The sequence below is a fragment of the Dendronephthya gigantea genome, unplaced genomic scaffold (assembly GCF_004324835.1).
Source record: "Dendronephthya gigantea isolate DGI-Jeju-01 unplaced genomic scaffold, DenGig_1.0 000090F, whole genome shotgun sequence".
Classification (NCBI taxonomy): Eukaryota; Metazoa; Cnidaria; class Anthozoa; order Malacalcyonacea; family Nephtheidae; genus Dendronephthya; species Dendronephthya gigantea.
In genome coordinates this window covers 883,955-952,617 of record NW_021163100.1, presented here as the reverse complement: position 1 = coordinate 952,617, position 68,663 = coordinate 883,955, and the positions used below count along the sequence as shown (strand labels likewise).

The 68,663-nt window shown below is 35.7% G+C and overlaps 6 protein-coding genes across 6 annotated transcripts; 5 read left to right on the top strand and 1 right to left on the bottom strand.

The window, feature by feature from the left end:
* Positions 1 to 3,024: 3,024 nt before the first annotated feature.
* LOC114533447 (caspase-9-like) lies at positions 3,025 to 6,101 on the top strand. The gene is made up of 2 exons (XM_028554965.1): positions 3,025 to 3,213; positions 5,067 to 6,101. The coding sequence occupies exons 1-2, from the start codon at positions 3,057 to 3,059 to the stop codon at positions 5,429 to 5,431; spliced, it is 522 nt and encodes a 173-aa protein (XP_028410766.1). The 5' UTR covers positions 3,025 to 3,056; the 3' UTR covers positions 5,432 to 6,101.
* A 9,590-nt stretch (positions 6,102 to 15,691) lies between these two features.
* LOC114533427 lies at positions 15,692 to 18,845 on the top strand. Its single transcript, XM_028554940.1, has 4 exons — positions 15,692 to 15,881; positions 16,422 to 16,552; positions 17,301 to 17,511; positions 18,655 to 18,845. The coding sequence occupies exons 1-4, from the start codon at positions 15,692 to 15,694 to the stop codon at positions 18,843 to 18,845; spliced, it is 723 nt and encodes a 240-aa protein (XP_028410741.1).
* A 38-nt stretch (positions 18,846 to 18,883) lies between these two features.
* Positions 18,884 to 21,576, top strand: LOC114533452. Its single transcript, XM_028554970.1, has 3 exons — positions 18,884 to 19,010; positions 19,443 to 19,627; positions 20,528 to 21,576. Exons 2-3 carry the CDS (start codon positions 19,516 to 19,518, stop codon positions 20,767 to 20,769), a joined length of 354 nt encoding a protein of 117 aa, XP_028410771.1. The 5' UTR covers positions 18,884 to 19,010; positions 19,443 to 19,515; the 3' UTR covers positions 20,770 to 21,576.
* A 5,424-nt stretch (positions 21,577 to 27,000) lies between these two features.
* On the top strand, positions 27,001 to 30,237 carry LOC114533426. The gene is made up of 4 exons (XM_028554939.1): positions 27,001 to 27,087; positions 29,037 to 29,459; positions 30,073 to 30,191; positions 30,223 to 30,237. The coding sequence occupies exons 1-4, from the start codon at positions 27,027 to 27,029 to the stop codon at positions 30,235 to 30,237; spliced, it is 618 nt and encodes a 205-aa protein (XP_028410740.1). The 5' UTR covers positions 27,001 to 27,026.
* A 1,738-nt stretch (positions 30,238 to 31,975) lies between these two features.
* LOC114533425 (receptor-type tyrosine-protein phosphatase F-like) lies at positions 31,976 to 59,663 on the top strand. Its single transcript, XM_028554938.1, has 29 exons — positions 31,976 to 32,245; positions 35,498 to 35,624; positions 35,754 to 36,038; positions 36,623 to 36,925; positions 37,640 to 37,715; positions 39,595 to 39,850; positions 40,673 to 40,730; positions 41,265 to 41,531; positions 42,871 to 42,946; positions 43,324 to 43,603; positions 43,752 to 43,797; positions 43,949 to 44,087; positions 44,754 to 44,842; positions 49,027 to 49,133; positions 51,432 to 51,519; positions 51,694 to 51,761; positions 51,891 to 51,924; positions 52,543 to 52,640; positions 53,537 to 53,656; positions 53,784 to 53,932; positions 54,201 to 54,342; positions 54,878 to 55,024; positions 55,433 to 55,532; positions 55,701 to 55,777; positions 56,432 to 56,563; positions 56,761 to 56,889; positions 57,038 to 57,189; positions 58,051 to 58,186; positions 59,180 to 59,663. The coding sequence occupies exons 1-29, from the start codon at positions 31,976 to 31,978 to the stop codon at positions 59,255 to 59,257; spliced, it is 4,029 nt and encodes a 1,342-aa protein (XP_028410739.1). The 3' UTR covers positions 59,258 to 59,663.
* Positions 59,664 to 59,967: 304 nt separating this feature from the next.
* LOC114533454 lies at positions 59,968 to 65,076 on the bottom strand. Its single transcript, XM_028554972.1, has 4 exons — positions 64,977 to 65,076; positions 63,231 to 63,546; positions 60,396 to 60,676; positions 59,968 to 60,048 (listed from the first exon to the last, which is right to left on the bottom strand). The coding sequence occupies exons 2-4, from the start codon at positions 63,515 to 63,517 to the stop codon at positions 59,990 to 59,992; spliced, it is 627 nt and encodes a 208-aa protein (XP_028410773.1). The 5' UTR covers positions 63,518 to 63,546; positions 64,977 to 65,076; the 3' UTR covers positions 59,968 to 59,989.
* Positions 65,077 to 68,663: the final 3,587 nt, after the last annotated feature.

The following is a 68,663-nucleotide window of genomic DNA, read 5'->3' as shown; positions in this document are numbered from 1 at the left end:
TTTGTGACCATCTTCTGGCTTTCAGCGGCTCATATATGCGTCGACTGCGCGCATATTTGTGTACTCGATCTGGTTCATCTATTGCAAAATTTAATGATTAAGAAATAGAAAACATTTTCCGTCAAATCAAAAGATTTTAAAAAATTATTTTAATTCGATTCAATTACAAATTCTCATTACATTACTTCGCTTGACAAGTTTGGCGTTTTTACGTATACAGTTTTAGTATACACCCGACTATTGTCTATTACAAATCCTACATTCTGATAATCTGATTGGCTACTCAACCATTGTCTATACGTGATGTTTTACTAGATATTAATTTCGTGATTCGAAATTAACATATCTAGGTACAGGGTGTATACTAAAACAATTAGACAACTCGCCTTCGTTGTCTATGAGCGAATAGTCAACTCAGGCTTCGCCTTCGTTGACTATTCGCTCATAGACAACTCGGACTCGTTGTCTAATTGATAAATAGAAGCACGCTTCTCGACCAATCAGCAATGACGTGCTATAAATGGTATATTTTAATTAAGAAATAGAAAACATTTTCCGTGTTTTTATACAGTTATAGAAACACGCGTGGGAGTTTGAGAGAACGAGAAATAATCAGTGGGAGAACGAGCCTGTAGGGCAAGTTTTTCCACGTTATTTCGAGTTCTCCCAAACTCCCACAAGTGTTTCTATAACTGTATAGAAACACAAGAAAAAATGTTTTTTATTTCTTAGCTTTTATAGTATAACTCAATAAAAATATTTTATGCAAATATTATAATTCGATTCAATTACAAATTCTGATTACATCGTTTCGCTTGTCAAGTTCAGCGGGAAAATTCCCGTGTTTCTATACAGTTATAGAGACACGCTTCTTGACCAATCAGCACGCACGTACTGTAAATGTTATATTATATAATCCCCGAGCCGGTGCGGAGCACCGTGCGAGGGAACTAATTCCGCTCGGATATTTACACCTACGATGTGCAAATGCGAAATCAAAGTTGTCCGCCATTATGCAATGGACCTCACGCCATGGACAGTCTTCTACGTTATGCGCATGCGCCAGAGTGAACCACTAAGCTCTTGATTGGTCGAGACAAAAATTTGTTTTTTCAAATGTCAATAAATGAACTGTCAAGTTTGCAAAATTTTGATGAAATTTATAATTTTATGTTTTCATAAAATAAAGAATATATGTATTTTTAATTAAATTAGAAGGAAACTTGAATGTGGTCAGGACTTTTCACGGTTTAACAAATAACAAGACCAAATTTTTGACCGAATTCACCGTGTATAATACAGTCGGAAGATTTTCACTTGATAATATTTCATCCGACACAGCTTTAAAAAAGTAATTATTTTGTGGTAAACACAACTTTAAAGTTCTAAAATGTATTTCACTATAAATCTGAATGTGTTATGTGATAAACGACATTATAATTTCATTTATAAACTCTGTTTTCATAATGACAAAAAAAACAAAATCAAACCATTCCCGTGCAAAAACCAGTCGAAGCGTAACATAAAACTTCCGAAGCTGTATGAGATGTCTGATGTTATATTTCATGGTATTTAATAATTAAAATAATTAACAATAACACTGACTATAGATGAGTAACTTAACTTCCAGAAAAAAGTAAGAATCTTGTCGTATTTTTGCCATTTTTTTCACAAAAATATGAGGGTAAACTTTGATTCTTTAAAAATATACGACCGTTGCGAGTTGCTATGACTACAGTGCTTCCACGTGCAGAAAAATATTTCCACACTTTTCTCAATTTCTTTTTTTCACATTTAAACCGAAGCGAGGGGTTTCTGCATGCATGTATTTCTAGTATAATTTATTAAATAGGCATGGGCAATTGACCATTCACAGACCCCCATTCCCCTCAGTAGCCCCGGCTACACAGGCGGTTTTTGACGGCGATTTTCTTTCGATAAACTTTCATTTTGAAGATGTTGCATGTTTAGTAACGAATCGTTGATAAGTATTTTCAAAATTATGTCTGTTTAACTCATAATGACGAGATTTCGCAATATTGGCAGGGCCTTATTACTGATTTCTAGCCTGCATGGCTGGTCACAGGCGGAGAATCCGAAGCGTTACATTTCACTTGATCTTAATTTAAGACAGCCGCTGACAATATAAGAAAGAGAATTTGACATGGATACAATTTAGTTCTTTAGGATGCCTCCAACATTGCGACCACGCAAAGGTCAAAAACAGACCGAAAAGACTAAACCGAAGGCAGAAAAACAAGTAAGAAATTCTCGCAAAAATAAAAGGAAGAATGACGCCAAAGATATAGTGGACGGTCCGCCAGATTTTGACTCTACTGGAAAACGATTCAGATTATCAGATAACGTAGATGGTGGTCCTGTGAGATTTTATCCTATGGCAAGAAGAGGGCCTGTTTTTATCAAGTATGCATAAAGATCACTTTTACAGTAAACTTGTTGAATAGTGCGATATTGCTGCAATTTTATGGGATATTGATGAGAATTTCTTTACAAAACTAGCAATCATGGTTTCCACAATGGAAGGGAATTTCCTCGCAATTCACAAACACAAGGAAGGGGGGGGGGAGATCTGTGTTAATAGGATATAATTATGCATTCTTTTCAAAAGTTCTCTTTTGTTTCTCTTTTTTGTTATTGCTACCCCCTATGAAGATAGTGATACGCAAATAAGTGGTGGAAATCCTGCTAGCAATATGTTCAGTAAATGATTGTATGTCGATCGTGTATCGACAAAATGATCGTGTAAATAGACATTAAACATGCTGTTTCCCTTCCAGACAACTATGCTGGCAATGAAATTATTTTGCTTATCGGCGAGGAAGTGGTACAGACGTTGGAAAACTTACAGACTGTTTTGGAAGGCTTGGTTTCTCTTATATTCAGTGTTTCAATAACCTTTCATGTGATGAGATGAAGCAGTACATCAGTAATTTAGCAAGCAAAAACTGGCGCATATGCATCGACGGGGGTGTCGACTGTATCGTATAGTGATATTATCCCATGGTTATAGTTCTGATGATGTGCGCGATGGAATTATGGGCGCTAAAGGACAATCTGTGACTGTTGATGAATTACTGTCACCATTTAGAAAATTTAATTCTTCACTGGTCGGGAAGCCAAAAATATTCATGATTCAAAAATGCCGAGGGAAGGAAGTTAGTATGGGAATCCGAGAGCCGAATGCTTTGGCAGGTAAAATGTCTTTTAAAATAACATGTATATAACGTGTGTTCTGATTGGCCCAAGACCGTGTTTGGATCAGGCCATCAAAACACGGAAATTTAATTCAAGAGGCGCACAACGGTAGGACCTCCGATGTTGAGGTGGTCGCGTTCACTACAGAAATTCTTTTTTTAACTTAAAAAAATATGAAAATCTGTTAATGCCATATTGCAATCCAAGTTGCTCTAAGTGAAGAAAGATCTTCAATCACTTAAGTTACCCAGACCAGATACACCCAATGGTCGAAAATGGACCAATTTTTTTAGACACCATAACTGACTACAATCATGGACAAAACCTGTTCATAACACCGTTGGTAAAGTACAATTTTCTTTCATTCCGATTAACTTACTTGTTTCATGCGATATTCTCCCCCCATCCCCTTGGCAATGTTAGGTTTAGCAAGCAAAGGCAACTTGAAAAGATATCCAACATTGATTGGGGGGTAAACGGGGGGAAACACTTGCTTCAAGTTGCACCAAAGCATTTTTTTAAGATTTTGAATACTTTTATTGACTGTTTTGTCCAGGATTGTAGGTTTTAACGCTATAACGACGGAATTGGTTTTATATAGTTCTGGATATTTTTGTCTGGAAGTTGAAGCTCGAATAAATAAAACTTGTGCAGTATTTAGCGTTTACAAGCTATAAATATAAAACGTCTATCATCTATCTGGAAGAAACAGTTGCTATCTTACTTAGACTGAACGGAATACAACACATTCAGGTTCACGTCCATGCCAATTATCTTTAAGGTCTACCATGAAAATTTTATGAAGTTAGTTTTACTACTTTTTAAGTTATCGTGCACGAAAGTAGGGGGAATGAGAATTCTTGTTTGCTTATAAGAAAAGCGACGAAAAAAGTTTTGCATATATTTATAAATTATAGAAAACAATACGATAGAACAATGAAAAAATACCGGAAAAGTTTTATTTATTTCGCGTTCAGTTCCGAGACAAAAAATATTTAGAACTAAATAAAACTAATCCTGGTTCTAGCGTTAAAACCTAGTTTCTTCTCGTGTTCACGAAAATTGTGTATTTCCACCATTGGGTCATTTGGGTGTGTCTTGTCTTGGTAACTATAGTGATTGAAGATTCCTACAAGTCTTTTTTCACTCACAGCAACTTATCTTGCAATTTGTCGTGAAAAGATTTTTATATTTTTCAAGATAAAAGAAAAAAATATATAATGTTCTAAATCACCTTCATTCTCGCATTCTTTGCATATTTTTTTGGAAAAATTATTCAGGATCGCTTAGGAATACATTTAAGTTCCCATCCCCTGAAATATTTAAAACAGAATAAATCATGATTTTTTTGTAGCGGACCACCTTAACAGATAAGTTGCTTGAAACCAAGATTCGCGCAGCGTTTTTTTGGGGATTAAGTTTTAATGCGGCTTTAACAAGTTTATTAATTGGTGAGGGTAAATCGATTTTGATTTTCGCAGTTCACTCGATGTAGGTAAATTCTAGAGGTTTTAAGTGGTCTTAATTTCGAGTGGAATTATTCACACTTCAAATTCAGCTACAATTAATCGAAAATGTTTAAGCGAGAAATCCAAGCCATTTTGAACGTTTCAGACACTTGCCGAGCATGCGCTGTTGGTCACTTTATGCTCACACGCACTAAAATAGCGGGTACTATACGCTGCCTAGTTCCAGTTCTGTCCTATTGTTTACTCTGTGGTTATACGCCATAACAGTATTTTAAGTTCAAACTTATATAACGTTTATAAAACTAAATGAACTCAATAGTGGTTGACAAAACAGTTACACAGACTGCCTTTTTGAAATATTTTGCACTGATTTCGTTTCAGCTGAACCAAGCGTAAATGCATCAGCATCGTCGCTTCCATCTGTCCCGTCGGAAGGATTGCCATCACATCCGAATGTAGAAAGCTCGGGTTATCTTCCGCTCCAAGCCGATCACTTGATAGCATTCTCAACTTCCCCTGGTTACGTGGCTTACAGAGATACCGAATGTGGTTCGTGGTATATTGATGAATTAACTAGGGCCCTTTGTGAGGAATACGGGAGTGAAGGAAGAAGAAATCGAAATCCTAGACATTTGGTCGACGTCATCACGCACGTGCAAGGAATGGTTTCAAACAGGATCCAAGGGAAATTCAAAGTTCAGATGCCAGAATTCAGAAGCACTCTACGTGGCCCTATATATTTTTGAAATTCTAGTGAAAATTATGAAGACACTTCAGGATGATTCTACGTATTTTATACCATCGCATGAGTATATAATAATATTTGTGTTTACATGTGGCTGATTGTTGTTGCTATTATTTTTTTACTTTTTCGTTAATAATTATTTAACGACGACGAGTCATCTTTGAGCAGACTCAAAAAGACAAAACTGTGTTAAGTAGGGGCGTGGCGACGGTAGGGCCGTAAGAGGATGTGACACCCTACAGTAATTCACCACGTTAGAATTTACGAAAATGCTCTATTATCGGTCTAAAATAGGAGAATGAAAATTCGTCAGTAAAAGTAAATTCGCCACAGTTCCAAAAAACTAAATTATTGCCACGAATATTTAGTGGGTTAGTCATGCTGATTGATCATGCGCAGATTTGGCTGATTCCAGGGATCTAAATCTAGGCCTATGATTTGAAAATTGGCCACCAACCATTGGGAAAGCCTTTATCACTTGCTCAAAGTTGCATTACTGTCGCATTCTATGAGTCATTTAGGCGAAAAAGTTTGGCATTGATTTTTTATCAACATAATTACATCCCTTGATCTTTGGCCTGTCTCGTTCACCACGCCTTTGGAGTTGACTCGTAGATTTTTTAAAACTATTTTAAAAGAACTAAAGCGAAACAATTTAGGATATAAATAATTGAGGGAAAATACATATATATATTTTACTTTTACACTGAGTGCATTTTTTTAGTCACTTGCTGCCTCCTTACGATTGAAATTTGCGAATTTCGAATATACCCATACCTAAAGACTATGCAACTATAACTTTGTGAAGTGTATAACGTCCGAAATCCTTGCCCAGAATTACAACTCTAACTTCATTCATTTTATAATATATATTAAATGCTGTTTGCCATTACATTCGAAAATCTTGAAAGCCTATGAAAGTCTGCTCATGCGGCTGTGAAGGGCCAGAAAAACAAATCGTGCTTTACCAGCGCGGTCGAAACAGTCGTAATGGAGATCATCGCCTTAATTACACATGCTAGAACTAAGCGTGTAATATATTCAATACGAAGCTAGTTTGAATATTCTGAGTTTCTGACTTAATGCAATATTAGCAACGACAGGATTGAGAAGCGTTTTGAGAGGATCCCCCCCGCTCCCCTTTTCAATGTTGAAAGGTTAATACAATAGTTAAGGTTTAGGTTTGTGAAGTGCATTATCAAAGTCAACATTGTACGGGGTTGCGGGGGTTCAAAACATGCCAAGGTTTGCATAAGAATATTAATATTTTAGTTCTCCTATAGTTGTCCATATAATTTTTGCCTTGATTGTAGGTTATTAGGCCTACCTTCATTTGAGCGATGCAATAAATTTGTAGCTTCCGACATGTCCAGCAGAAAGGTGAAAGTAAGCATGATTTTGAAGTTTGCGAAAATGAAAATCCGACTAGTCTCGCTTTCGTGTACTCGCGCCACAGGCCTCTTACTCTTTTTCGAATAGGTCGACTTTAGTCTCTAACTTTGCAAAAGTGTGAAATATTTGTGTGGGTTAAAAAATCCCGTTTTAGTGGATCCCAGGAATAGGTTGTCGGGGTAGAGAGAAGGCACAAGAAATCTAGGGCACAAAGAGGGGGGAGGGGGTAGATGATCTGTGCAATGGTAAATAACTGTAAGCAAAATAGTCTTTGGGAGACCTTTGAGGCTGCGCAACAGTTGAGAAATTATTTCCATATTATAGTTATTGGGCTCCAATTCGTTTTCAGGCCGGTCGTGTGAGTCGTGTGTGTGCGCTTGTTGATTGAAATACGTCACAAATGGGAAACGGGTTTTTAAATATAATTTCATCAAGGCAGGTATAATCTACTTTGGTCTATAAAAACAACTGTTCATGTCTTTGCGCCCAATCAATGATATCCGTTCACCAGTTGTTATCATATTCCATGCACAGTGACAGTGGGTCAGGAATGTATACGCTATACTGGTGTGGTTCTTGGATGTAATCATCGTAGTCGTATTTCTATCGCATCGGCGCTTGTTTGAGTAAACACGCGGTATACTTTGCCCTTCCAACCGAGCTTAAAATCTGAAAATAAGTAACGTCTTGCTAAGTAACAATATATTGAGGTCTAATTCAGAACTTTGAAAAGGTATAACAGTATATTGAGGTCTAATTAAGAACTTCAAAAGAACAAAAAAAAAGGGCAATGAGGGTATGTAATAGGGGTGTGCACGCACGGTGGTGGCAAGAATAGAGTCGTAAATAAGACGTGGATAATGTATAAATATGCAAGGTTTTTATATATATATATTAATATATATATATATATATAATATATATATATATATATATATATATAATATAATATATATAAATTTGATTTCGATATGAAAGGGTCAAGGAAATACATATGAATAAGTGGGCATCCACGCGGCAGTAAATTACTGTGATTATAAATAGAAGAGAAGCAATTTAGTAAACACAGTGTTTGAGAAATTCACTTAAGGTTGGAAGCAATGGTATGTCGGTAAGGTAGGAGAGCTCTATAGAAACATCGGCACGTCAAAAAATGATGAAGCTATGCAGTCATACATTCCAAAAGCAGTTGTAAATATAAAGTGCATTTGCACTTATTTATTATGTACATCAGGACTGGTTAAGTTACATTTTAGGAATGCCATTGTGGTGTCACAAATAAAAAAATCTTTCTTTAAAAATTATAATATTATTCATGCATCGTATTATCATCATTTTCCTTGCCAATTAAACACACTTAAAACGACAAAAAAGATAGTTTCATCATCAGTTAAAATTAAGTAATTACACTTTTTTAATCCTCGCAATTAAATCCTCCAAGAAGGAGGCAATTTGCCGCGGGCACTTAAAGAGGGGCCAAAAAGAATGAAGATACAAGCGAACGAAGCGGACAATAAAGTATTTAAGGACACCACGCGCGAGGTTCTGCTGGTTTATTGGCGCAGGAAATTTGTGATTAATACTGAACATCCTTGGCTTAAGAAGAGCCTATATATAACAAATAACTCAGTCAAACTTAGGGGAGGTACGCGAATATCTTACATTTTGGTATCGTTGTTTTTTACGAGGTGTACCGTAAATGCATGCTGACGACCTTCGGAGAGTCAGAGCACAGAAACCTATAAGAAGAATGAACTCTATACTATTTTTTTCGTAAGTGTGATTCGTCATGATTCGTCACTTAGCAAGTGCATTTTTTTGAGGTAATCACCCCCTGCCAATGTCTAAAATCAGGCCATTTTTAGTATTAGGAGGGGGGTGAGTACCTCAAAAAAATGCACTTGCTAAGTGACGAATCATGACGAATCACACTTACGAAAAAAGTAGGAGTTCTACTTCTGATAGGTATTCTGTGGTCAGAGTACTAAAAATTGCACCGGGTGAAAAAAATGCACAAAAACATCAAAAAAAGGATTTCTTGTCTGAATAAATACTTTTTTTCATATTTTTAACATAAAAATAACACGACGTCTTATTTTTAAAGCATTACTTAGCAAATGCATCACAAGAAGTCGTGTCGCATCGGAAACAAGTTTTCGGCATCTTGAATGATATTACATAGTATCGTGATACAGCAAATTTGATTGGCTATCCAAAATATTTAAATTTATGAAGTAAGCTTTTCAAATACTTTAAACGTCCAAATATTGATGTATATTTTCATTCATACGGGGCTTATATTTAGTCTTAATTGTGCAAAAAAGGCTAGACTAGTGTAAGTTAACCAAATTATAGGTATTGAAGATAGAATATAAGATTTGTGAGAAACTCCTATGGTAGCTATGAATATATTGATTTCAAAGATTTTCAAAGAAATTGTATCAGACTGTGACAGGAAATTATCAGACAGAAATTACAAATAATACAGGTTGAACCATTGAAGACTCACAATAGTGTTTGAATACGTTCAACCGTCCTCATGCAACAAACAATAATCATGGAGGATTCGAGTTTACGTTATAGCTATACCATATTTATGTGAAATTAGGTTGAAAAACGCTCTTTTAAGAATATTTTTGATTAGTTGGAAAATTTGAATGGTAAGTTACTTCATGAGCAATATTGTTTTATATTCTTGATTCTCAGTTGTAGTACAAATTACCAATTTTATGAGATTATATTATTCTAGCAGGATATTCTTATATTACATTTATATTTTTTCAAAATCATGTATGCGTGCATTCTCTCTTGGTTGATTTAAGTGGAACTGGCAGATATTCACATATCTATTCAATGCCAAGAATATAATAGGAGTATAAGACTGAAAAAGTCTTTCTTTGTGGACCAAAATATAGCCCTTCAAAAAATTGCTAGAAAAACCAGAAAGAACGAAAAAAGCTCGACCTATCAGTCTTCAAGTGTCTTCTGTCTGATATTTCTCGTCGAGTTTTAATTTCCTGCAGTATAATAAATGCATATTGATTGATATATTGCTATCATAAGAGCTGTCTGAGGTCTTCTATGAGAACTATATCCAGCAGTGATCACCAGTGGAAGTAAATTTGTGTGAAAGGTTATATTATTGTATAATAATAACACTTCCTTTCATATCAGTATATACACGATTAAGATTCTTTTATCAAACTTTTGACACTGAAATTCTCAAAGTTCATGGAAATGAGTATATATATGTATAAATGATACGCGAAATTATTCTTCCTCGTCTGATTCTGCATTATGTATTAATGCCTTAAGAAATAATTATCCATATTATCATATTGTCATATAGCCAATTTGAAAAGTTACATCGATCATTTATTTTCAATAAGACGTATTGCATATAACACTGTAGCTACATACATGCATGCATGCTGTACATAAAATGAAGGATAGTAATGGAAAGATCGACTCGAATTTCTATAGAAATATTTGCATGATGCGAAAATGGCAATACTTGAAGCGCCTAAGCGACAGTTATTTCTTTCAACAGCGGAAAGCATATATCTGAAAGAGAGTCTTAGTTAAGCAATGTTTAGGAATGCAGGAGATCTGGGTGGACTGAAGCCTAGTTACTAAGCCTTTTTGTTTCATACTTGAAAGATAGGAAGCCTTGCAGGTGACTTCCCACGCCAGGAACATAACATTTTTATCCAAAATACTTTATTTCGTAACTATACAAAACTTCATCCGTAGATGCTATAAATATCAATGCTGTCAGCAGATTTCTAGTTTATCTTCTCCGTAATTCGTTAAATGTGACAGCAGCTAAAAGTGTTTCACCGTTCCTGGGAGTATTTTCGCTAAAGGTAAGCTGTGCATGTCAGTATGAAATCAATTTATTTCTTTGATAAATTTATAAAGTGTAAAGAGTGTGCAAGATATATGACGCATGTTTTCCTTATCGGCAAAATTGCATGTTTACCACCTCACTGAATTAGATGGAAACAAACTAAAGTAACCTATATGTACAGTATTCACACCCGGATTTACTAAATATTATCATTCATGTAATTATTTATTAAATATTATCATGCATGTAATTATTAAAGACGGTTCACAATTTGTAACAACAGGTGCTGTTTAAACATTTTATAACCATTTTGACATAGGCTAACTGGATAAGGCAGCAACAGAAAATTTTGAGTAATCATTAATTTGACTTTATAATACGAAATATTAAGTTGTGAATAACTATGGGCAATGACTTTAAGGCTGATATAGGGTATCAGAGACTGCCATCAAGTGGCCTTTCAAACGTGAATTGTTTGAATAGTCTCCTGAAAGCAGAATTTTATGTTTAGCTAGGGCCTATATGGAATTTATAACAAGATATGGAGAGAGGGAACAGAATTAACCCCAAACCTGCTTAACAGGCTTCTTTCCGTTTCCAGAATGAAAACATCCAGGGACCGGTTGTATAAGAATGCAGTTTGCTTTAATTATAGCTTGTGAGAGGATGGGAAATTAAAAATTGCCAATTTTGAGTTAACTATATCATTAACTGCCTAAAATGTACTTAACAGTTTTATTCAACTGACTCCCGGAGATCAATATTTTTAAGTATCAAGAAAAGCTAAATAGAAATGAGCTTAAAGTCGGGCAAATATCAGTTAAGAGATTTCTGGCCCAACACTTCATCAGAGTTTAATCTATAACTTTCTTATAACGATCTACTTGTGTGGTTTTTCATTCATTCAGGTTACAGGGGTAATGAAAAATTTATGGGATCATGGTAATTGACAGTCTTTTGACTATGCATCGGTATGAGTCATACGCATGTAGGATGTAGAAAGATAATAATAGGCTGCATATGATTATACCTAACTCTTTCAGTTCTCAAAAGCAGAGGAACATGCAGCCCTCAATATTAGTTGCACTCGAAATATCGGAACTTTTTAGGCAGACTGATCACGAGTACACCATATGAATGTTTGTTCTCACTGAATGAAAATGAAGGATATTCGGAAACAAAACCGAGTATTTGTTTGGCTCTTATTATCACGAGATGTATATACTGTGTGCTGCCACAAGTGCGATCAACACAAAAACGAGTAAATGCAACAAAATAGACACGATAGACATGATAGAAAAATTCGCTCTATTGTCTTTAGTCCAAATGAAAAAACATGCATGTTAGGTATACAAACAGTGCTAGTCAAAAAGTCTGATGCCCATATTTATATGCAAATTTGACGTGAACGTATAAAGACTGATAATATAGACAGATCTCCTGCGTGCAGGATGAGGAAATTACTTTGTGAACAATACGCAGTTGTCAATGACCACAGTTTATCGACATTTCTCGCAAGAGTGCATATTTATATATATATACTGTAAATTATGTATATCTATATTATATTACAGTTTTAAAAGGCTAGAGTTTCCGAAGATGCACACGGCTACATTATTAAGAACTGACAGCAGCAATGGAGATTTTTCAAAAAAGCCCACACAGACCGCACGCGATTTGCAACACAATGCAATTTTTTGCAAGATTTCTGTTTCCTATAAAGCAAACATATTTTATCTCGTCATAACGTTTTTGAATAGATTACAATTTGTACATTACAACTTCTCTTGTTTCCATTATAACTTCCAAAATTTACTCTCAAAATATAACAGCTTTTAAGATCTGAAATTTGGCGTCGTTTAAAGCCTTTCGAGAGGTGCACTCAATACCAGTGCAGCGGTTCATTCAATTCTCTCGGTTAAAAAAGGAGTCTTTCATCTATTCGAAGGTCTCAGTGACGTCTACACTTCACAATCACTCGACTTTCCTTATAATTAAGCTGAGACAAACCTAAAGGTAATACACACCCAAATGTATGAAAGAAAATTGATCAGCAGGGCACCAGTTTAAGAATTTTCCAGGGCAACGACAACAAAATTTATGATGAAAGCCGACCGTTTCCTTAGTGATACTTTCTTTTAAATATACGATAATCCTTTTTTATGATATTTTTTAGTGGTGTAATTTTGAACAGTTTATCCTGTTCCATGCATGTACTGTTTGTAACATATTAATGTACCAAAATGCAACGGGTGACAATCTGAAAATGGCGTCGACTTAAACCGAGGAAGAAAACTTGTGCATGCAGATCTAATTTGAGTCAAGTGTGTTCCTTTAGAAACAATAACCAATATATTGCGATGTGTTTCAGATTTGAATTACACTGTGTAATTAATTTTATTCAGTCCACCCTGGATCCCGTCACTGCTACGTAATATCGAACTCGATTCCTTTTCAAGTTTGTCACATCGTTTTACCACTTTTATTGTGCTATTATGCTCATGATTGAACGACCTAGCTAGCTAAGTAATATAAATTAATTATACCTTTTTATTATAATTATGGCTTTCATATATAGGCCTAACTATAAATAGACATGAACACCTGCATGCTTGTCATCAGCCAGCCTGGAGAAACACGCTCAACACATGCAAAGGGAACATGCTTATAATTCATAATTTATATTTTTTAAGATTACATGTAGTAAAATGTTGTAAAATCAAACATAAAATGCTATACATGCATACACTATGATTTAGAGAGGCTAAAGCGATCGCGGCGATAAGATTATCTTTTTGTAAACCTCTTTCATGCTTCTAAGGACGTTTTAGTATATATATCACAAATTTGTATGCATCAACAGCTTTTCATGTATCGGATGTACAAAGACGATGTTGAATAAATGGATAATCGGTTCATAAAGTCATGTTAATTTGAAAACGGATTATGTACTTGAGAGAACAAGAGAGAAGTATGGTTGTCAGGAAACACGCTAATGTACTTCAAATATTCACGCACATAATGTTTACTGAAAACACGCATTCAGACCAAAACACATAAGAAAAAACGTTTGAAGACTGGAACAAAGTTTAGCTTGCTGCTGATATTTGTAACAGCTACGACTATTGCAGACGATTTTAATCGAGGTTTTCATATAGCAGAGGGTATTCGAATGCTGTCGTGTCGATGGTCACGATAATGAATATAATGTTCTGAATATTTTGAAGTTTTCCTGAGTAAGTAAATTACCTGTTTAGTCCTTAGAAGGAACATTTAAATTTTAATCCACAGCAAAGACTATATGCGGAACAACTTTTTACAAATTCTGTACACACAACCTAACTATAATAGAACTGATTTGCAGTCAGTGGGTGTGGGTTAATTTAGAGTCAAACAAGCAGCAGTTATATAATTATATGACTTGACCGACGTAATACCGAACGAAAGTTATTATTTAATGATATACGGTCAAAGGCATGAGGAAAAGTAGTTCACTTATGGAAGTATATTGTTTGTCGTGCAGAATTGCTACATAAAATTTCAGGATCTGAAATTGTCAAATGACTCTCTTTGATGGACGCTTATACTTAAATAGATATTCATGCAGCCATTGTTCAGTATCTGTTGTTAAATATAATCGATTAATCTTGCATTTGTCGAATGTGATTCATTCTTAAAATGGGTATCAATCAAAAAATCTATCAATCAGTGTCTACCCATCAACAAAGCGGTGGCGAAGTAAATTATTATATGAATAAATTATAATTATATTAATATATTAGTCTATGTAATTAATCGATAAAATGTATGTACACTTTTTTGTTTCAGATTATATTTGATACCTTGATAAGATCGCGAAGCAACATCAGACGAAAATTGTTTTCATGAAAATGTTCCTGTATTTAGCAATCATTGTACAGGTTGGTGTTGGCTATATCTTTATTTCATTGAGTTGAGTAATACCCCTATCTCTTATACATACATACAACAGCTTCCAATGCTTCGGATGAACCTGAGTCATGTTATTTTAAAAAATGACCTGAAATAATAAAGTTATATTTACAAGGATTAATGATATTTTTGCATGGCTATTATAATATGACAGTTACAGTTGCAACTGTAATATTGTTACATGTACATAATTCTTAACGAATTAAAACATAGATATTTTTGTGTTAAGGAAATTTACATCACGGACATATGATTAATAGCTAATAATTATTGTATATGTGGTTTCCTATACATGCGCATGTCGTGTAACAATTTAAGCCATTCATTCACTTAATTGCACGACCGAAAATAGGGCAATAACTAGAGGAGGGTGGGGGTAAATCGAGAAAGGGCTATACACGTACAAAATTTCGGCCCTGCTTAAATAGCTATATAGCATCAAATGTGGTATAACAACTGCCTAAATTAGACAAAACACTTCTCGACGTTTCAACCTGATGGCCTTCGTCAGGAGAGTTAGTATCATCATTAAGTTATTTGAAGACGCTGCCACGCTGCTCCCGGTTATACTGCTTAAATGGGTTTACTACTAATATATTATACTGCAATATACTTGATAGCATGCAGATATAGTCATGTTTTATTGATGCGTTTTATATAATCATTTTATTCATTGTTATTCATCTAGTTAATTATTTAATCGCGTCTTAATCTATTCATTGCTATTCATCTAGTAAAAACTATTCAGTTTGGCAGAAACAGTTTGGCAGAAAATAGTTTTGCACCATTAACAAAAAAAGAACAGATCCAAAAAGCTGTTTTTGGATTTTAACGCGAATATTTAGCATTATTGATTTTTAAGAAAGGATGATGATTTTAAACGTCGAAGCCTTAGTTCATTTCCCAGGCGGGGCTGTAAATTCTGCTCGGCCTTTGCTACGAGGAAGAAGAGCAGCTTGTATCAGCGACGCTTAAAAATTGGTTGCGCGCGCAACGAATCGCAAATTTCAACGCATCTATCTTTACGTAATATTTGGTTTCCTTCAGATTGTGACACTAACTTTTGCAATGACGCCTAATCCACAACCTTGTATAATTTGTGGCGGTTCCGTGACAAGATTATGGTCATTTCAAAGTCATGTGGGAGATCACTACCTAAGAATATATGATACAAATAATGCGAATAATTCCAACATCACCGATGAAATGGGGGTTGATTTTGGTGGCCTAGTGGATGGTACAAATACCAGTGTTGATAGTAAGGATAAATTATGATTATAAAGAATATATTAATCCTACCAGCGAATTGGGATTCTTACAAATTTCTGAGAAATTTCTTAAGGAGCACTTGCTGAATGTAATCGTAGAGATCAGTAAAATATTTTTCAGCCAGTGGCGTACGAGACACGATAATTTGGGAAGGGAGACACGATAATTGGGGGCATATTCAAATATTCATGTTGACAGACCTATCGAGACAATGGATTTGAAAAGAAATTAATCTTGCATAACATCAATACATGAATATGTGCCCCCAAACCAATTATCATCTCACATACGCCACTGTTGCCAGCAAAGATTTGCTCTGAGGATTATGAGTCGCATCAAGTCGGCATCTTTACTATTTCATTATGCATGCCAGACCTGTCATCCTATGGTTTTTCCGATCAGTATAACGTACTGACATAGCTAGTATACAAAAAAAGAAAAGTACTCGGGGGAGCGTTGAAATAGTCAAGTTTACCAATATCTCAAACTTAATCATTAGTCATTAAAAATTGTGCATTTCTTTTTTCAGCATTGGTTCAATTCAAGGATGTTTCTAGCGGATTTCCAGACTTTGAAACAAGGATGATATTAGTTTTGTATCACAACAACGTGAAGTATCATCTTAAAGCTCGTGACGTCGATGAAGAGTTGATTGCAGTGGTAAGTTGCGTTAATAATAAGAGGATATAAATCCAGTCCCCGAATTTAGGGACCGCCTTCCATGCAGGCAATGGAGGAGGGGGTATACTAGCCGAAATTAGTTGGTAAGTAACACTGGAATAGTGTGAATTCTAGTTGGAAATGAAGTGGAATTTATAATACCATACTAATTCCCATTTTCATACTACGGATATAGTGTGGAAACAGTAGGCGTATAGAAAATTTGCAGTGAGAAAACTTACCCCTAAGACTTTCAAGCAAAAAAATAAAAAGGTACATGTCGCAGTGCTCGGAAGCTTTCGTTCACTTGGATAATGCTTTTCTATGCTTTCTCTAAAGAACGAATCTATGCTATTGGTTGAAACAGAAATGTATTGTAAAGTTCAGCTAATAAAAATCAATCTTGCGAGGAGCTGCGACCCTACCCAAAATAACTGCAATGGCACTATACTTTCTCATCGTTAGCTTTTTCACGGCGACGCGATCTTGGAATTCAAACGCTATTTATTTGAGTTAAACTAATAGTTTGTCGTCGTAATATTATTCGAAAATATCTTTTAAATAATATTTTTAGATTATAAGTTTAATTTAATATTATTTTTAAAGATTAAATCATCTGACACCAGGAATGGGCACATTATTTTGCTGTTCATACCCTTCTCGTACGAATGCTGTGTAAAATTGCCCTTGCTACTTCGCTCTTTGAGGATACTTTACCAAAAATATTCCCCCCTCTTCTTTTTTGTAGACTGAAGACGTGGCAGCTAATCTTACGGACAAAAGTGATGTTTTTGCACCTGTGAAACTGAGCTTTGAGCATCATCTCTTCTATGTATTCGAGTCAGTCTTGTACCGTGACCATTATCTAGCATCGACTGGAGAAGCTAAAACAAAACTTGTCAATGTTCACAGTGAACCATTCAGAGATTCCGAGACGTTGATTAAGATCATCGATCCAGGTACGTAAACCAATACAAATATCCTTTATTCACGACTTTCAGCTCCCAGCGAAGGTGACTTTTAAGTTTAAATGTTAACAAAATAAACAACTTCAGAAGAAAGTAGTAAATCTACGGAAACAAAGCTCGCCTAAAAGGGACAATTTGGTCTCGGGCTGGATTTGCTGTGCCCCCTAAAATACTACAGGGATTAAGAAGTTACTGTTGTAAATAATAAACTTCCCATTTCAAAATAATTTTCTATAGTCGAAGTAATGCAGTATACTATATTGATTATTCTAAAAACCCTGTAGTTATTAGATAAGTGTAAAATCTAAGGGCTAAATTCGATATCAGCAACAGCAAACGTAAATAGTAATACTGACATTAAACTATAGACCTTTTTCATAATGACGTCAAACGCGGTTAGTCTCATGTTACACCAAGTTTGATTGGGTCGATAGTTTTGAAGAGCCAATCAAATTTAACGAAACATTGGACTTTCCGCGTTTGACGTCATTTTAGGAAAAGTCTATTGAATAGATTGATAGTAGTTTGACTTTCACGTTTGCAATTATAAACGCTTGTGAGTGGAGCTCAACCCAAACGTATGTCGACCTTATGTTGATTTATTTTGAGCCTGTGTCAATTTGGCTGATTGTTATAATTCCATACAAAACTATCATTATAGTGATATCCCCACGAAGGCCTCGACATTAAAGGATTACCAAATGGTCTTCCGTGCAGGATTGCGTGATCCATGCATGAGGGATATTACGCTTCCCGAAAGTCGAGCAACATCCATGATCCAACAAGGGGGGGGGATTTCGTTTTAGACCAATCAGCAAGTTTGTTTACATTTTCAGTAACCGAATCAGAATGCATAAATTTTTACAAAAAGTTCAATATGTATAAGTCATATTGTTTTACATCATTGTTTTATATCATTTTACATGAAATTCTTAAAATTTAGGCATTCTGATTGGCCTTGCCTAAAAAATGTAAACAAATATGGCGATTAGTTTAAAACGAAATTCGTTCTTGTTTCCTGATCCTGCACGGTAATTGGCCAACCAAATTCCGCGTTTCGCTGTAGTTATTGTATAAAGATAAACAAGCAATGGTGTTATGTGCATGATGCTTCATCTTTCACGGTATGTTTAGGTCAAGCGATTGCAGGTGCTGCTTTTGGAGAAAATTCCAATTCGGGAAGAAGAAAGCGTGCCCTGGTTAGACGAAGATCTATGAGGAAAGAGATTGTTGAGTTATTCCCCGGTAGAGCATACGGCAAGAAAAAAGTAGCTCCACCACGAGTTACGACGGAAGGATCTAGGGGAGTGCATGCTCAGAGCTAGGGTAAAAATCCCTTTTCTCACGACGTTCACTTTGTGTTTTTGGATAAGAACTAAAGATGACTATGCCCAGATTATCGCCTTGATATACCACGACAATAAAAAGGCAAGAATTGATGTTTCAATTGAAAACGGTAATTTGGTCCTGAGCTTCGAGGATAGGCGAAGGTATTTTAAAGTATTTTGTGAACTTTTGCAGTTTAATAAGTAGACTTAGCCAAATAAATGAACTGGTGTGTGATTACCTAACCTAGTGGGCGATTAACCGTGGTAATGTAATAAATACGATCATAAATTTAGGTGCATGTGTCTTCTTCACGAGACTTTAGTTCGAAGAAAAAATTATGAAACTATACCGTGTACTTTGCAAAATATATAATTATTACATTTTAAAAAATAAAATAATGAAAGCAGTTGAAATAAAACAATGTTGCCAATTGCGATATTTCTCCCGAAATCCACTCGCCCATGTGCATAGAAGTATAAAAAGACTCGATTTCTACGTAATGCATCTAGATTTTCACAATTCAGTGGAATTCGTATGTAAATACAACAATAAACTAAACTTTACATTGATAAGTATTAATGTTTTCTTTCCAGGATAGTGCAAAAGTGCACCATTAACGATGGTAACTGGCACCATGTCTGTGTTTCTCTTCAAAACACTTCAAAAATGCATATCTATCTCGATGGCAAAAAAGTGCATCAATCATTTTTTCGATTTTCGGTGCAAAAGTCCAGGACAGAGCAGAAGTATGCTTATGTTTATCTTGGAAGGCGTCCAGGTAAGAATTGCTATCATCACTTAACTTTTTCCTTTGTAAAAACGGATACACACCGACCATACCACAACGACAATTTCATCAATTATTTTGACAAATTATACTCAATGCTTTTCATCTGTTTTCTTCTCTGTTTGAAATGCAAAACCCACTTAACTAATTAGGAGACGACAGGAAAATTAATAATGTGAAGAAAAATAATAAAGGTTCTGCCATGTGTCGGGTTCAGATTAAACGGTGGCCGATGAATCGAAGAAAGTCAAGAAATATTTTTAAATGTTTAAAACACGCTGAATGCCCGTGTCCATCGGCTCATTGTTGAAAAATTAGCAGAAACAAATAATAGAAGAAAAAAGCAGAAACAAATAATATATAAGCCATTGCGTGGATTTTCAAACGATTTTAAGCATTCCGGAAGTTGTATTTCCGCTTATTCGTATCATTTCATAACTCATTTCATAACAAAAAAATTAATACTGCACATGATATTCTGGCTACCACCATTCACACCATGTCCTGGTCATCATAAGTCTGTATTATATTATACTACAACATGGGATTCATAAGATGAAGCATATATTTTCCAAACATTATTTAGCAAGAGGAAAACAGAGCATTATCAGGGTTTCAGGGACGATTAGTTTAATTTTAGCCTTTACTTTTCGTTTACTATTAATAATGAAATATGAAGAATGAAAGCGTAATTTTGATCGGTCAAATTTTAGAGCATTACGGTGTCTAAAACGACCTTATCATCGATCACTTGCTTTCTTTGACACTTGCTTTCTTTGGCAATTTTTTAGAAGCGGTGCACAATTTCTTAGGGGAGAAGGGTGCCCACCCCGTAATAGCGATGAACACCGTAATAGTCAAACTCCCCATTAATATCTCAATGAATTTCAGGTACCAAAAGAAGTCTTTCATTAAGGGGTGATTTAACACAAGTGAACATTTGGGATAACTTCCCCACCTTTCGCATTCCACGTATATCAACAAACTCAGCTTGCGGTGGTGGGAATGTCGTTGAATGGAAAGACTTTCTTAACGCAATATCACTCAGAGATGTCCAATTATACTCATGTGATGACTGTCCACAACGCGTCGGCTTCAAGTTCGATAAGAAGGAACAAAATAATTTAGTGTGAAGAAGTAAATACACCTTTATAGATCATACCCTTTTATCAATTAAATTTTACCCAATGATCTTGCTTTCATTTCAAAAAATTTAGTATCAATGAATATTGGGGTGCAGGAATTGGCAATATATGTCAGGGTCCTTAAAAATCAAAATCGTCACTTTATGTCGCAATGCATTGTATGTACTGTATGTAGTGCGGAAGAGCAGTCATTTAGCTTTTGAAAAACATGTATTGCCAATTCCTGGATGTAATGAAAATTTTACCATACAGTGCACGAAACATAGATATTTGAAACAAGGATAAATATTTGACATGAAAGTGAGACTATTAGGGGCTGTTTACATGAACATCAACGAAGCGTGAGAGGGCTTTGAGGTGTTGAAATAAGTTTTTATAACACCAAACAAGCTCATGCTATTGTTGCGGTGATTATACGACAGCCAGGATTATGTTATTTGCTTATTTCAATACCTCAAAGTCCTCTCACGCTTCGATGAATCTCGAGTAACCGGGCTCATGTAAACAGCCGGCCCTTAGACGAGATACGGAAAACGAACAATTAGCCTTCCTCATGCGGGCCACCTTTGCAGAAACGACCAGGAACTAATATGAAAATCACTCGTGAAAAGTTATTTTGAAGGAAGGTTATGCACGAAGAGGACCTAATAGGAATGTGGTAACCAACGGACGTTAAACGATTACAGCATCTTGTGATTGTGTGGCTCAAATTCCTGCATTTACAGCGTCACTTATTAATATAAAATTATACTCTATCTAATTGGAGCTAGGTTTGTTAAAGTAATTTCAAAAGAAAGTTCCGCAAAAATTCTAACAAAGCTTGCGTGAGAAAGGTTATATAATTATGCAGAATTAAGAATAGAGAGTTCTTTGGATCATTAAAAGTAATATGGATCATTGGATCATTAAAATAATAAAGTAAGTTCCTATAATGCCAATAGATATTCGTTATAGAATAGGTCTATTCGTTATACGTTGTAATGATGTTGAGAATTAAACGAAGGCCAATTAAGGGTAATAAAAGATTTTAAGTCTCCCAGTGTAAAGCCACATGATATCAGATAAGCTAACGTTTATCTGCATTCACGTCAACTTTGCTATAGACTTTGAAGTAATTGTACACATGCAATTACGGATCTCCATGAATTTGAAACGAAGAATAATTATTGGTTTTCATGGAAATATTTTTGTTTACTGCGTTGCTTAATTGCGAACTGTGAGATTGCTTCATCAAGGCTGTCTCAATGAACTGAAATAAGACTGGAACGCCAGCTCTGCAAAAAATTTGAAGCCAAGGCCTCCACACGGAGATTTCGTAGATAAAATGGCGGCAATTATGATTTTACCTTTGAGATTTCCGCACCAGAGGCCTGGATCATACCTAAAAGAAAGGCTTCATGTTCCGCCATTTTAAATTCTCAAAATCTTCTAATCTTGGGTGATCCAAAGGCTTCCACTCTCGGTAAAATTTTGAAATCTAGAATCCTTCAATGTGGAATTTGCATGTCTCCGAGATTTGCATAAAATTATGAAGAATTTTAACTGCGAGAAAGAAGAATTTATTCCTGAGCTGTAGCTATCATATGTTTGTAGTATAGTTGAAATTTATTTATATTTCATTTCCGGTACACGGGTAAGAAACTGGAGATGAGTAAGTAAAGTAAAAGGGAAAGTAACGAGATTATTATAGTATCAGTATACGTCAAATCATATCAATTCGCTCTTGGCTGGAAGTTCAGGGAACTTCAATTAATGAAGAGTCGTCCCTAGAACCCGAGGAAGGAAACTATGCATGTTCAGATTATGGTATTTCTGGCATATTATCAGGGAGGACACTGGGTGAAGGACATCGTTTAAAATTTGGTGATATACGAAGGGATTTCGATAAGGACAAAGCGGAAAAAGGAAGAACTCTGTATATGTCCCGAACTGGTTATTTCAGTAGTTTAACGAGAATTCGAAGAGAAATAGAATTGCTTATAAACGAGTGTGGGAAATTGGTTGACATTGAAAGGAAATTGGCCTCGTATCATCAGGTATGGCGTGACTTTGTAAACACTCATGATAAATAATTATAGGTATTTGTTAGATACGGTGGTCGTGGTCGAGATAGGACGTGCTTAAATCGCTTCCGATAAAAACAGTATATTGATCGATTCTCCTACCATTGTTCGATATCTAATACGCCTTATGGTTTAAACATAATATAGCCGTTTTAGCCATATATCAATTCAAAAAAATATAGCTTTACATCTGTGAACTGATCGTGATAACTCATCTCTCAAACTTGGTAATGGCCGATGGCCTTCGCAAGAAGAAAGGTGGCCATGAGGGCGCGGCCGAATTTGATGAAATCAAACGTAAACTGGCAAATAGTCTGCTATCTAATACGTCCTTCACTGACAGGTTGATTCAATGTATTTCTTCCACGATTGCTGACACTTTGCTCAAGACAGAATTTTTTATGTCAACGCTTTCAAGCGAAGCAGCCTCGAAGCTTGGTAAAACCTCAAACTTCAAACAAGTACTTAAAGCTGAAATTGTTGATGACATTAAAGATAACGTAACACAAGAAGTTTACAAAGGAATACAATTTGATCATAGTAATCTGGCAAACGAAATAAATAATTCAAAACATAAGATGTCTCTACTGGAGAACGAGAATCAAACCATGCGCGACGGGCTGGACAGTTTGGAACAATATGGTCGAAGGAATTGCTTACTGATTCACGGCCTACCAGAAAAATCTGCTGGGAGCGTTGAAGATACTGATGAGGCAGTCATCAATGTTATACAAGAAAAGCTTAACGTTAAACTAAGCCTCAATGACATCGACAGATCTGTGTGCACCAAATAAAACAAAATGATTTGCTGGCGTTAATTACGATCTAAAGGAAACAAAGCATTACGACAATACAACGTCTTCTTTAAGAGACTTTAATGATTTAAATAATTTTATCAATTGCAATATTCCACCAGAAATCAACTCGCCCATGCTCATAGAAGTATCCAAACACTCTTCTTCATAATACATCAGCTGGATTTTCTCATATGGATTTCTTACGTTAATATGACAATAAACTAAATGTTTTCTTTCCAGGATAGTACAAAAGTGTACAATTAACGATGGTAACTGGCACCATATCTGCGCTTCGCTTCAAAACACTTCTAAAATGCATATTTATCGGGGTGGCAAGAAAGTTCATCAATCATTTTTTTTATTTTCGGGGCAAAAGTCCAGGACAGAGCAGAAGTATGCGTATGTTTATCTTGGAAGGCGTCCAGGTAAGAATTGTTATCATCTTAACTTTTTCCTGTATAAAAATGGATACACACCGACCACATCACAACGAAAATTTCATAAAATAGCAATTATTTTGACAAATTATATTCAATGATTTTCATTTGCTGTCTTCTCTGTTTGAAATGCAAAACCCACTTAAATAGCAGACAACAGCAAATAATGTGAGGAAATATTATAAAGTGCCCCCCCTCCTCCGTATCCCAGAAAAAGAAAGCCGTTAAAAACACAAAATGAACACCGTAATAACGAAACTCCCCTTTACTATCTCAATGAATTTTAGGTACCAAAAGAAGTCTTTCCTTAATGAGTGATTTAACGCAAGTGAACATTTGGGATAACTTCCCAACCTTTCGTATTCCACGTATATCAACGAACTTGGCTTGCGGTGGTGGGAATGTCGTTGAATGGAAAGACTTTCTTAAATTAATATCACTCAGGGATGTCCAATTATACTCATGTGATGATTGTCCACAACGCGTCGGCTTTACGTTTGATAAGAAGGAACAAAATAATTTGGTGTGAAGAAGTAAAATACACTAATAGTTATAGATCATACCCATTATCCCAATGAACTTTCTTTCATGTCAACAAATTTAGTATCAAAGAATATTGGGGTGCTGGAAAATTAAAATTATATATCATGCAGGGTGCTTAAAAAAATCCTCACATTAACAAGTATTGTGGAAGAGCAGTCATTCGTCTTTTCAAAAACATATATTGCCAATTCCTGGATGTAATGAAAATTTTAAAACTACATACTATGCACGAAACAATGATAAATATTTAAAACAAGGATAAATATTTGACATGAAAACGAGCCCATTGGTGGGATACAAGAAACAAAACAATTAGCCTTTCTCAGGCTGCTTTGCAGAAACGGACTAGGAACTAATATGAAAAGTGATTTTGAAGAAAGGTTATGCACGAAGAGGACTTAAAGTGCCTGTATCACTTGTGGGATCTTTACGGATTTGAATAGAGCTTGAAAAATTAGTTTATAAGTTCTACAACCTTTTTTGATAAAATTAAATAGTTTCGAAAATACGTCGGTTGGGGGGACTGGGACTCAGGAATGATTTGCAAACACGCCGTCTTTTAAAATGTAAACATGAAAAGTTTCACTGGCGATATAGTTTGCGCTTTTGAAGAAAAAAATGTGGGAACGGAGTGTTGTGTATGGCTGTAGCAACTGGACAAGTTTTTCTCAAAATATTTTACGTTATTGGAAGATCGAAGTAAAATTACAATTGGGTATTAGGTATTTCATTGTATTTTATAACTTGTTCCCCATGCCCGAAAATTGGAAATCGCTGGCTCGAGAAACGAGATTCTTTCATTGGCAGAAATCGTAACTGCGTCACCCGGAAAATTGCTTTAGAGCAGCATTAACCTATGTATACAAAAATTGTTCGAATGTGGGATTATAAGATATGGGGCCCTGATGAAGGCCCGGATAAACAGCTCTGCATTAAAAAATATACACACGTTTGTCACCATGCAAATTGACAATTTACTGGAATTCAATTCTAAACTTTTTGATGTAAGTTAACACCTGGGAACGATATACCAATGCTGCATATCAAACATGTTTCATACGCGAGAAAAGGTTGCATGTGGTAGAAAACTCACAAAAATCTATCCGCACACAGTGAACTGTCGCCTGCGCTAATAGGCACGAGTAACCCCTTGCTCAGCTGATAGCTCTCGACGTGTGCTGCAGGCTTAACGGCAAATGTAATAAAAAATGTTTGCAAAACATCGTGTGCATGTGGAACTTCGTATTGTCGTGTGTCTTTTTCTTGGAGTTTTTGTTCCGACGATTGCGTAATTCTTGACGCTCGTTGGTGGCACTTCTATACTTAAGATATAAAATGTAATCCTTTAAAATGAAAGGGCATCTTTGCCCGCCTTGCCCCTGCTATGGTGAAAGGCAAGCAAGGCACCTGCCCCTGCGTCCCCCTTATTCAGCCGTCCCTGCATGCGTACGAGTTCACGAACAAGCAGCATGTCAAGAATTTCATTGGTGGTGCTCCCTTAATTTGCATATTTCTTTCACTTAAGCCCCATTTACACTACACTCGATTTTTTGGTACAACACGCTTAATTTGGGTGCCCGTGCTCTTTTCATCTGTGCTCGGCCTTTGTTTTTGTAAACTGAATATATACAAAATTGGGTATCAATTTTAACCTGCCATGCCAATAAAGTAAGTGTAGTGTAAACGGTGCTTAATATTTGGGTGTCATGATGTAAACATTCACCAAATATATCAGTGAAAAACTGCACAGATCAGATGCTATTTGGAAACGTTTACCGAGTTTTTTATTTTATAAAATTAATTATATCATAGCTGTCATAATATTATTTTGGATTACATAACGGTGGTACATTTCACTCTTTTGGTGTACATAATATTATTAGCTCCCAAAAGTTGCATTCCGGATTATATTACTGTGCTCCAAAAACAGAAAATAATATTAGCTACGTCGGATGTGCAGGCCTTTACGGGCAATAACCGAAAAGGCCCATCCTGTCATTTCATAAATTAAAGTGAATAGCTTTTTTAAAATATATATGTATATAGATACTTTATAGTATAATCAAATAACGTTATAACAGACAAATAAGCCCCTCGAACTTTCGACTTACTTAAACAAGGGCATCTGCAAGAAGAGATAGTATATTTAATGAGAAGTTATTGGAAAATGCTAGCTATACTGCTCCTTAGCTATATTGAAATATTATGAAGTACTTGGATTCAAAGTTTCCGCAAGGAACGCCCTTGAGCACAAGAAAGAATTTATTAACATAATTATTTATATTTCCTGTTTTCGTAAACTTTTAGATAATATTGAAATACAAACATTCAAGTACTGGCGACCTTAAACGTTCTTTGTTCGCTTTAACGCGGCAAAATTTTAGTGAAATTTCGTCAATCGCAGCATGTCGTGGCTACTTCATCCATGGCTAATCTTCTTTGGTGCATCCCTACTGGGGTTTGAAGGTAAAATATTATGCTTAATTTAAAGTAATATTAATTTAAAGAATCAGCGATATTAAATTGTGCCTTTCCGATAAGAGACTGCTTGGTCTTCCAAGGCCAGGCGCAAACAGATAGAACGAAACGAACTTAAAAGGCCAATCTCTTCATTTTTCACACCAGAGACTACTTAATGACTCGAATCGTAATTTCCAAGGTGATAATAATAATAACAATATAAACGCACGTTAGCATAGTAAGCTTCATTTTTACGCAGGGCGATGCAAATAAACCACAACAAATAAGAAAATTGCATTGTCAAATTCGGAAGTCATGAAAGATTTACAAATTTTGTGTATTAAAAGCGAAAATTTTTACTATTTGCGGCTCAAAAGCGGTACAATTTTCATGCTAACAATGGTGTATACAAATTTACGAGTTTGCCGGAATGTTAATTTAACCTTTCGTGCCAAAATTTTGAAAATTTATTCACTTTAGTATGATCTCTTCGGGAAACTACCTCCATTGCCAAAGCAAAATGTTATTCTATTCTAACGCTAAAATTGTGAGGGGGAAGTAGTAGACCTCAAATCAGGCGGAAGTAGTAGACATCAAATAAACTCTTTACAGCTTTTTTCAGAGAGCAAACATGATGATTGCCTGTATAGCTATTTCTGTTTGTTTTCTGACCCCTTTCTTTGAGCTTACATTGAAAATCTCTTTTTGTACTTGTTAGAATTAGCAATTTTTGTTCCTTTGGCCTATATGAATGAAAAACGGCTGCATTTGCAAACACGGGAGCATACACAAACAAGCGAACTGTTTGTATGTAGAATAGAATTGTGTCTGTAGAGACTTAAGACCAGAGAAAATTTGACAAAAAAGGTTTAAATTTAATTTTGTATTTTCTTTGGAAACATCATCGTACAATAATATAAGTTAGATATTGACAGCCGACGTTTAAACCGAAAGGAACTTTATTATCTCACATGTTGACATCTCACATGTTGACATGTGAAGTGGTTTCTTAATAGTCTTAACAGTTTTAATTTTGTATGTACGCCAATGACTAAGTAACCTTTCTTTACTGCAAAGAATTAGGCCAGGATATATTTTTATATCGCATGGTATTTTAATGCCTAAATTAATGCCTTTTATGGAATTAAAAACTGACCGGGTCCATATAATTCTAACGAAAAATTAGATAAAGGATATATTTAGCACAAGCTTATGCATATGAGGTTGAAATGACATAATATTTAAAGTGGAAGCCAAGTCCTTTTTGCGCATCGGTTCTGCTCATAACAATTATGAGGTGCTCTGATGTAAAAAGTGCCTAAATTTTGCATGCTTTGAATTTTTGAAACATTTTTTTTGCATACAGACTTTACGTCCCACTGTAATATATAAACACTCCTTACCTCAGTCTTAAGGGTGTTTTCCATAATTCCATCCCATTACATATACTTTGAAATTGTGCTCATGCGACCGTCTAGGGCCTATAAAAAAACAAACAAAGCATCCTTCGCGCGGAGTGGACGAAATGGAGAATCGCTTTATAATAATTGCCAAATAATAAGTTGATAAAAGTATAGGCACAACTTGATGTGCAAAGTGATTGACATAGTCATTAAAAATGAATGCTATCTGTTTTACCTTTTGACTGCTACACAGCAAGTTTTGTCCTCAGAGTATATTGTATAGCTAACTGTTTTCTGCCAAAAGGTCTTGTTCATCATAACATATAAAACCAACCAGAATTTTATTCTGCAGTTTAAACTGGTTTCATTCGGGTTTAAAGGAAAATTATCTTTTAAACTCAAAATTGAACATGTAGTAGCTTAGCCAAGCCTGACAAATGAATTTTTTCCATCAAACCATGTTATTCTTTTAGCATGACAATATACAATATTATTCTATTATTCTATTAAGGATGACAATATTATTCTATTATTTTGATATTCTTTCTCAAGGTTGTGAAGCTTTTTTTCTGAGGCATACCCAGTCTGGAAAGTGTGTTTCTGCAGGGTATTTAATTTTGGAGAGTACTACTGCCACACGTTATTGGGCTGAATTGGTTGACGACTGTTTGTATAAAAATGCATCATTCCGTTACCTTCAGAGCGAACTTGTGCGTAATATTGCCACAGGAGGAAACCTTATCACATCTGGCGGAGAAATATACCGTAAACGTTTGTTCATATATGTCGGCAAAAGTCTGGTGGGAAAAAATTTTGAGAGCAGTCTTGTTTACCGTCTAAAACAAACCAATGATGGATCACTATATTTTTACGACAAAGTGGCAAACTCGTGTTCTCAGCCTGATGCCAGAAGAAAATATATTGATCAAAAAAAGAATGGATGCACAGGCACAGCGGAACAAAAGTTTACTTTTGGTAAGATTTTTACATATATGAGATCAGCAGGGTTGCAGCGATGTACAATGCCGGCGCCATTTTCAATACAGTTATGTCTCCTCAGTGTAGAAGGACATGTAGTTGTACAACATAAGAAATAACAAATATTATATATAAACTGTATCTATATAATAATTATGCAATAGTGGTGAGTGCTCAGTGACAGGCCAGGAACATGCAGAGTACCAAATTAAGCATTACGTATCTTACGCCGAAGTAACTGATAAGCATATACCTTTGTACATCTTTAGAATTCCGGGGCATTGGAAACTGATCTCGAGTACTATATTCTCTGATTTTCGTATAATGAAACCCTCGGTTCATTCAAATGAAAAATATGCCAGTTATAAATTTTCCTCTATATAATTTAAATTATATTCAGTTTAGTTTTCGTTTGACTTAAAGTAAAATTGTACATAGTGTGACGCCCATCATGAAAAGCAGGTTTGTAGCTGATCGAGGCCAGCGTGGTTAAATAAAGTTTCACCTGCCTACTTGCCATAAAAGGGAAGTGGCTGGCTGGTTGAGCAGTTTTTTGTGTTCACATATCCAAAATATTCAACAAAACGTTTAACAGCCGCGTTTCATTAAGGTTCAGTGACACAGTATGGTACCAAAATGAATGATGTTCATTGTTCTCCAAAACAACATATGGTGGTTAAGAATGCTCGTTATGGAGACTTTAATAACAATGGTATATTTAATGGCGATGCAAGCATAGATGTCGAGTGTAGTGCAGTAGCAAGCTGTAAGATGAAATCTCTTTGCAGTGGAAAACAATCTTGTGACCTGAATATTGACGACAGGTTACTACCAACATCCGTTTGTTCTGATGGTACAAAAGAGCTTTTTACCGAATACACATGTATGGATAACATTTCCACAATAACAAAAGGTAATGCACTCCATCGCTTATCTATGCCGCTAGGATTAGCAACGAGAAAATAATTAGTGATGAGAATTCTTTTGATTAAACTTCGCAGTAAAATACCATTATGATTTATTTTCGGCATTTTCTTTCCACATTTATCCCATGATATTTATCGTAAGTGCATGTACTAAATCCGCCAGGAGATTTTACTGTTATCTTACTGTTACAAACCAATGATGGATGATATTGAAAATATTATTATTATCCTTTTATCTTGGTAATTATATTTAAGTCCATGAAAGGTCAAAGAAATTTATAACAGGGATAGTAGTAGGTAAAATCCAGATGTAAGCGGGACAATTAGCCTTCGATTTAAACGTCAGCGAGCAGTATAACTCAATGACTGAAAACATATAACGTACATGCGTGCCAGCTTGAGAGAAATGTGTTAAAATATGTTTAATTTAAGGTAATAATCATTTCCTTCAAGAAAGCCCTGGCTTTAGTTTTTTATGGGAATCACCACAACCGAGATGATGAGATTGATTCAGTGGAGCAGACACAAATAAAAATTGACGATGACTTGATGCAATGAGTGTTAAATCTGAATTCTAAATTTAAAAGCATAATCAGTTTGTAATTTTTCAAAACGTCGTTAAACTAATTAGAAAACCTGTCCGAGAACAAAAAGTATAACAGCAATATAGACTTTGAGTGATTTGACCGTACAAATTTTAGTTTGGAGCAAAATTTTTAATAAAAACAATCTGTTCTAGCACGTAACTTACGGTTGAGGAACTCACCAAACCGAGGATACCTTCAAATAAAAGATGGTTCAGGTTGGAGATATGTTAGAGATGATAATTGGGATAAAAAACGTCAAAAAATGCTGTGTCAGCACTTAGGATTTGCTGTAACTGCCAAAAATAATATTGGGAGAAGAGAAATAAGATCGCGCTATGGACTGAAGATTGCGACTGGGAACTTGACATGTTATTATACATATTTAAAAGGAACGCCGTGTTGTGATCATCTTGTCCCTTCTACAGTTTGGCGTTCAAGTGTTTCTCTACCATATATTAAATGTGAGTACACTTAGATGCGTACAATTTCTCTCCGAATGTCCACAACCATGAACCTGTCTATTTATTAAGAATTATTACGTCCTCTCATCCGCCAATTAGTTCGCAAACAGGGGCGGACTGGTCTGTACATGATTTACCGGGAAAACTCAAAAAGGGGCGCCATTTGTAGCTCTAACATGAGAAACAGGTATTGAAAATCTTTCATGTTGAGTTTCAAAATACCTGATTTAGATCAGGTTATCTTTCCTGTGTTTTACTGCAGTGGGTTTATCATTTCCTCCATAATTTTTTGCAAAACGCCAAACGGCATATAAATCAGGGGCGCACCGGGAAATTCCCCGGTATTCTTGTGGGCCAGTCCGCCCCTGTTCGCAAACGCTTCCAGATAATTGAGTTGAAGAATAATAATTGAGTTAAAGAACATAAATAATCGTAAAATTGAATTCACGTTGTATGTCTATTGAAATAATAATAAAATTTGTATTTATTTTGTCTTCAACATTCTTCTCTATCATTACTGCTTTAATTCTATAGGTAAGATGTGCGACAATCCCGGTTTACTCCAAAACCAAACAGCTTTTCCTGATTCTGTTTTCTCTGGAAGTGGTTCTATTTCTTTCAAGGACGCAAGATTTCTCAACAGTGGTTGGTGTTCATCAGATAACAGACCAAATTATCTTTTGATTGATCTTCAGAAAGAATATCACATAACCCGAGTCGTGACAATGGGTAATAGAGACCAGACCAAATGGATTGGTCAGTACCGAATGGCGTACAGCTTTGATAAAAGTTTTAGAAATAAAAGAGAGGTACTTGTAATGAAGCTAAATTATTATTTTTTTAAATATAAATGTGTGAATTTACGTAATATTATATAGAACAACAATGCAGCAACCGGAGATCGCACTGCAGCGTATATATACTGTGTTCTACACTGTTAATTTTGACCATCCTAGGTGTCAAATCAACACATTGCAGTGGTGTTAAAGTGCCTGTATCACTTGTGGGATCTTTACGGATTTGAATAGAGCTTGAAAAATTTATTTATAAGTTCTACAACCTTTTCTGATATAATTAAATAGTTTCGAAAATACGTTGGTAGGGGGGACTGGGACTCAGGAATGATTTTCAAACACGTCGTCTTTTATAATGTAAACATGAAAAGTTTCACTGGCGATATAGTTTGCGCTTTTCAAGAAAAAAATGCGGGAACGGTGCATTGTGTATGGCTGTAGCAACTGGACGAATTTTTCAAAATATTTTACGTTATTGGCAGATCGAAGTAAAATTACAATTGATTATATTATGTTTGACAAGAACTCGGTTCCTGAGTCCTATAGGTCCCTGAGCACGACGGAAATTTAGGCAAATCGTCATGTTTAAATGTAAATATTTCCGAAACTATTTACCTATATCAAAAAGGGTTGTAGAACTCATAAACTAATTTTTCAAGCTCTATTTAAATCTGTAAAGATCCCACAAGTGTTATAGGCACTTTAAATAGAACTGAAGTGCTATTTTGGCATCAATTTTGGTGCTAATATAACACCACCAAATCCGACATTACGCGATAAAAGTGACAATATGACGCCTTATAAATTCAACACCTTTGCAAGGTGCTAAAATAGCACCTATTTTACGGATAGAAAGTGCTAAAATAACGCAATATTGAGAGTTAAATAATTATGTGGTGTCAAAATAATACCAAATGGCGGATAGGGAAAGAGCGGGCTTGACTTATTTTCGAATCAGATTGCTTTGGAACAGTAAATTTCTGTGCGTGTTCGCACAACTATTCATCTGAGTGATCTGACGACATGGAAATTCGGCTTGTTCCTATGCATACGAATGAACGAAAAAAACCAATGGAGACGAATTCGAGACAAATGTTACATCGATCGATAGTGATCCATTGTCCTTTTCATTTTATCAATTATAACCTATGTTATTCCATGCTATATTTTCGGATTGCCTATGTGTTAATATATTAATCTATTCTGACAAAAATTATCCGTAATAATTTTTGGAATCAGAGATAAGTATTCATTCGCCATCCAATAAATTACTATGCATGGCTATGAACCGCCCGGAAAGGCCCAGATTATAGCAAGTTTTTACGGGATTATTTTCATTATCATACACGCTGTTATTCGCTTGGTCAGAAAAATATGAAAAAAAACATGAAAATGATTGTATGATGTCATAGACAATATTCCAATTTCACAAATGTCACTTGTAAAGGTCATTTATGATTTGGTCTAATGAGAAATATCTCATCATGATCTGATGATCATGCTGAAAGAGATTGCTGCGCAGGTGTGATGCACCAAAAACCGAAGAGCAAAGGTCCAGGGTCTGCATGGCAAAAAGTAGTGGATCATCTTCACTCAATGCCCGTCAAGATACACTAAATATTTTTACTCAGCAACAGCAAAGCAAAAAAATTGTAATGATGCAAAATACAATTGTACAGATGATGGACCGGTTGGTCTAAACTTGGAGGTCAATGACCAAAAGTGCTTGATGTAATATTCTCATTCAAACAAGTAATTATTTGTATTATAATGTTGATATACTGTACACCCAAACATCCACTCTACTGAGACACTCGTGGCCTTATTACTGTAGTGCTGAATATCAGGAGTAAGCTGGCGTTCTTTAAATGGGCCTTGAGATGGACCCCTAAAGGATAGGTTGGATCACAATAAAGGCAAAGTCGATTGTCATTGATGAGTGCATGCTGTCTTAATTGTGGAAGCAACACAGACGGATGGAACATTGCACTGTCGTGGCGTTTTAATTCCCTCAAAGGGGCCAGAAAGATTTGCAATCAGCCCATTTGATATGATAAAACTTAGCTTTGGAACTGTATTGTATGAGTACGCTTGTGCCACGCTTTTTTTATTGCACTTTTCTCTTGCAATCCTGGGAAGCTGTCCTATCGATTACACCAAAACAGTTTGGCAAAGGAGATCCATGATTGTGGATGACATTAGCATAGCTTGCATGGTTGTCGGGAGAAAGAAGAGGCTTTTCCCAACTTTCAAGACGATGATGCATGGTTAGTGATGTACAGAAAATCAATCAGGAAAATCGGGCAAATTTCGGTTGGGTTTTGCCCAAGCAAATTAAGAGGACGACAAGTCAGGGTAGCGACAAAGGTATATGCAATTCTTTTAAGCATTACACAGAGACCAGAGTGACTCCATTCCACTACATGTTGATCTTTGACAGCAAACAATTCTTTCTGGTACTTGCAGGCAGCCTAGTAAACTTGGAAGGTCGATCTTTCTGAAACGCGACTCCGTATAACATTGGGTGACATCATGGATATAAATAATGATCCTGAGTGATTTTTGTGGTATAAAAATGCAAACTCTTCAATGTCCACAAGGTCTGCATGAAAGATACGCATAGACTAGTCCTTTGCGAAATCCTCGCAAACCACGGTGGTCCATTTTTTATCACTGATTTTGCGATGTTGAGACACGTTATAATAGCGAGATTTAAATTGTTATAACCCTTTTACAAATATTTTATAATTTCCAACAAAACTAACTGTTTGCAACATCATTACTTTTATTAGTTTCTGAAAGTGCTCTTGCCACAAACTGAATGTAATAAAATACGTAGCTATCTTCAATACTAGATCTCTGGCTCGCATTTGATTGCAATAGTTATATTACAGATAATTCATTTCAACATTTTCCTTCAATCTTCGAATTCTGTTATGCGATTGTCACATTAACACATATTATCTAAACCTCGTTGACTGTAATTTTTTTGAAATTAATCGGGCAATTAATCGTAAATTTACGTTTGAAAACACGTTTGAGGAAACGAAAACTCGTATAAAAGCATAGTGAGCTTAAATGTTGTTAGATATTCATAACCTCGGACTTACACGTTAAAGAAGCCGCCCTCAAAACAATAGCTGTGATTATATATATATATATATATATATATATATATATATATATATATATATAAATATATATATATATATATATATATATATATATATTACATGCTCAAAACTACTTCTAATTGAATTAATTTAGATGACAGGAAACACGAATGGCTTTCAAGCGTCAATCACGCGTCTTAACATTTACAACGTGAGACATATAAAGATACAATCGATTGGGAAAACACATTTTTGTTTACGAATAGAACTCTGTGGAAAAGGTGAGGTTATAATAAGGCTACTGCAATACTCAACTCGCTTTCGGCAAATAATTCTTAAATATCATGTATTTATTACAAAAAACAACATCAACCAAATCTTACCCTTTGTGCCTATTCTTTTACTTTCAGCTCAAAGGCCAGCACCGGTAGGAACTGTTAAAACTGATGTGAACGAGAATTCAGTTAAAATAACATTGAATATAGAAACATCAGTGTCAACCTCTAGTTATATCACAATGATCAATGTATATCTTGACAACAGAAAATACCTGCAAGTATTCCGCGATTTTGATGGTACCTTTGAAATTACTAAACTCAAGCCAAACACTGACTATGTTGTTGGAATAGAAACTGTAGATGGTTCTTCTCAAAAGAGCAGCAGGTTTTCTGTAAATATTAAAACGAAGAAAGCAGGTATATTTAAATCATGAATCCTTATCATTCGAATGAAATCCGGTATAAATAGCGACATTGCGCACAGCTGAATTATTTGACTTTTGTCTGTTTCATGGATTTCGTGCTTAACTTTGATCGATTTGAAGAAGGTTTTTTTAATTTGAGCAAAATGGTTATACGATATTGGATACATAGGTTATTTTAAGAGAACCAAAGAAAACACTGCGATGCTGCAGTACTATACGTACGTGAGTAAACAATTGCCAGCTACAGTGTCTTAAAAAGTTTAATAGAAAATAGTTTCGTTTCTATCGTTGTAAATTATGCATTTAGACAACATTATCAACCCTACACGGGTTGAACACGGTAGCCTTGGGGGGAGGGGGGGGTAACCTTGTTCCAGACCACACCTTTGGAAGATTTGTATAAAGCTATAAATATATCTGATATCATGAAAATACTACCATGATATCGCGTCTGATTTCGGTCCAAAATTCCTAATCGTAGTTCTTACTCTGCCAAAAAAATTAATCTGGGTAGTGTTACACATGAAGGAGATTGTTGTTGCTCATTTCGTGTAATGTTGATTTTCTCTCTTTCAGATCCTGGTGGGCCACCATTGCGTGTTAAATTCATATCGCGCACAAAACACTCGTTGAAATTGTCTTGGGAGGTTCCGGTTGAAAATTTACGAAACGACTACATATTAGGATACCAAGTCTGCTATTCTACGCCTGATTCTGCTAAGCATCCTCAATGCTTCAATACATCGATAAGATCACCGCCTTATAATTATACAATCTTTGCACTTCAACCGGCAACTATGTATTTTGTTACTGTCGCAGCTAGAACGAAAGTTGATTTAGGACCAAAGAGCCAGAAAACTAGCGTAATTTCAAGCGGAGGTATTGTATATACTTTTCTTCGGGTAATCATTGTGTTATTATTTAACAGTTATTCTGCGAACTCGAGTCGTATATGAGCTGATAGCCGACGATGCGCCCCAACCAATGAAATTGCAGCATACCTCATATCTGGTGCTTGTGTATATAATAAAATTGTCATACATGGCATTAATCTCACAAAGACTGTCCAGCATCCCCCCGCAACTCGAAGGGGAAAGAGAAATTGTTCGAGTTACTGGGGGTTCGAGTTAACTGGGGTTGGTGTCAGATTACGTACATTGGATTGCCGCAGTTCATGCGTTTATTTGCTAAAAAACCCTGTTTTATATAATAATGAAATACTGACTAAAGCAGCGACACCATAACCGAGTTAATTGGACGTTAAAGTTAAATGAAGTTGATATGTAGAGATGTTACAAAACCCCTAAAAAACGATCGTGGAAGTACATATATGTTTTAAAGTTTATAATAATTTATACTCCGATTGAATTGTTGTGGTTCGCTTGATTCCAGTTCTCAAAATGCTATCTTCTCAAATTTTAAAGTTTGCTGATCTATGATTCGAAACCAAAGTTCTAGTAAACCGGATATATTCTACCAAGGGAAAACACAATTTATTCGAATTACCGAGAAGTTCGAGTTAGCGGGGGACTCATGTTACTAGTACTCGTGTTGTTAATCGCAAAATGTTATAATATATTTAATATATTTTAGATGCTGTTAATCTTGTCCGATATTCGTCTTCGAGTTTAAGCATAACTGGGCTTAAACCGCAAGCTCCTTATATCAAGTAAGTTTCTTTAAATTAAAGGTGTTGTCCATGCAGCTAGCCTGTAATGTATAAACAGGCACATGAATGTCTGCATGACGCCTCATGACTTTATATGACTAAAAAGACCAGAGCCTAATAATTCAAAACCGGAGAACAAAGGTTACCAACTGCCATTATATTTTGCAAATTTATTCAGTAATCTGCAGGCAAACATGATAATACAAAAATTAGAGAGCTTCAACGAGAACGGGCAAGTTTTCCTTGCCAATTTTTATTTGCTCTTGTGTACGCGAAAAAATTGACAAGTTTTTGTCAATTTTTCAAAGTCATGTCAGCTTTTCGACAAGGAAAAATGCTCGTGTGTACGGCCGTCTAGTAAACTTGACAAAGAATTGCGCAGTAAGGAACAGCGGAACATCATTGTTTGAGCCAATCGAGCGGGTTCTTAAAGTTTTATCATTTCTTGTTTTGAGATATGGTTGTATACTCATTTTATCATGGCTCATATTATCGATGAATATACTCATAGCTATTATCGTAAAACTTGTCAATAAAAATTTGTCAAATTTTTCGCGTACACACGAGCAAATAAAACTTTGCAAGGAAAACTTGTCAACGAAAACTTGTTCGTCATACACGCCAGCAAGTACCCTGCGAGCAGAGCCTTTTTTTCGTTTCTCTTGCTCGGGGATGGGAAAAAAGGAAGATAGGGCTTTGCAGTATTCGTGTTATTCTTCGTCTAAAATTCTGGCCATATTTCGCCATAATACGTTACCAAAAAATAGTATGAATTGTTAAGGCCGGCGCACACTAGAGCTATGTGCTCAGCAAAAAGTCATTCGTGGCCATTGGCGTAAGCCAGTTGCTCTCGTGTGCGGGCGACTTTTCAGGCGACTTAGGTCATTCGTGCGGCAAATATCTAGCATGTTTGATAATTTCTGCCTCGCGTGCCGAAATCTTTCCGTGTGCGGCAAACTGAAAGCTATCTGCTTATGGATTGTCTGAACAGCGCATGCGTAATATACGAAAGTAAACATCCAAGATAGCGGTGCAAACAAAGCAAAACCGGCGAATTGGTGGCTGAGGCCATGCATATTGGAAGACAAACTGGTTGATCTTTGGCCAGAGTACAGGTGTTTATACAACGTGAATTCTACAGATTTGAGAAACAGAGAGAAGCTAGCTAGTAAGCTTTCTCAAACAGGTAATATAATTAATAGCACTTGGATAACGGTGTTTAAAGCGGAAGTCTAGTCTAGTCCGACGCAACAGCAACAAAAATAACAACATCACTTTCATCCATAATTTTGTTTTAGCAATCTGTCCCGCCATCTTGGATGTTTACTTTCGTATACTACGCATGCATGCGCTGTTAAGACAATCCATAAGCAGATAGCTTTCAGTTTGCCGCAAACGGAAAGATTTCGGCACGCGAGGCAGAAATTATCAAACATGCTAGATATTTGCCGTAAGTGGCATGATCGCCGGAAAAGTCGCCCGCACACGAGAGCAACTGGCTTACACCAATGGCCACAAATGACTTTTTGCAAAGCACATAGCTCTAGTGTGCGCCGGCCTTTATGTTGTATATACTATTAATTTTTAGAAGCGTTATTGTAAAACTTCTACGTGCTAAGATTTACGTTAAAAATATATTTTTAAAAAACTGGAAAATATTTTACTCCATCAAAAATGAGACAAATGATTGATTATTATGAATGATATAGCGATTATTTTTATTTAACGACGTTTGATGCGCATGCTAAAGCTTGCATCAACGTGGTGCATCAACGTGTGTGTATTAGCATCGAACGTGCTCCTTTTACCTCAGTAATATGTATGACACTCCTTTCTCGTCAGTGACTATTTTCTTGAGTTCAATACATCATTTATTTAGAAAGGTAATGATCATTGTGAAAAGTGGAAATGCTGAACAAACAGCGGTCGAAGATATTGAAACAAACACGCTAAGATCTTACTCAGAAGACACCGCTAATCTTTACATCGCAGCCTATTTGAAAGTTAGTGATTTGACTTCGTCGTTTGTGATCGGCGATAAGAAAAATTACTTTCTCGATGGAAAGAACTACTTGAACCAAGCTCTGAAACCAAATACCAGTTATTCGGTGTTTCTAAGATTTTTCAAAAACCAGGTAAATATAGTTAAGGTAAGTTGTAAAATGCGGACTGCACAGAACCGGAAAAGCGTGGACTTGTGAATGACGGACTCATACCGTAATATAAAACTCTGGCTTGCAAATTGCGACTTGTAAATAACTGACTCAGTCCGTGATATAAAACGTGGACTTGTAAATACCGAATTAATAATAATACATAATAATTTTCCTGAGATCTCTACACTAATTTTCCCTTTCGGAGGAAAATTCTCAAAAGGCAAGACTCCAAAGCTTATTGCATGATCATTAGACAATGACAAATTAGAATAAAAAATGTTTATTTCATACTTATCTCTTTCAAATTTGCTGAACAATTCTCAACTCTTGTTTTCAATTTACATAATACCGATGCGTTAAGTGTGATAGATATTTTACGTTTTTGTATTAAATTGCCCGTATTTATTCCGCACTTTACAAGTCCGCGTTTTATATATCTGTCATTTACAAGGCCACGCTCTTTCGGTCCAGACCAGTCCGCATTTTACAACATGCAAATTTTTAACGAAAAATTTTCTATTTGGCATCACTTTCAAGCTTCTTACAGACGAGCAAGTTTTCTATGACAAGTTTTTATGTGGCAAGTTTTAATTGTTCGTCTGCACGCCCAAGATTTTAAACAGTGTATTTGCATGTTATAGAAAAAATTGTCAAAGTTGGGCGTACAGACAGACAATTAAAACTTGTGACATAAATATGACTTGTGTCATATTAAACTTGCTCGTCTATTTTGTATGACATGAAACACACTGAAGTACGTAGTTTCACATTTCCGACTCACTCAATCAAATATCTATTTAGGGTACGTTTTACTCGACAGAATGGAGCAGAAGCGTTCTTACGTCTACGCAACCTTCAGGTAAATATCCGACGGAGTTGAAAATTCGCCTTGCTTTTGTTTTGTTGTTTTTTTGTAATTTTTTTTCATCGTCACGAGTGCGTTTTGGCGCAAAATATACTGGTATTTAGGTTCGCAAGGCGTCTAAATTAAATGAGTATGAACTGTATTGTTTATGTTCTGAAGCTTTATGTTGAAGACTGCCACGTGCGCGGAACGCCGGAGTTACCGCCAGAGCAGGCGTCTTGTTTACATATAGAAAAATCTGCTACTTTATTAACATAAAGATATTATTGACCGAAATATCTTGAAGTAAATGGAAGAAGTGGAGGTACAGCACTTGTTTAGCCCATTGTAAACGATAAGGCTGGGATGCCAAAATTTTCAAAAATTCTTCCGTTTTATAATTGAATGCCTGATTAAAAAAACTTTCGAAATATTTCGATTTGCGCGTTTAAGAAAGATTTAAGAGCAACGATATAACTTCTGCAGTGTACGTCACTTTTTGGGGGACACATATATATAGTTATATTCTTTTTCTTCTTTAATCTATAGCTCCACATGAAATAATGATCAAATCGATCGCTCCTAAAAAGTATACCTTATCCTGGTCGATATTTTTACCTGTGAACCAAACTGTCTTGCAGTATCAGGCATTTTACGGACAAACAGGCAGCTCGAAAATGGCATTGATTATCTCGAAAGATACGAGATCGGTCGAAGTGGATGTTGATTATCAAACAGGGTACTCATTCCAAATAAGCATCGTTACTAATGTCGGGAAAAGTGATTGGGCATCAATGTCATGGTTATCTCATTCAGGTATAAAAATGTCAAAAGATATGAAAATATCATTTAGGTAAAAATAAAAGATAGCATTTAGTACGTAAAATTGTTTAGTCAATTTTCTGTACATTTTGACCTATAGTTGACTCATTTTTTCCTCATTAACTGTTCCTCGCATGAATTTGAAGTCTGTATAATTCCACTCGAACTTAAGACACTTTAAACCCTAGAATTTACGAGCATCGAGTGAAGTGCCACAAATCATAATTGATTTAACCTCACCAATTCCCGGCATTGTCATGCTATACACATCAACCACGCTTGCTCTTGTCAGAGCTACCTCTGTAGCTCAGTAGCAAGAGCATTGCACTGGCATCGTAAAAGCGTATAGGTTCGATCCTAGCCAGATGACCTATAGTTGATCCATTTTTCCTTCAACGGTTCCTGGTTTGAATGTGAAGCGTGAATAATAATTCCACTCGAACTTGACCCTTTAAACCCTAAAGAATTTACGTGTATCGAGTGAAGTGCCAAGGAGCACGATTGATGTAAAAACAAGTTAAAATTTAGAATAATCGCTTTACAATGTCAACCACTAAAGCCAGGCAATGCCAAAAAATTCCTTTAAACACCTCAGACCCCGTTTACACTAGAGCGAATGTTTCCGGAATCATCACAAAAGCGGAATATATTAGTACAGGATTCATGTTGCTTTTTACACACGCAGCAACGAATCCGATAGAAAATGTACTCGGCTTTAAGCCGTATCCGGAAACTTTGAATCCGTAAAAGTTTGTGGAAACTTCGTATCCATGCAGAAACATTTGAATCCGGAAAATTTTCTTGTGTAAACGCTTTGCACGACGAATCTGAAGAAATTCAAACGTGACGACCAAACAATTCTCCAAGAACAATTAAGTAATGTGAGTGTAAACGGACAAATCCGCATACAGAGACAACTAAAGTGTAGTGTAAACACCTGACGAATCCGATACATGTGTGTTAAGGCTAATTTCCACTCCGGGAAAGGAGCAGCGGATCGGATCGGATTTTTTTCCGAGCCTGGTCCGATCCATGAAGTGATTTCGGATCGGATAAAAAAGTTTAAACTATTTGAACTTTTTTATCTGGTCTCGGACGCTTTCGGATCAATATAAGCCAAAAATTCAACGGACGGTGCACGTGCGGATTATCTTTCGTTCCGATCCGATCCAATCCGATCCGATCCGATCCACTGCTCGTTTTCCAGAGTGGAAATTAGCCTTATCAATGAATCCGGATAATTCTACAAATCCGGAAACTTTCGTTCTAGTGTAAACGGGGTCTCAATGGCATTTTGCGAGGCATAATGATTAATGTAAGTTTTTCCTTTTAGAACCTATTTTGCTCCAAAAGGAAACGGATGGTAGTTACACATTATTACTGAAAAAGCCAGAGAGTGGAGATATTGAGTAAGTTTTAGTCAAATTAAAAAAGACTACCCTTGCGGCAGTGAGGGAGCGCCGGAACCACGTGGGAAGCAGGGCAGCTTGCCCTTTAGATGCTCATAGACATTAAAAATCTTATTTCGTAATTTTCGTTCTTCCAAAAGCAGAAGTATACAATGTTGATTTCCGTAAGAGTCGATTCTTTATTTAAAGATTTAAAACTAAACGAATTATTATGATTTATTTAAGTTTCTGATTAAACCTAAAGCGCCCTTTTTCGCGATTCTTAATCGAATATTTTCGCAACAATGGGCAAAAAGTATGTTTAACAAAGAGATGACGTTGGCCGGGAATCAGTTTCTGAATAATAAAAAGAATATGCTTTTTTTCTTATCCTTTAGAACGGTCGCATTAGTATTACTCCTAGTTCAACCGGATTCAAAGAACCCTCCGGCAATGGAAACTCTAAAAATATCACAGGGAGGAGCGAGAGAAAATGGTGCCTTTCTGGCCAAACAATACAGTATAAGTGAATTCCAAGGTTTAAAAACCATAGAGATTTCGCTTCAAAAGTCTGAGCCCATCGAACGGAGAAAAAGAGTCCCAGCCGAGTTCTTTGTATTAAAACTAAGTACAACGTCAACGTATAGATGTGCGCAAATGAGTAAGGACACTTCCGGGGTAAGTCGCGAAACCTAGACTACAACCTGGTATCCATGCACATAGAACCATAGACACCATATTGATAAGATTTCCGTATTGGAGAAGAATTAGAGCATAGCACTTTAATTATCTATTACTAGAAAAATGTTACGGACTTCTATTTCAGAAACGATTCTGGTCATACTGGAGCAAACCATTCAAATTAGACAAAGGTATTTTGGAAATTTCATGCATCTAATAACGGTCTTGTTCCCTAGTGTATCGACAAACTACCCCCACTATTAATGTTTATATCTTATAATATAATTTATAATAGTATTAACGGTAACCTTCCCAAAACCTGATATTCAATGTGTTATAAAGGGAGTGGTGATGTCAATGCGCGGGTTGATGATGGTGGTGGTGGTGGTGGGGCAAGTATAGGAGTCGCAGTGGGCGGAACGCTTGCCGCGATTGCTGTAGTTGTTGTACTGGTATTAAGTTACATATTCTTCAGAAGAAGGTAATATTGCAAGATGGATAATAATTACGTTAAAGATTAATAATACTCTTGTCATTTTGTATTAAATACTTACGTCGTGTCCTACAACTATAATCTAGTTATATGAATGATTGTCCAAAATCAGGCGAACAAATAAGCAGTGTTTGGGGATGTTACAGATTTCTACTCAGTTTAATAAAGTTGTCCAGGAGTATAAAAACCAACAAAGTGAAAACTTCAAATTTTGAGTGCGAGAACCAAATAGAAACCAGAGTGAGACCTGTTTTGTAAACATGGGTTACGACGCTATATTATAATCCTGTTGATTTTTTAGGAATTCATAGACATAGTATTTCATGTCTTCAGGAAAAAATGTCGAAAATGAAGGCAGTATAGCAACGATAATCTGTGTTTTTATTTCCTGCTATAAAAAGACTTTTAATTCATGTCACTAGTTCAACAGTTTTATCATGCTGTGGGAGGACAAAGTTTGATGATGATCATGCAGTAGTTCTGGGGGGGGGATTTGACGGCTTTTTAAAATTTTAAGAATTCTAAAATTTAAAAAAAAATGTAGGCGAACATTAAAAAATGCTGCATGAATATAATTATTCTAACTAATTTTCTAAAAGAGTAAAAATTTTACATTATATTTGTAAGTTAGACCTCCTTCTCATCTTTTCTTAGGAGAAATTTTAAAGAATGTGAAAATTCTGAAAGCGATACCCAAAAGGAATGCAACGAAATGGATGAACATGCTGATTCAAATGAAACTGGTTAGTTGTTTAGAAAAATACTGGCAATGCAAAGTGTACACAATTAGCAGGTTTCTTTATCTCTAAAGCAAAAGATTCATCGATAAATAAATACAACCGATTTATTGGAGTATAACTATTACCTATAATCTAAATATACATGCACTGAAGCTAAAGAGATGAATTTGAATTTATATTCAATCGAGAGTCTCAGGCCCGTTTCATACGCCGTACTTTACATGTGCCGAATTAAATTCAGGAATTAGGCACGGCAAAAGTTCGACGTCTGAATCAACCAAATTAATTTAGTGCGGCAAAATAAATAAATTCGACACGTTTAGTCGCATAATGCGACTTTGGTGCGGCAGCTGATTTAGACGGCGTATCTCACATGTGCCGAACTTAAAGCATAAATTATAAATAATTAAAAATAATAATTTTTCCCATAATACACTTGTTTTTGCACTAAACATGGCGAACAAAGCGTGCTCTTCGTGCTCTCTTGATACAAAGTATGCTTGTATCAAGTGTAAAAAGCCAATATGCAACCTTTGTGGAACTCCAGAGATAGACGAAAATACGAATGATTGGATCATGGGAAAACAAGTGGCTTATTGCTATTCATGCGAACGGAAAACAAACCTTTCAAAACGAAAGTTGATTATTGATGGGGCTGTACCTCGTGATAAAACTGATAATTTGGAAACGCAGACTCTTGTCACAGATAATCGCACCAAAAGTGTGAAAGATTCATTTCTTACCAGGTATAAGATCGGTTCTATCATCTTTTTCAAGGTTTTTTGCCAGGTTTTTATGCACTATAAAATTATATGAGGTGTCGATCTTGTCATAAATTTTATAGTATATGACAACACCCAAGTATAGATTAATATTTATGAATATGTAACAACTAGATGTTAATTATGAACACATTCAGGTCACCTAACCCTTTAGCTCTTGATTTAGTGATCTTAATGATGATCTCGATTCATCAGCAAGTGAAGATGATCCCATCATACCACAGCTAGGAGGAGTGCAAAAAGAAGAAAAGAGGTAGAAAGGCTAAATGGAGCCAATCAATACTTGATGATCTGGTAGACATAATCATTTCAAGTGAGCAGTATAAAAAGAAATTGATTTTTACCAATCAAAAAAACCAAAGAAATGGTGATATTTATGAAAAAGTGCTTGCAGAGCTAAAGAAACGTGTTGAATCAAGGGGAGAAGAAGTGCCATTTAATAGTAACCAAGTTCGAACAAAATTCAAAAAATGTGTTTCAGAATGTAAAAGTGTAGCCCTAACAATCAAAACTGCTACTGGAATCGACAGATTTATTGAGCAAAAGGACTATGGAAAATGGTTTAATGACTTGTTTGCAATAGTCAAAACGCGTAATGCTTGTAGGTCAGAACTTGCATTGGAACCGTCTGGTTCAGAAGAAAGCTTAACAATCCTGGAAGAAGATGAACCTTCAACATCAAGTTCATCTGGGAAGAAGGAAAAGTTCGTAATTAATAAACGCAGTAGAAAAAGAAGTAAACAGGACATGGTTAATGAAACTTTGAATCTTATTAAGAGTACAATTGAAAAAGATCCAACAAAGGAGGTGTTGTCCTTTTTAAAGGAAGAGTCTGAAAAAACTCGAGAATATGAGTTAAAGATGATGCAAATGCTCAATCAAAGCTCAGCTTCAGCTTCTCAACCACCTCAGCAGTACAACATACAATATGCTGATAGAAACTGCTCAGTTTGGCAATACAATGGCCAATCAACACCATCAGCTAATCAAGAAAATGAATGGACACAGGGTTTCTTTCATGCACCACCATTCAGTTGAATGCATATGTGTACAGTTTACTAGTATATGTGCTACAGGTAACTTGTTGTAGTTTGTGTTTGAAGGGTTAAGCATGCAAGTGTACATTTTAAACATGTCACTAGTAGCATGCAATATTGTTTGATATTAACTTTAGAATGAGATCAGTATACATCTAACAATAACATTTATTTGATAGCCAGTAGAGTATCAAAGTATTGTTCTTATAATTTTGGCCTTATAAACAATAAATAGGTAACTTTGTGACAATATATGTTTTGAGATTATTTTTACATTATTGTTGTTCTGTTATATAAAACTTGATTGTAAATAAACGAAATGGTCAAGTCAATTCAAACAGTTTCATCAGTTTAAAACTTCTCTCCACAGTTTGTCTGCAAGAGCATTTCTTACTTTATTTGCTTGTGCGTTGGAATTTCTTTGGTTTTTTCTACACTTGCTCATGTGTAATTCATCTCTAATTTCTTCACTTGATTTTCTGGCATTGGTAATTGGATCAATGGTAAGGTCCAATGCAGAAGAAATTGCATCCCCCCTTGCAATACAAATATTATGCAACACCATGCATGATAGTGTATTTATGGTAACTTCTTCTGGAGTGCTTTCATTCTTTCTCATCAAGATTCTCCACCTTCCTTTAAGTTGTCCAAATGCTCCTTCTGTAACCATTCTAGCCCTGCTTAGTCTATAGTTAAAGTTTTTCATTTTGTCATTTAAAACAGCTTCTGTAAATGGCTTTAATAACCATGGTTGTAAAGGAAATGCTGAATCAGCTACAATTAATGGAGGAATAGTTATATCTGCTTCCTTTTTCCCAATATCTGGAACAGCTCCACGATTCTGAATTTTATCCCACATATCCGTAGCCTGGAAGATAATAGAGTCATGGGAGTTCCCTGGAAAACCACAACTACCCCATATGAATCTATAATTTGAATCAACCATAGCCATAAGAACCACAGAATAAAAATTTTTAAAATTGTGGTACTCCTTACACGCCTCGGCTCCACCAGGTGGGCTTTTAATCGGTATGTGACATCCATCCAGCGCAGCCCAGTAGAATGGGAATTGCCACATAGTCCACATACTATCCATCTAGTAGGCATCATACTCGATATAAACTCTGTCCACAGGTTTTCCACAATAGATTTACATACTTCTGAAACCATCCCATGAATCGTCGACACACCCAAACCTGCCATCTCTGATATTGTGTAAAAATAATCGCCTCTTGCTAAGCGGTACAAGCAAATTCCAAGACGACATTCTGGGGATATTGGACATTCATTGACAGTATCCCGTTCAAGCTCATTGCGAATACGACTCAATATAAATATAAATGTACCTTTTGATACCCGAAATGTTCGCTTAAATCTTTCGTCAGAATAAGCATTCCATACCAATTGCCACCATCCGGTGTTTCTTCTCAGCCGTCGACAGGAACGCTGTATTTCTTTTTGTTGCAGAAAATTCTGCATCAAAGCTAAAAGACTTAGTAAAACTTGCAGACGCCTTTTTTTCATTGCCATAAAGAGCAAAGACATGTTTTTCAGCTTTTGCCTTCGCCGTCTGGCATTCAGTGTCAAAATTTTCATTAGATATCCAGCTTTTCCAGGACGCGCCATAGTGAAATTGAATTTCGCGTCTTCGCGGGCAAATCGCTTATATCCAGACCCCTTTCCGCGCAAACATTTCAAATAAATTAAGTTTGACAGAATTAATTACGCCGTATGAATCACTTGCCGTGCCCAATTCACATTGAGCCGCACTCAATTCAATTTAATTCGGCACATGTAAAGTACGGCGTATGAAACGGGCCTCAGTAGTTCGTTTTCATTGAACGTAAAAATTATAAGTTTATGAATTTAAACATCTTTTTATGATTCTTCTGTCTGCAGTATGGCCAGGTTACCAAAATGCTTATGCCCTTTTTTATTTCTTCTGAGAAAGGGATATGGACGTTTTTAAATTGATAACTGAAAAATTATTATCCTGCATTATTGTTTCCTATCATATAGACATATGATAGCTAATGAACAACGTACGTGACTGTATACCTGTCACAAATCAAGATCAATCTTTTACATTCCTGGCAACTCAAATGTTTGTCATCCTGTTTGAAATCCTACCGAATCATTTTGCCTGTGTAAAACTATATAGCCAATCTTATGAGAAAAATGGTCTAACTTTATGTCGTTCTAGGCCTCTTTGTTGCTTTTGCTTACGATTGCCTAAGAATATTTGAAGTTGCTAGTGTATATATACCAGATAGGAATTAAGAAAACATTTCAGTACCGCTGCAACTGATACCCTATTGCCAATGTGTGTGAATAAACTAATAGTTACTGGAACTTCTATTTTATATAGGTGCGATTGATAAGAAGACTCATTCTCCCGTTCTAATTGCTGACTTTGCACATCATGTGAACGAACTGAAAGCAAACGAAAATTATGAATTCCAAAAAGAGTATGATGTGAGTGTGAAGCAAAATTTTTTTAGCAAAACCATCTCGGTTCAATTGGTGCATATAGCTGTATCATGCATGCCTCCGCCAGCAAATAAAATGTATTCTTGCTACATAAATATTAAGGCGCGCTAAATAGATATAAGTTATTAATATTAGCTACGATTCTTTGAATTAAGGATAAAAGTATGTTTATTGGTATACTTAGTAGTCAAATGTGACTTACCTCAAGCTGAAATTTTACTGGAATTGTATCACATAACAGTAGTAACAAGGACTGAAATTAAGACTGACGAACGAATGCATGCTCAGCGCGAGTGATGTAATATCGATGTTCTTAACCTGCTTACACTAACAAAGACAACCCCCAAGGAGAGGTAGGATGAGTTTGTCAGTCTTAGTTACTATGGTTACGTCATGTAACCATACTTACGTTTAAGTCAAAATTTAACACAAGATTAGTCTAGTTTGTATTCTAAATTCTATCCCATGAATATTAACCTGCGGACTGACATGAAGTCTTCAAAATAGCGCGGTACTGTGAGTACAAAACAGATTGGATCCACACATCACTAATACTTCAATTGGGTGGATAATACATTAATACAAACAATTGAAGTATTAGTTAATAAATATGTAAGTATCACAGTATTATTTAAGTTTAAGAGGGATATATACTAGGCTAGTTTCCACTCAGGAAAATTCTCCTTTGGATCGGACAGAATAGGAAAGTTTCCTTTGTATAAACGCCGACTGAGAACTCACCGACAAAGGAAATTTTCCTGTCCGTTCCGATCCAAAGGAGATTTTTCCTGAGTGAAAACTAGCCTTTATACACACATGATAATTATTACACTGTATTACTAACTTATATGATAAAACAGGTTGAAATTCACTGCACTAGTAACACTCTAGCCAGGTCTTTTTGGAATTTTGTCGACTAGAGAATATCTATTGCAAAAGCGGCTGTCGCAGAAGCCTGCCCCTTAGAATGCGTTTCTAAAAACAACATGGATACCTGCATCTTTTAAGACACCTTTATTCCTGACCATCGAGATAGAGTTTGAGTCCCCGAATGCTGATGAGGTTTGGTGGCACAAATGGTAGCAATAAACAAATTTTAAAAAGGTCATCGCTTTCTAAATGTTGCCTGGCACTCGACGGACCATCAGTTTGAGCGTTCTCATCTTGTGCAATTCATCAGTCAGAAGCCCCAATTTGCTGGTCCATATCAACAGTTTCAATAGTTGAAGTAACATTTGAGCGAGAAGAATGCGCTAAGAGATTTTTTCCAAATATTGTGAGACTAAAATTATTGGAGGAAACGAAAACATTCATTGCTTTGCGTTCTACCAGGATTTTTGTGAAGTTTTCCATAATAATACTATTGCTTAGGTGACCGCATTTGAACATCTCAGAGGTGTCATGGGGTCTTATGATCACTTTAGCTTGCTCTTGCCTAATTCCCTTTCGTCAAACGTAATTTGTCAACAATACAGGGTGTCTCAAAAAAAAACGCAACACGCAAGAACATTAATACAGGTCTAAAGTGCACCTCTGGGAATTGAAAATGGCTCTTAATTCTTCATTTGAAATGCTAAAAGTCATTTTAGCTGAACTATGGTGCAAACACGAACAATATTAATATTCTTGCATATTGCGTTTTTTTGAGACACCCTGTATTGTCGATGTCTAAATTGCCGCCAGCCGGTACGGACTCGGTGTCTGCAAACCCCACTTTATACTGTTGGGTGACATTCTCGTTTATCTCAGTTTTATTTCAAGGTCCTCATGCAAAATAATAGCGCGGTTCACATAACTTTGATCAACACATTGCTCACACGTTTTATTATAGTCAACATTGCCTTCAGGCTTAACTGCAGGCTGTGAGTCATATTAATTCAGAACAGATGCTCACACCGAATTTAAAGGCAATGTATAGAAGTAGCCACTGTAATTCAGTCGCTAGTGACTGCAAATAAATTATATTTTATTGCACGCAAAGAACTATATCCGATTTAGAACATAAGGATTGCCTGTACAAGACAATCAAGGTGAAATATAATGCCGTGACTCGTACACAGGTCACTTTACTATCAGTCTGAACAATAAATATCACTCATGCTCACCTAGCTGCTGCCCAAAGAAACCAAACTATTAAGGCATCACAAATTATAACCGGTAGCTCAAAATTGAAATCCTCTCTCAACCGACGATCCTTTGATACAATGATGTTACGTCATTCCCGCTGAGCCTGCGTTCGTTTTTAAAATCATTTGTCTCAATTTTCATGTTCTACTTGTGTAGGCTTTGCCGACAAACTTGAACATATCCTGGGAAGTATCTAAAAAGCCGTTTAACAAGCCAAAAAACAGATATGGAAATGTCGTTACATGTACTGCATTTAAATTTTCTTACCTAATTTCCTCTGTTATCTGTCCCGAAGCTGGATGGGACTATAGGGCCCGGCAGCGATGAGCTTGCCTATATTTACATTGTACTACTTTGAATTGCATTGCCACACTTATGTGCCATTACCCTAGCTTAGCACTTTGAATTTATAATTTAGATGACAATTCTCGTGTAATTCTATCAGGAGATGAAAATAGTGATTACATTAACGCTAGCCACATTGATGTAAGTTTTAGCCTATCTGTAATTTTTAACTATGACGTATATCTAAAAAGTCCGTCCATAGAACGAAAACTGTTTCTGCAAGCCCACATTGCGAATCCATTAATTTTAACTGATTTTTCATTCGCTCAGGGTTTCGATGGGAGGTCGTACATTGCATGTCAGGGTGAGTAAAATGGTAAAGTAGTTATGTACGGTGACTCTGAACAGAGTGAATATGTCACATTACTATTTTTCATTATTTCAATTATTTGCCAATTTCAAGGTTCTCTATGGTAATATTTACGTCATTTGTTTGACGGACATGTGATGAAAAATTTGTTTTGTTAAAAATAGAAGATAGGTTTATGAATATCTACAAAAGTCATGACAAAATCCCACTTCTCTTCCAATACTAAAAACAAAGCAAGAGTATAAGGGCCGTTTTCCACTGTCGCGTTTTTGTACGTACAAATATACTACGCACGTAAAAGTTTAAAATAAATTAAATGATACTTATGAAATATACTATTGAATAGATGCATATGTTGGATTCTGTTAATGATTTGGTGTGCTTTGTCTACGGTAATATTAATTTTGATGTAAAAGTGAAATTTCAGTTACTCTATATCTATTATGATGATCATCTACAAAAAACTATTTTGTTACAGGAGAAATCCAACGTAGTAAACACTTTATTAATTCAAACAGAGTAAAAAAAACTAATCTCACTATATATTCCTCTTTTTTCAGTCTTCACCACGGTCATTTCATTTTTTAAATACATTTTGCTTTATCCTATTAGGTCCTAACGAAGCTACTGTGAATGACATGTGGCGAATGGTTTGGGAGCAGAATAGCTATTCGGTTGTTATGGTAACCTCTCTTTTTGAGCGTGGAAAGGTAAATGTCTCCTTGGCTGGACCCTATAAATGGGAATAGTTACCAGTGATTTTCGAAATTATTAGCATCATAATTCTAAGATCAGAATATCAGGGCTAACGACATTATTTCCATAACTATCAGTGGCGTAGCCACCCTGACGATTTTGTCCCGCTGTGTAAATTTCGAGTTATTGTAATTATTCATGTCTTTAGAAATCTATTGTTTTCACAGTTAGTGAACACCAAAATATTAGCATAGCGGGACAAATCCACAGGCTGGCTACGCTACTGATAACCATAAACAATACTGTCTATCTACATAATCACCATGCTCAACTATAATCAATCACTCAGATGCTCTCTCCATTTTAAACCAAGCAAACTTATTTGGAGAAACTAAGGAAATATATTCCTTTATCAATCACTTCATTTTTTAAAACTCCAACTCAATTGTGCACCATGTTTCTTCTTATTCAGTGTTCTCTTTTTTCTCTTGTAAGGTTGCAGCTAGTTTTCGCTTGTTTTGGTTCTTGCCCGCAATTCTCTTTGGATAAAATATTTTTTCAGAAAAAATAGAAAATTAAAGCTAAATGAACTACTGGAGGCCACCAGATTTTCCTCAAGCAAATAACTAACCAAAGTCTAGCTATTTAAATTGGAGTGTTTTATTGTCAATTACAAGCGAAATTTCAAGTAAATTAGAAGAGTTTGCGCGAAAAAATTAAATATGTCCAAAGGACTTAAAGAATAAATAGAAAAATATCAAATTATTATTTGGATATTGTCCAGCTAGTAAGTTATCTTGATTCATCTTTCGCTACTAAATGCATTAAAAAGACGTAAAAATGGGTCCTGAATCACAAGTTGTGGAATTGTTTGTGTGGAATAATTATGGCATACAAACCTACATTTTAGCCTAAATGTGACAAATATTGGCCTGACAAAGGAAGTGAAATGTATGGAGACATTGAAGTGACTTTAACGAAGACAGAAGAGTTCGCTGATCACGTCACGCATACCTTGGAAATTATAAAGGTGAGGAAGAAAAGTTGGATTTCCTTGAAAATATTTACAATCCAGTATATGTAACTAGTGTTTTTGTCTCACTGTCATCTACGTCAATGGAACTTCCACTCGTAATTAGGATATCAACTTCATGTAGGATGGGGAAAAACGAGATGTTCGTCACTACCACTTTCTATCATGGCCTGACCATGGCGTACCCAAATATCCAACTCAGCTCCTGGCTTTTAGAACACATTTCAGATCTTATCATTTGGATCAGTCTGGGCCCATCATCGTTCATTGCAGGTCAGATGATTTTCCAAAAAAGACAGCAATTTATGCCAATTTTCGAAATAAACAATTGGCTTTGGCCCAGATACGTGTATCTATATAATCATTACTGTACACGCGGCGGCTTAAATTAAGTATTTTTATCGCATTATTTTGATAATCCGAAATCCGAATAAGTCGAAGTCAAAGTCAATTCATTCGAAGACAATTATTATAAGTGGTAGCTAAGCAAACATTGCCCTTTGGTCACCGTCGCTCTATTTGTTTTTTAAATTTATTTCAGTGCTGGTGTTGGTCGAACAGGTGTTTTTCTTGCAATTGATATTATCCTTGATAAACTCGAGAAAGGTGTTATCGATTCCATTGATGTTTTTGGACAAGTATGTGCAATGAGGGAAAGGAGAATGAATATGGTACAAACTCTGGTACGAGTATATATATACGCCTGTATTCTAAAAGCTCACTCACACTCAAACTCATTGAGTGGGAGATCTTAATCCTCTCATAACGTTTCAATGGCGGTATTTCGAGCCGAATAGGGGCTTGATTTTCAGTGATTTACCTTATATCTTTCCATCTATTCAGAAAAAACTTTCTTATTGATCAGCAGTAACAAAATTTATATGTCACACTCCATGAGTGTGAGTGTGAGTGTGAGTGAGCTTTTTGAATACAGGCGATAGTATTGCTCTCATATTGATGTTATAATCTTTTATTAACATTACCAAAATTAATAATATTAATGGCAAGGCAAATTGGTTATTGGAGTAGATTGTCGTCTTTACATGATACGCTTTCAAAGACATCATTTTGACCAAGGCATAGTCATAGGTATACCGATTCCCAGTCGCATTCTGTGATGACTTTGTTAATACATAGACTACGATTTTTCTCTGTTGCATTTTATAGCAAAAATAGTCATAAACGAAATAGCTTTCCATCTAGTGCTTTTTATCTTAGCAACAATACATATTCATCCACGAAGCCATTTTGGAAAATATTCTTTGTGGTATGAACGAGGTTGACACCATCAAAATCAAGAAAGAGAATGAAATTCTTGCCAAAGTTAAAGCCAGTGGATTTACTGGTTTTCAGGAGAAGTTCAAGGTTTGTTATTCGTTGAAATAATATTATATATAAAATTATATTTCTGTACCAGCTAGTAGTTACGGTTTAAAAATTATTTGTACGGAGAATTTATTTGTCGGAAATCATGATAGTGATATACCTGAATGAGTTCCTGCTGCATTTTTCAACACGATTTTGTTGCATGCAATACAATCGAAGATACGATGCATGGAATTTGTCCCAGAATCTGTAGATCTTTCCCTTTTCGCTTAATAGTTTTCAAGCGCGCAATGCCTGAAAACCTTGCCGACTCTTTTTGCTTCTTTGTTAAACTAAATCGATCCTGAGCATCGCGAAATCACAATTCAAATTGACCTTGATGAACAACTACCGTCACGCATTACGCGCTTGAGAACTCTATTGTTCAACTTTTTATTTTTGTTTCAGATGTTGGGTGAGGTTTCGCCAAAATTCTCTTCAGAGGAACACAATGCAGCAATGCTTCAAGAGAATCTCAAAAAGAATCGCGACAAGAATATCTTTCCTGGTATACGTAATATCTAGTATTTCCACAAGTATTTGAACAGCTTTCGAAATGCTCATATTTCGCACAGATGAAGAGGTCTTGAAGTAAAATGAGCTTAATTAGATAAAATTGCACCACTCTATCGTGACCGACCTATCAAATTCAACATAAACTTTTTGTGTTTTTCAGGCGAAAGCAATCGTGTACCTCTACCGTACGTGGATGGATTGGAATATTCAGACTACATCAACGCTGTGTTTGTTCATGTGAGAGCATCAAAAACTTTTAAGACCGTTTTACAAAATTATAGTCCTTTCTAATAATTAGTGCTCGTCACACCTTTTTAAACGAAATGAATTCCTAGTTTTACTCTGTTGAGCTATGTGCGTCAATTATATTCTTAATTTCGACCAATATAATACAATTTTATTCGGAAATACTTTTTAACATGGAGCCGAGGCGCGATGTCTTAAGTACACATTGATTGTTCATAATAAAAAAAGTTTTCATGCAAAAACATGCCCCGAGGGAAGAGCACGAGATATTCAATCCATTTAAGGTGGCTCTATAGTTTAGAAACAGTTAAGTTGTAATATAAATCCCGGAGATATCATTAAAAAAAATCAGTAAAAATGGATTAATTTTAGTAATGGATTAATGAAATCAGAGCAGATTCAATCAATTATTCAGCTCATTTAATATTCGGAAGTACGCAATATGGAGCACATTGTCCAACAACTATAATATTGCTGATTTTGCTTTTTTCCTTTGCCAAATACAACGGCAAACAAAGGATTGATCACTCTAACTCTTCGATATTGAAACTGTCAATAAATCAGCCACGTGCGTTCGTTGATTCATGAACCACGTCGTTCTCTTATAGTGAATATTTGTAAACTAAGCCCCCCATATCTCTCCAGGGTTACCTCGGGCGAAATTATTTCATCGCAACCCAAAGTCCTCTTCCGAATACGATGAACGACTTCTGGCGATTGGTTTATTATCAAAAGTCATCCACGATTGTGTTGTTAAACAACGTCAAAGACGGAACGGTAAAAATTATAGCATAGAAATTCTAACCTTTTTTCAAATCAGCAGCGGTCTCTAGCAAAGTTGCATTGTACTGTATATTTGATCGGATAGTTTTGTTCTGCGAAATGTTGTGTCAATAAAGTTACAATTCTACATTTGAACATGACGACAATAACAAAACTGCATGGAAGTTCTGATTAAAACGTTCATGTTTCAGTCGTTCCCAAAATTCTGGCCAACAAACCCAGGTGAACCTGCACAGTACGGCACGATGACGGTTCAGTTGAACTCTGAAGAACAATCGGATGAAATATGGACTAGAACCTTTTCCCTAACAACTTATTCAGTAAGTGTATAAGAATATGTTTGAAGACATGTAAATATAGAACAGATTTATCATTAATCGATCCCATTATGTGTACTGGTGAATATAAAAATATCATTACCATGAAACATGGATACTTTATTTAATTATGCTCTTTGAATTTATATAGGATATGTCAGAACCACGTATTGTAACTATTTTCCAATACACGAAATGGCCGGACCACAGCGTACCTCCTAAAGGGAATGCCGTCATCACACTAAATTCACTGGCCGAAAATTCCAGGAAGAATCATAAGGGGCCAATAATCGTGGCATGCAGGTACATAGCTAAAAACATTACATACAGCTTTAATTTGTTATAAATTGTTTCATAAATTAACATTAACATGTGTTCTGATTGGTTGAAGCCCGATGAGCGTGCGTTCAACCTCAACCTAAAATAGGCTGAAAATTTTAAAGCTTGCCAAAGTAATTCAACTTTACTATATCATATGCAACTATTCCTTATTACCCAAAATAACTCTTCAAATAACTCTTAGTCTGATCAAATTGAATATCGATGAATAAAAGGCAATGCAGATAGTATCAATATAACCAAGGACGGCGGGCAACGTGGCAGTGTCAAACAACTTAGCATCACATGTGGTATAACCACTGTCTAAATAGACAAAACACTTCTCGACGTTTCGACCTGAGGGCCTTCGTCAGGAGAGTTAGTAAGAAAATAAATAGGGGAGAATACATGTTTTGTATGGGGGCAAAACACGTGATAAAAATGAGCAAATAGAAAACAAAAAATCAAAACAAATTGGCATACATTACATCGCCAAAGAGGCGCCTGATTGCATGTGGGATAGGAATAGCCCGCAAATGCATGAGGGAAGTCTGATCAGCAACGAAAACATATTACAACCAGCTTTGATGTAAACAACAAAATGGTAGTCATATTACTATGGGTGAAGTAGCTTAAATGAAAGAGAGTCTTTCATTTATGCCAGAGGGATGAAGAGTGCCAAGACTGTAGACGAGTCGCATTTCTTGTCGTTTACGGCTATCGTTGGTACCAGAAATGGGGCAGAGGGCTCTAATTTTCATGTCCGTGACACACAAAATGTAGATAGTATGCGGTACTCCAATATTTGTGTCAGCATAATTTATGTATTGAATAATTTAATTTCAGTGATGGGGCAGGCCGGACAGGGACGTACATTGCAATTTCAAACCTCCTGGAACGAATAAAAATAAAACAAGCAATGGATGTCTTCCAGACTATAAAAATTATCAGAGGAGCACGAGCCCAATTTGTCGAAAATTCTGTGAGTAGATTTTGGGATTATTCGCTTTGTCTAGATGCATGGCTGCATCATTTGAAAGTATAAAGCGTGGGGTTTAGTGCAAAAATGTAAAAAACCACAGCAGATAATGGACGATTTACGCTTTAGACTTATTTCTTAGCTATATCAGCTTGGCTATGAAATGCTGTAAATTTCGGAAAATATAGGCATGCGAAACTGATAATTTCTTTTACTTCTTTTGTATCCGGAAGTGCTTAACTAAATGGACGACTTGCGCTTTAGACTACTTTAGACTATTTTTTTATAGAAGTAACAACAACGAAATAGACCAGAAGAGCTAGAAAGAGCGTACTTAAATTAGTGCAAACGCAAAGTTTGGCCGCAAATTCTATAAAATGCGGAAAATATAGAAATGCGAAGTTGGCAAATTTGAATACTTTTGTATTACGTGGGAAATGTGTAAATTAGTTACAGTTCCGGCCGAAATACAAAAGTGTACAAAATCTGTCAACTTGGCATGGCTATATTTTCCGTAATTTAAAAAAATTCGCAGATAAACTTGGCAGTTTTACTAATTTTTATACGCTTTTTTAGAAAGTGTCCTTTTTATTGCCTGGGTAAGAAATTAACCTAAAGCGCAAGTCGTCCATTTTTGCACGTAATATATCCTTTTGTACACATTTTTTCCCGTATATCCTTTTGCTTTGCATTTAACAAAATTTCGCGGCCAAAGTTCACATTTGCACTAATTTAAGTATGCTCTTTCTAGCTGTGTGATTTATTTTGTTACTTCTATCAAAAATTAGCCTGAACTCTGAAGCGCAAGTCATCCATTGAGAAATAATCGATCCTTGATAAATTCAACAATTTGTTGTATTTTTGAACTGTGTCCTATGAATTGCAAAGTGCTATGAATTGCTGTTGAGTAACGTTGCTGTAAATAAACTGTGCTCAATACTGGACATTTTTATGTTAATGCAGTCAATCATTCTTTATACATTTTTCTTTGTATAGGAGCAATATCAGTTTTGCTACACAGCTATAATGGCGTACTTGGATTCTTTTAATGAATACGCAAACTTTTGCGTATAAAAATGCAATAAGTAAATAATAAGAAAATAATACTTTTTCAAGGAAAATATAATAATTTAGTTTGATTATTCATAACTTTGTATATTAGAGACAAGATAGAAATATTCGCAAAAAAGTATGGTTGGAAGTATGGTCGAAAATATGTACAATAATTCGTAAATCACTCCATTTTAGTTCGCAATTATGCAAATTAAATACAAAACCCGCAAAGTCTTGATAAATGTACTGCATGTTATAAATGTTCAAACCACTATAAGCTATTTACTACGAAAGATTTATGTATTCTGGCTAAAGTTAATGTTAACGATAATAATTATGTATAACTATTGGGGACTATATCATGTCAGACGTATATATGTCAGATTTTTAGATTTCACAAAGCCTTTCGCGCCTTTGTTAAGAAAAATAGCAAGAAATAAATATTAATTACTTGATCTCAATATTAAGCGTTTGAATTGAAGAATACTATGCAACTTTGGACTGAAAACTGAAAAAATCACCGGCAAGTTTTTCATTGATTTTTTTTCACCTATATAGCCATTAAACGACCTAATTTTTTCATAATTTTGACACAAATAGACATTAGCTTTACCGTATTTTCAACACAAAATGACACAACCTATCCATTTTTTTAACACTTTTCTATATTTATTTCTATCACAATTACATGGAAAACTAACGATAACCCCTTTTTCTAGTTCTAGGACTTTGGAATCTTAATACACAATAAATTTAAAGGTTGAAAATTTTCCTGAATCTTGCACTTCTCTTCCCAATAATTGTATTACCATCTGAAGGAAAATTAAATATTGATTGTTTATTAATAAATTATTATAGTTTTTAAATACAATAAGACGCGATATACGATATAGAAGGTATATGCCACACCCTTTGATATATTCCTATAAATTTGATATAGCATTATAAATTTGATATAGCATTATCTACTTTGGTACCCTATGTACAATTGAATATTTCTTATTCAAATTCAAGCCTTACATTTTGTACTGTTTCTTACACAGAATAACTATATTAGCTACTCCCTCTGCTCAACCCCATCTCGGCTAACTCATGTTAAACATAATACGGAAAGGGTGCCTTAAATATAAATAATTATGTGCTATATTAAATTACTTACAATGTTTCATTTGACAACAGTAGAACTTTTCGATGCAGTTAATGCCATCGCAAGTCCCTTTGTAGAATCCAGCCATGTAGTAGCCTTGCCGTTTGCATTCACTCCAACCTTTATTGTCGAACGAAATTGAAACGTCTTCCTCGTAGCAGTCCCCGTATTCGTTTGGGTGAGTCTGTGGATGGCAGCATTTTGCTTCTTCTATATGGCTTAAACCAACTGCCATACTTATTGTGAAGCCTCTCAGAAAGTAGCCACGGGGACATTTTGCCCATACATTGATGCTGGAAGAATTGACAGAAATCACTATTATAATTAATAAGTAAAAATATTTATAATAAAACTGCGTGGCGGTTGTTCAGGCATGCACTTCCTTGCAGGCGACAAAGGCATTCGGGTGAGTAGAGTGAGAGAGAGAGTGAACAGAATGAGGAAATCCTATAGGGGAAAATATTTTGCTACCAGAGTTGCCAATCTAAAAAAGTCCAACCCGAAATCATGGTGGTCGGAAGTTAAACGTATTTCAGGTATGAAACCAGTAACCAGCTGCCTGCTGAATCAACTTCATTCGAGGATACAGAACTTCTAACACATAAAGGTTTCTCAGATTTAATCAACAATAGCCTATTAGAACCAATGAATTTTTACAGTCCATTAGATGCCTCAGACGTAGAAATCCTGTTCGAAGGAATCCCTGACGATCCACCAGATTTAGATATGAACCTGACTGATACTGAAATTGTGTTTAAAAAACTGAAACGCCTAAATCCATCCAAAGCCCCAGGTCCCGATGACATTCCAAACTGGATTCTTCGTGATTATGCCGAAATCCTTGCCCCCCCTATATCAAACCTATTGAATTCCTCTTACAGACAAAAGAAGCTTCCCTTGTCGTGGAAACAGGCTAATATAACACCCATTCCAAAGGAGAAACCTGTTAAGGACATAAACAAACACCTTAGACCTATATCGTTAACACCTGTCCTATCTAAGCTTGCGGAGGAATTTGTCGTGGAAAAATACTTCGCCCCAGCTGTGCTTACGGTAATAGATCCCTTTCAATTTGGTGGCATCCCTCGATCTTCTGCTACCAAAGCTTTAATTTCTATGATTCATTCTTGGTCTCAAGCCACTGATGGAACAGGTAATGCAGTAAGAGTGGTATTATTTGATTACAAAAAGGCTTTTGACCTGATTGACCACAAAATTCTGGCAAAAAAAGTCATCAATTTACCTATGCCAACTTTCATCAAGCGATGGGTGGTCGACTTCCTCGTGAACAGACAACAACGAGTGAAATTAGCAAGAGATTGTAAGTCTGAATGGATTGATATCCCTTCCGGTGTCCCTCAGGGAACCAAACTGGGACCCTGGATGTTTATTCTTATGATAAATGACCTCCGCCCTCCTTATTTCGAGCGTTGGAAATACATTGACGATACTACTGCATCAGAAATCATTCATAGAGACTCATCCAGTAATATTCAAGATGCAGTCGATTGCGTTCAAAACTGGTCGGTAGAAAATAAGATGCAACTAAATACCTTGAAGTGCAAGGAAATCGTAATCAGTTTCACTAAAGTTGAGAAAGAATTCCCTCGCCTAAAGATTAACTCAGGTCATATCGAAGTAGTCAAGCATGCCAGAATCTTAGGATTGACAATAACCAGTGATCTAAAGTGGAACCAACATATTAACAACATTATTAAGAAAGCCAACAAACGCATCTATTTTATCATTCAATTGAAACGGGCCCACGTCCCTGAAACTGATGTTATAAACTTCTACACCACCTGCATCAGACCAGTTATGGAATTTAGCTGCCAAGTATTCCACTTTGCTCTACCCTCTTATTTGTCAAACTCCCTGGAACGGATTCAAAAGCGTGTTCTATCCATAATCTATCCACAGATGAGTTATACGGATAGCTTATCTAAATGTGGCATCAAAACTCTGAGTGACAGGCGTGTCGATGCATGCGAGAAACTTTTTACTGAAGTCAGCACAACACCTGAGGGTAACATGCACGATATCATACCACCTAGATGCCTTTCAAATTACAATCTGAGACATTCAAGAACTTTTGTCCTTCCAAAAACCAAGACAAATAGATTTAAAAACACTTTTATACCCTCATGCGTTAGACATTTTAATGATAAAATATAATTTCTAGATCTTTTTAACTATTATGTTAGCGTAATTTTATCCTACAATTTTGTATTTTCAAAATTTATGTGTAAATAGAGTAAAAATTAATTAATTTTTTTTATTAATCCATGTAAATCATAGCACGCAATTCAGCCTTATAGGCTGCCATGTGTTATCGTAATTAAATCTATCTATCTATGTAATGCTACTTTTAAAACGATTTCACTATTTTCCCACAAAAAGGAGTTTCCTTAGTTTTGTACGTATAGTCGCGAATATTTCACGTGCGTGTAACTTTTTCGACAACGAATCAAACTGTAGAAGGTGCCTAATATGAAGTAACACAGTGTCAACAATTATCTTTTCTCACGATGACGTTTTTGGGGTATTTTCAATTTTCCTAGATGGGTTTGAAAAATTATAACAACATGAAAAGCACTTTCTTTAGAATCAAGAGACCATTTGAAGAATGAATTCAGCCTAACATTAAAGACACTCGACGTTACAAGGTCTCACGCTCACGAGCCACGATTTCAAAATCGCGTAGGACGTCATGATTTTTTAAAAGCACACTCACTTTCTAGGATATTTTCGAACGGATGCATCAATTTCAGTTTTTTAGCGCAATTGGTCTGAAGGACTAAACCTGGTGACGTTTCGGCAAACATTGCAATTAATAAAGTTCATTACCCGTCCAATGTGTATCGCCAGTTAGCATTTTGGCACGAAGATGATTTCCATGTGTAATCTTGTATTACTGCATCGCAGCATTTCGCTTCTTCAATAAGAAAGAGATTTTGAGTGTCTCGTTGTTCATTTCTCCATAATCCCTTGATGTAGGTACGGTCTCTGAGGCATTCAGATAACCCAGCGAGGTTAAAACTATCCCACCAGTTGGCAATGTCACAACAGCTAAGAACTGTACTTAGCTGAAGTAATTGCATTAAAATAACTGTTTCAATAATGAGAGCCCGCATCACAAGAGTATGTTGCTTACAGGTAAAAGCTAAAAAGACAGAAAGCGTGTTTTATGAAATTATTTCAGAACAGATACGATATCACTACGTGACCAGCGATTGGATTTTGTTCACTCAATTGTAACAACCAAAACTTTTTCTTTTTTACAAATTCATTTTCAAGATGATAATGATTCTGTCCATGTGTTCAAGTTTAGAGATTAATCTAAAATATATTTTTCAAGAATCAAAACAGCCTAATTTTTCATATAATATTCCGCACCTTGATATCCTAATATTCCACCCACGGCAGCACGATTGTACCGGTGCTGATTTGTAAAAAATAGACGAAATAATAGATCGATTAGGATAGATATTCTAAAGACCGCCCCTTTTATAAAATGGAAAAGACTATAAATAAATACGAAAGAATGATTGGCAATTTCCCTTGAAATTAGGAAACCAAAAGTGGGTTGAATGTATTCCTTCACGTTGCTGACCTATACACGCTATGTATATTAGAAAAGAAAGGCTAGCAGTAATATATTGTACCAAAGGGATTATATCAAAAAAAAGCAGTGAAACTGGATCCCAATTCATATTTTGAAGCTTATAAAGTTTGTAAAAAGCAAAGTCACTACAGTATATATCTTATTACTGAAAAACTGAGAAGTGCATAAATAGTAGAGACAGTTGGAGATATAGCTATTATCAATTTGCTAAGTAGCAAAACAAGGAATATCAATCAGCAAAAAAACGATCGGTTAAAATTATCGACAACGATGGCGTATAGCTATACGGTAATTAGTGCATGTTAATCAATAATTTTGTGACATTGCATTGACGTTACAGTATAATTATGGCCGAGTCCATGCCAATAAATAATGTTAATCCCATTCAATATGTTTCTAAATGTGTTATTCAGTAGATTTTAATCAAATTGTTTGACTGATATAGTCCAGAAGTTAAAGCAAAGCAGGATCACGATTAGGTAAAATTGCTAACTGAAACTGCTAGAAGCAGTAGTGGAGGATCTAAATGCTATCCAAGAGTCACTACAAGGGAAGTGGGGGTGCATGATTCATATTAGAATAATATCTATAAATTACACAGTATTTTGTTTTTGCAAAATAATTCGGTGCTCCATACATATTGCTCTATAATTTGCAAAATATAACTATATAATGTCTATAATTATGGCTATAATATATATAACATATAATTATATATAAATTTTGGTTAAACTATGCATGAATATTGAAATAAATTGGAATTAAAGATCTACTATATTTAGCGAAAATACTATATAGGTCGCCTTGAAATACTACATACCGCTAGTTAGAGGGAATGATCCAGCATTATTCTATTTAATATATATGTCTATTGAGGTTTGCATGGATGCACTGTGAATGGAAATATATGCACTGCCCATTCTAGCTGTTATATCTAATCACCTCAAGCTATAAAACAATGTGCCTACCTTATGTGTGTATTTCAGGAGTAATACCTTCGATCCAGTGATCTTTCTGATCTGTTTTAACACATTTATATATCCAACGTACCAGACCATAAAAAATGCATGGAACTGTTGAAGCGCACGTCTATGATGGTGTTGTGGCTTGTTTTTAACATACTCGAGATGACATGTGCGTGACAAGAGCCCTACGTTGGTAATTAAAGCACTCGGCGAGTTTGTTACGAAATTTGCATGCACGCGATTTCAGAATTATTAATAAACCAGGTGAAAAGTGGTTAAAGATATTATCATGCACGAAGCAAATATGCCAGTACAATATCAATGTCTGACCCTCATATTTCTGAAAGCGTAAAAATAATGAACAAACAAAAAGCGTCTCAAGTGCATGATTCTACTAACAATTACAACAGTAAGAATCAGCACTGGATTCAGCATTATTCAAAACATATTTATGCTGTACAATTAATTTTTAAACGAAGTTAATTACCTGAATAAGGATGGTAGTATATATTTATTCAATATCGAAACAATATTTTATAGTTATATTTATTTTTATAATTCAAATCTACGAATAGAAACCGTCACTATAGTGTTAAGCATGCACGATCCAAAAAAAACGTTAACATCATGTAAACGGCCAAAAATTGATCAGGTTGTCACATCATGAGTGAACAATGTTGTGCTGCACCCTGGGAACAGTATTGTTAACAATGTTGTTAATGCTTGTTGGATCATCAATATTTATGCAATGTTGTTGTAACAAGTTGCAACAACATTGATGAGTCAACAAGCATCAACTGAACATCATTAACAATACTGTTCACAGGGTGTAGCACAACATTGTTCACTCCTGTTTTTACAACTTGCATCAACATGATGATTTTTACGCGTGTAAATCCAAGATTTTAGATATAATTCATATGACTCTTTTTACTATTATTATAACAGTGATAATTAACCAGGAAAAGATTGCGAATTTTTAGTAATATTATCATTGAGTTTGCTGTATTAATAGAATGGTCGAGTTTCGAAACGATTTAATGCGAAGCGTTTCTTGTTTACGTCTTTGATGGTGTCGTAGCCTGTTTTTAACATACTTGAGATGACATGTGCGTGACGAGATCCCTACGTTGGTAACTTAAAGCACTCGGTGAATTCGTTACGAAATTTGCATGCACGAGTTCAGAAACAAGGAGGAGAAAAGAGATTGAAGATATTATTATACACGAAGCAAAATTGCCATGTACAGCTAGTGCTGAAGTCTGACTCTCATAGTTCTGAAAGCGTAAAAAAAATAATGCAGGAGCAAAAAACGTCTCAATTGCTGATTTTTCTAATAATTATAACAGTAAGAATCAGCAATGGATTCAGCATTAATCAAAACGTTGATAATTAATTTGGAAAAGGCTACGAGATTTTGTAAAATTATCAATTGAGTTTGCTGCGTTAACAATCTAACGTAATTTATCGGGTCGACTTTCGAAACACTCGAAAACAATACTTGCATGCATGTTCACATTTCTATACGTAAAAAACATATGCCGTTAACTCAAGCTAATTCAAGGCGCAGGTAGAAAAGTCAAAAGGTTCTTTGTATATTTCAGGCAGCTATAGTTGTTGAATATTGATCTGTTTATAGGAATTATAATCAACATGTATGATGTATAGGTGCCAAGAACTTGAATAATCGAATAGAAGGTATATTAGTCTTGGATAAACGTTGTGAGGAAGGCGACAAGTATTTGGGAAATTAGCTATAATAATTGTTAAGTTCTTTCAAAAGCCAGCGCCGCAAACTTGGCATGCTCTAAACCTAATCGCTATATTTGTGTCTACTTATGCATCATAAAAGTCTGACAGTGTTTTCTGTTTGTCTTTAATTTAGTAAACATGCCAAGCTGGTTGCATGATGTAATAAAATAATTATTGTACTCTATGTCAATATGTAGTCATTTGTTCCAACTTATTCAGGTAAAAAATTCAGTGGTTTCGTCTATTCGGCTTCCAATTGTAAGTATTGTCAAACGAAGAAAAGGTAGCTTTACAGTGATTGCCGTGTAAAGTGAGTGAGTGAGTACAACTACGGGATTCGTCATTTCCGCGCCAAACTCGGTGCTTTTGTCTGCGCCATCTGACAAAACACGTAGCAGTGGCGTTTTGGAATACGTAATTAACCAACAAACGTGCACTCATTCAAAACCTCGACGATTACAAGTTTTGGTTGATGGCGTAAGCAAACACAGCTTGGCACAGTTGAAGGGAAAACGAGTCAACCGGAACCTCCGCTTTTGCGATGCTGGTGCAATGCTCTTGCTACTGAGCTACATAGGTAGCTGACAAGAGCAAGCGTGGTTAATGTATATAGGTGAGGGTAAATCAATCGTAATTCCGGCTGGAGGACCTATAGTTGGCTCAGTTTTCCTTCAACTGTTTCTGGCTCGAATTTGAAGTGTGTATCATTCCACTTGAACTTGACCTTTTAAACCCTATAACTTCAGGATAGTTTTCAAACCCGAATCCCACATTTAAGCTCAAAAGCAAGCATGTAGTGTGGGCAATAGTGTTAGTGAATTTTGCAAGGTCGGGCTCTTGAAACATTATCTACGTCCCAAAATATTATTAAATTGATAAAATTATTAGTATACTTAGTTGAATTATTTGGAAATATAAGGTTTACAAAGACACAGCATGGAAAGTTCCAGACCTGGAAGGAAAAAATAAACTCATCTAAAACTTTCAATTTCCAACGTTGGTTACAGCTATAGTTATTAATCATCCCAACTGGGAGATCGCATGTTGTGCAGATTCTAAAATCTCGAGTGGCGGACACAGCAAAACAAAAGTCACACTGATAAAACGTTTTAGGAAGCTGATGACATACAGAACCAACCAACGAAGACTCGGGAAATGACTGTAAAGCCAACAGTAATTAAGCTAGAGTGAGAGCTAACTATAGATCATATTGTAAAGATTCCTTGCCTAATTCCCTACTGAACAAATTAATCCCTTTTTAGAAGAATAATTATTTTAAAACCGTTGTTAACAGCAGCCTATTTTTTATAGAATGGAATGCAATGATATATATTATGCGTTCAAATAAAATGACTGCGCAGGTATGAAACACTTTATGGTATCCACATTTCAATATCTTACACAAATTGGAAAACCTCGCGCGATACCACTTCGGAATTTTTTACTGTCATTTCAAGCAGCAATTTATTCTTTGACCTTGGCAGCATAATCTAGTTGCTACTTAAGGATCTGCATGGCTACGCAGTTAAGTAGTTATTCAGCCATCTGCATGGTCGGCAGGGAAGTAGTTACTCATCATTATGTCTAGATACTCATCAACGGTGACTGCGCAACTTTGTGGCTATTGATTTATCTGGCTGCTGAGCCAAGTGGTTCTTAACCGTATATCTGACCGTAAATTCAAGTGGCCACTTCTTGCGTCAACTGAGTTATCTACTGTAACTCCGTCATCAAATGATTGCAGTCGCGGCAAAATCGTGAATGCATCCAGGCCGAAAATCCGAATATCAAGCATTGTATCCATTTTTTTGACTTCTGAAATCGCGAATTCTTTTCCGTGTTCAAATCGTCCGTTGTTGTGGACACAAATAGCAATATGGTGCCAGAAATTCAGATTCTCTCGGCCCTTATTGCAAGAAAGTAATTATTGCTTTGGTT

Excerpts from the sequence above, each read along its gene's own strand:
- LOC114533447 (XM_028554965.1), top strand. The coding sequence starts at position 3,057 with ATGGGCGCTAAAGGACAATCTGTGACTGTTGATGAATTACTGTCACCA. Across the intron at positions 3,214-5,066 it reads AGAGCCGAATGCTTTGGCAG|CTGAACCAAGCGTAAATGCA; the intron begins GTAAAATGTCTT and ends ATTTCGTTTCAG.
- LOC114533427 (XM_028554940.1), top strand. The coding sequence starts at position 15,692 with ATGACGCCTAATCCACAACCTTGTATAATTTGTGGCGGTTCCGTGACA. Across the intron at positions 15,882-16,421 it reads TACAAATACCAGTGTTGATA|CATTGGTTCAATTCAAGGAT; the intron begins GTAAGGATAAAT and ends TTCTTTTTTCAG. Across the intron at positions 16,553-17,300 it reads ATGAAGAGTTGATTGCAGTG|ACTGAAGACGTGGCAGCTAA; the intron begins GTAAGTTGCGTT and ends TCTTTTTTGTAG.
- LOC114533452 (XM_028554970.1), top strand. The coding sequence starts at position 19,516 with ATGCATATCTATCTCGATGGCAAAAAAGTGCATCAATCATTTTTTCGA. Across the intron at positions 19,628-20,527 it reads TTATCTTGGAAGGCGTCCAG|GTACCAAAAGAAGTCTTTCA; the intron begins GTAAGAATTGCT and ends AATGAATTTCAG.
- LOC114533426 (XM_028554939.1), top strand. The coding sequence starts at position 27,027 with ATGTCGTGGCTACTTCATCCATGGCTAATCTTCTTTGGTGCATCCCTA. Across the intron at positions 27,088-29,036 it reads ATCCCTACTGGGGTTTGAAG|GTTGTGAAGCTTTTTTTCTG; the intron begins GTAAAATATTAT and ends TTCTTTCTCAAG. Across the intron at positions 29,460-30,072 it reads GGAACAAAAGTTTACTTTTG|GTTCAGTGACACAGTATGGT; the intron begins GTAAGATTTTTA and ends CGTTTCATTAAG.
- LOC114533425 (XM_028554938.1), top strand. The coding sequence starts at position 31,976 with ATGTGCGACAATCCCGGTTTACTCCAAAACCAAACAGCTTTTCCTGAT. Across the intron at positions 43,798-43,948 it reads ACCATTCAAATTAGACAAAG|GGAGTGGTGATGTCAATGCG; the intron begins GTATTTTGGAAA and ends TGTGTTATAAAG. Across the intron at positions 51,762-51,890 it reads TTAACGCTAGCCACATTGAT|GGTTTCGATGGGAGGTCGTA; the intron begins GTAAGTTTTAGC and ends TCATTCGCTCAG.
- LOC114533454 (XM_028554972.1), bottom strand. The coding sequence starts at position 63,517 with ATGCGGGCTCTCATTATTGAAACAGTTATTTTAATGCAATTACTTCAG. Across the intron at positions 60,677-63,230 it reads TGGCGATACACATTGGACGG|CATCAATGTATGGGCAAAAT; the intron begins GTAATGAACTTT and ends CAATTCTTCCAG. Across the intron at positions 60,049-60,395 it reads CTGTTGTCAAATGAAACATT|ATGGTAATACAATTATTGGG; the intron begins GTAAGTAATTTA and ends ATTTTCCTTCAG.